This window comes from Quercus suber, unplaced genomic scaffold (assembly GCF_002906115.3).
Source record: "Quercus suber isolate HL8 unplaced genomic scaffold, Cork oak 2.0 scaffold_69, whole genome shotgun sequence".
Classification (NCBI taxonomy): Eukaryota; Viridiplantae; Streptophyta; class Magnoliopsida; order Fagales; family Fagaceae; genus Quercus; species Quercus suber.
Genome location: NW_027069534.1, coordinates 1,398,548 through 1,469,853, shown reverse-complemented (window position 1 = coordinate 1,469,853; position 71,306 = coordinate 1,398,548). Strand labels below are relative to the sequence as shown.

The 71,306-nt window shown below is 35.1% G+C and overlaps 5 protein-coding genes, 2 long non-coding RNA genes and 2 pseudogenes across 10 annotated transcripts; 4 read left to right on the top strand and 5 right to left on the bottom strand.

Annotated features, from left to right (window-relative positions):
- Positions 1-1,352: 1,352 nt before the first annotated feature.
- On the bottom strand, positions 1,353-2,626 carry LOC112028453 (glucuronoxylan 4-O-methyltransferase 1). The gene has a single exon (XM_024061141.2). The coding sequence runs from the start codon at positions 2,331-2,333 to the stop codon at positions 1,461-1,463; it is 873 nt and encodes a 290-aa protein (XP_023916909.1). The 5' UTR covers positions 2,334-2,626; the 3' UTR covers positions 1,353-1,460.
- A 1,004-nt stretch (positions 2,627-3,630) lies between these two features.
- LOC112028451 (probable serine/threonine-protein kinase At1g09600) lies at positions 3,631-12,392 on the bottom strand. Of its 2 annotated transcripts, XR_002884634.2 has the most exons (9): positions 10,923-12,392; positions 9,378-9,662; positions 7,851-8,162; positions 6,773-7,000; positions 6,117-6,217; positions 5,654-5,768; positions 5,037-5,510; positions 4,157-4,523; positions 3,631-4,046 (listed from the first exon to the last, which is right to left on the bottom strand). XR_002884634.2 is itself a non-coding variant. In XM_024061139.2 (8 exons), exons 1-8 carry the CDS (start codon positions 11,394-11,396, stop codon positions 4,317-4,319), a joined length of 2,196 nt encoding a protein of 731 aa, XP_023916907.1. In that variant the 5' UTR covers positions 11,397-12,392; the 3' UTR covers positions 3,631-4,316. The 2 variants fall into 2 exon arrangements, 1 of the variants encoding a protein (XP_023916907.1); XM_024061139.2 differs by having other exon boundaries at positions 3,631-4,523.
- Positions 12,393-20,290: 7,898 nt separating this feature from the next.
- LOC112028452 (uncharacterized) lies at positions 20,291-24,419 on the top strand. The gene is made up of 2 exons (XM_024061140.2): positions 20,291-20,508; positions 22,745-24,419. Exon 2 carries the CDS (start codon positions 23,052-23,054, stop codon positions 24,222-24,224), a length of 1,173 nt encoding a protein of 390 aa, XP_023916908.1. The 5' UTR covers positions 20,291-20,508; positions 22,745-23,051; the 3' UTR covers positions 24,225-24,419.
- A 4,376-nt stretch (positions 24,420-28,795) lies between these two features.
- Positions 28,796-29,982, top strand: LOC136067367 (uncharacterized). The gene is made up of 2 exons (XR_010628846.1): positions 28,796-29,248; positions 29,440-29,982. It is a non-coding gene; the product is annotated as an uncharacterized LOC136067367 (long non-coding RNA).
- Positions 29,983-30,165: 183 nt separating this feature from the next.
- Positions 30,166-35,079, top strand: LOC112034062 (elongation factor 1-gamma-like). Of its 3 annotated transcripts, none has more exons than XM_065773116.1 (7): positions 30,166-30,448; positions 31,324-31,390; positions 31,489-31,625; positions 33,661-33,810; positions 33,909-33,969; positions 34,216-34,322; positions 34,407-35,079. In XM_065773116.1, the coding sequence occupies exons 1-7, from the start codon at positions 30,374-30,376 to the stop codon at positions 34,440-34,442; spliced, it is 633 nt and encodes a 210-aa protein (XP_065629188.1). In that variant the 5' UTR covers positions 30,166-30,373; the 3' UTR covers positions 34,443-35,079. The 3 variants fall into 3 exon arrangements, with proteins under 3 accessions (XP_065629188.1, XP_023922617.1, XP_023922616.1); XM_024066849.2 differs by lacking the exon at positions 34,407-35,079 and adding an exon at positions 34,067-34,107 and having other exon boundaries at positions 30,167-30,448; positions 34,216-34,307; XM_024066848.2 differs by lacking the exon at positions 34,407-35,079 and having other exon boundaries at positions 30,167-30,448; positions 34,067-34,307.
- A 3,735-nt stretch (positions 35,080-38,814) lies between these two features.
- On the top strand, positions 38,815-46,696 carry LOC136067384 (uncharacterized). Its single transcript, XR_010628852.1, has 3 exons — positions 38,815-38,893; positions 38,998-39,101; positions 46,467-46,696. It is a non-coding gene; the product is annotated as an uncharacterized LOC136067384 (long non-coding RNA).
- LOC112034063 (G-type lectin S-receptor-like serine/threonine-protein kinase At2g19130) lies at positions 42,065-44,771 on the bottom strand. Its single transcript, XM_024066851.2, has one exon. It carries the CDS (start codon positions 44,037-44,039, stop codon positions 42,264-42,266), a length of 1,776 nt encoding a protein of 591 aa, XP_023922619.1. The 5' UTR covers positions 44,040-44,771; the 3' UTR covers positions 42,065-42,263.
- Positions 46,697-49,479: 2,783 nt separating the features above from the next.
- On the bottom strand, positions 49,480-51,639 carry LOC112034064 (G-type lectin S-receptor-like serine/threonine-protein kinase At2g19130; annotated as a pseudogene).
- A 4,519-nt stretch (positions 51,640-56,158) lies between these two features.
- LOC112028470 (G-type lectin S-receptor-like serine/threonine-protein kinase At2g19130) lies at positions 56,159-57,399 on the bottom strand (annotated as a pseudogene).
- Between the last annotated feature and the right edge of the window lie 13,907 nt (positions 57,400-71,306).

The following is a 71,306-nucleotide window of genomic DNA, read 5'->3' as shown; positions in this document are numbered from 1 at the left end:
GTATGAAAAAACTGCTGAATCACTTGGTGTCAAGAGACCTTTTCTTACATTCAATGGTAAGACGTTAATAAAGTAATACAAATTCAACATTAAAGCAAGCATTTAAAGGTGAAAAGAATTATGAGTTCAACGTTAACATGCTTTCAATTGTGAAATAACAGTGAAGTATAACACATGTTCAGCAGTGAAAACACTAGTAAATTCGGCTGTAGATAAACAATAAATTATCATGAGTTCTCCAATAAAATTTTCATGTAATGAGAGTAAACATGAGTGTGACGAAAAAGAGTCAGGCTTAGGTCCAATGTCCAATAGTACTGGACCCATTGAGATTATAATACGTGTCCATTTTTGAACACATGTTGATATCTTAACGGGTTCAATGCACTACATGCACTGGACCTAAGCCTCACTCGATGAAAAAGAGTAGGTGTGAAAAGTGTTGCACTAAAGTAAATTGCTCGAATCTTTTTATCAATCATCACCAGCAAGATAAATGCAGCCTCTGTTAATAAACTTCAATTTGTGTGTCTTTCCTTTTTTCCTTTTTTTTTTTTTTTTGGTAAAGATTTTTTCAACAGTAGTTGTAATTGTAAAGTGAGGTTTTTGGAAAGGTATGTATTGTGTAGGGGCAGATTGCGTGAGATGGTTTTCTTGGTGCACCTCTTGTCTCTTTAAATAAGGTCATGAAGACTCCTTTATGAAAAGGAGAGAAAAGTGAGCAAGGGAGTGTAAAACATTGCATAGTTAGATCAGCACTTTGGGGCGTGCATAGATGTAATTATATCCGTGTTATCATAATGACAATACTACATAATGGTATGTCCTTTCAGTTTCTGCTCTAGATAGATTTATTAGATCTCCCATTTTGGATAAGAGAGAGAAGGGCATAAAAACTCAAAACTTTCAAGCAAAAGGTATGGTAAAAGGAACCAAGCAAGGCATACCAATCCAGAGTACTTTTTCACAGAAAATATTGATATTAATTTAGGCATTTCATACAAAAACAATAGAAAAATCCAGCAACCCAATTCTTCTCTGTTGCACTTCACCTTAGGGCCTAGTGTTTTTGGGTCCCGCATTGTAAGTAGTCAGGATGCCAATGTGATGATACTCTCGCTTCTGAGGGCAATTCATACAAAGGGAGGCAACCCACTTGGGAAATCTACACCTTTCTGCTCTTATTTTAGTTCCATAAACTCTAATACAATCACGAGAACCCAAACAACAACAACAACAACAACCAAGCTGTAGCCCCAAAATTTGGGATGGGCTATGAATCCTCGATAGACTAGTGAAGGTTGATCACATGTATTATTTGGCATAGGCAATCAAAATTTAGCCCAATAGCATAGGAAACCTATATTCTTTTTTGTCATTGAAATTTCAAACATATTCAGCCAAATGTCCCTCAAAAGGATGAACATGGATCAGGCAAAAAAATACAAGTGGAAGAAAAATTATTGTGGGCAAAAGGGCTTGTCAGAGTCATCTCTGTGACTAGGAATAGTGAAATGCCTTAACCTGCCTACTTGTTTCTTCATGTACCCTTCACATAGAAATGCCTTGGAGAACTTATCCTCCACTTCCCTATTCACATCATGCACAAACACATCAGTTTCTCCATCTTCCCTGTTCCTTGCCATCATCCCAGCTGTATATATAGCACTCATCCTTCCTGGTGCCTCCTCATAATAACCTGTTGGTGCATCAACCATAATCAAATCCCATTTTGTTTCATAAACTTCACTAGGCAAACCTTTCAAGGCAAGTTGACACATAGAGTATCTAGGATCACTAAGTGCTGTGCACTCAGGCCCCCTGCCAACTTCCATGAGGTTATTGGCCTGATTCACCTTGCTATCATAAGTGACATGATAGGACTCGAGCATGGGAAACCGGATTCTGATTTGCTGTATCCATGCCTCATCTTCTTCGAGGAAAATAGTCTGGCCACCATAGTTGAGTGCACTCCACATTAGGCTGTCATGGCCTAAGCCAAAAACCAAGAAGTTGCATGGTGACTTCTTTTCTAAGACTCTAGCTGACACTGATATTTCTTTCGGTGTTTGTTGTGGGGTGATGGTTGAAGTTGAGTAGTGGATGAGTGCTTGAGCTAGGCTGGGTGGGATCTTGGTGCAAGTTGAGGAGTTTGCTGCTTTTGCATCTTTGGTAATACCCGAATCTTTGGGTATGAAAGTTTGTGAAATGGGAGACTGACTTTGCACGGAAGTTGAAAAATTTGATCTTAGCACAAAGAGGAGGAAGAAAGCCGTAAAGACGCCAAGAATGAGGAACTTAAGGTTGAGGATTGGGTGGGATTTAGGCCTCATTATTTTCCGGTCTGTTTTGAATTGTTTTGAGGGTGAGAGAATTAGAAAAACACACTATAATGAATTCAAGAGCTGGGTTTTGCTGGATTTGGTTAGGAAAATTGGGGGGTAAAGATAGGGAATATGGAGCTTTGGGTGTTGGGGATGAATGCAAATTATATTTTGGTTTTGAGTTGGAAGAAGATATGGATTGAGTTGAGGGGAAGAGAGGTGAAGGATCCTATGATGCTTAGGGATAAAGGAAAGAAACACTGGCTGCTTGAAGAAGACAAGAGAGCTGCTAAGATTTTGGATGAAGCAAAATTTTAGTTGGTGGATCAACAAGTTAGGTGGAGTTCCTGATTTTTATTTTATTTTATATTTCTGTTTCTTATTTTACTTCTATTCGTTGGCTAATCAATTGTGCAGTTTCGTTTTGTTTTGTGGCTTCCATCTTGAAGTTGGAGTTGGTAGACCTCTTGGAATATTTTGGCGTGACGTTAAACTTACATGCAAAAATGTGTTTGGTCATATTGAAGCAAGCCTGATATGAATTAGGTACCAAGTCTAGGATTAATTTAAGTGGAAGTAGTCTTCAAATCCCTTTTGGACAGCTATACTATAAGAGAGAGAGAGAGAGAGAGAGAGAGAGATTCTAAACGATTAGGGAACCAATTTAACTTTGACCTCAGGTTAGCAGGCATGTTGAGACCAGTCCCAATACGATTCTTACCAAAGCTATGTCAAGCATTTTCACCCCTAGAATGAAAGCCAGGAAGAAAGATGATATTTTGGAACCTAAACTTGCTTCTGACTATCCAACACTTCAATGTGAGTTTTATTTGTTCACGTTCTTCTTTAAAGCCATGGCAAAGCAACTTGCGGTTTTGTCAAAAGTCTGACTGGTCCTATAGCCAAGGTACTGCTTTCCCAAATCAACTCAAGCCTCAGTCCCCCAATTACCCTCCGAAACTGAAATTGTAGATTTGCATCATGATGCAAGATCTATTTAGGCAAGTCAAGTTCTGGTCATTGATTTATATCAGATTAACGGTTACTGTTCAAAGAGAAAAGTTCCCTGAGATTTTATTTCCATGATTTTTACCCCACAAAAACTCCAATTCGAAAATAAATGCACAGGAAAAAATTAGTGATATCACATCACATATACCCTGAGCAAGATTTGCTTCAAATTGCACACAACCCAACCAGAAGGCCTGGGGCTCCAGAAATCCAGTTATTATTTATTGTATAAGGAGAGGTAAGTGGTTTAATACACCACAGATTGATGACTGCATAACTATGAGGAAACATCAAAGATACCTAATCAAATACAAGTTAATATTGATGCTATAAATATTGATCTCTGCTGTTATTTTCTTCCACAATCTATCCCATAATATTGTTGTAAGTTGTAACTGTCTAGCAAGCCAGAAAGAAACTTAAAAAAAAATAAAAATAAAAATAAAAATAAAAAGAAGAAGAAGAAGAAGAAGAAGAAGAATATAATATTTGATGGATTTGGAGCAAGAAATTCTATCCTGCAGTAATTTTGAATGAATGGTGGCCAGTGCTGATAAAAATCATCAAATCCGAGACAACAACTTGGCCTTTACATAGAATGAGGTTAAAGTAATTCAGCTGTACAAAGCATATCTCCAGCAATTGAACGCCAAAAAGACCTTCTCACCGTCTTGTAATAAAATAATTAGCAGGTGTGTCAATCTCAGAAGCCTTCATACCAAACATATTATCAGTCAATGGTCATGGATTCCATTCACTTCAGTGTTATCCACCTTTTGAATCATATAAAGAACTTTGGTAGTTAGAACTTTATACCGTACCTTTGATAGCGATGAAACCAAAGAAGCTCCATGAATGCTGATTTATCTCCATGTATTGAGACTTGTCAAATTCCCAGAAGGAATACTTCTTCCTAAATGAGAATTATGCAACTCTGTGGGAGCTTCAGCATCCAAATTAAGGCAGCATAAATTTCAACAGTCACTTGCCATTGCTTCCAGCATAAAGTAGTGATTCTGTTTGTCCATTTTCACTAGAGGTTTTCTTGCTCTTTGTCTTGTCCAAACGAGCCTTGCGGACAGCATGTTGGATTTGTCTCTCATGCTCCTTGAGCATCTCATCAAGGTTTCCTCCTAGAGGCATCAATGGTCCAGAGTATTGGATCCTATTCTTTTTGGCATTATAACCCTGACATCACAAACAAAAAGGGATTAGTGCAAAACTCCAGTGTCATATTGAATGATATGATGGGTAACCACTATGTAATCTGCAAAGGCAACTGTTTTCAAGCCATATAGCTACAGATTTAAGATAAATAAAAATTTACAATTAAACTTTCTTGCTTTGCCAACAAAGAAATGTTTGAATCCCAAGGTTTTGGGTTTCAATTTGAAAACCATAAATTAAAGGCTATTGTATCAAGACAAACCACAAAGAAACATGATAAGTTCCATTCTTGTCTTTACTTTGCCTAACATGCTTGTCTAATTTAATTCATCATTTATTTTCACTTGAAATTGATTGTGTATCTAGACTAGGTAGACATCCATGTGCAAACTCATGGAAAAATGCCATTAGGTGGTTTGCTGAGGCATTTTTCTTTGAATTTCAGTCAAATGATATTCTAGAAGATAACTTTTTATTTTTATAAGTGAAAGAATAAAAGAAATCTAGTAAGGTTAGAAGATAAATTGATTCTACCATTCCGGACAGCTTTCCAGATGAGCGTTGATCTTTCTTATACAAAGACTTTGTTGGCCTATCCAGCAAATGGTGGGACCACTGACTCTTTTCAGAGACCTCACTATCATCCAGATGTTTATAGCTAACATTAAAATCTTCATCCGGCCAGTGTGAATCCACAGTAGTTTCTCCACCTCTATTTAACAGTGAATCACCTTGACTTGCTTCTTCACCACGTGTACAAGATCTCTGACTTCTCAATTCTGCACCATTTGAACAACCAAGAGCTTGGCCAGGAACTGTAGTAGCCTCCTGGTCATTCTCATTCATATTGTGTGAAGATCCGAACGCAGCTGGGTGCATTGACTGGCCAGAATGGGAGACATTTAGTGCTGTTCTTTTGGGAGGTTCAATAGGAAAGCCAGAGCCACCATCCTCTTCTGTATTATACTTCTCGCTGGCACTTTTAGGGTTAGGCAGCAGTAGTCTCTTCTGTATTATGCAATAACAGAATCATTAAAAATTAATTTATATGACTTTCATAATTTTTATACAAATGTAATACACATTGAGCCATAGAAGTCATGTATATATATAAATGTAATATATAATACATATAGAATTTACAAGAATACCTGTATGGATGCCTGTAACTCAGCATTGGCATCTGGTGCAGGCATGGCTTTGGATTCTCTTAAACCACTTCTAGTTGATTCACGTTCACGCCCTACACCACCATCTGCTTTTCGCCTGGTTGTCAAATGGGCAACAGGGCAGTGTAAGTGTAAGCAAGCAAAAAATAAATCTTCAAGACTAATTATTCAAACAAAAAAGACAAACATTTTATTGCTAATTTTATGATGAGCTTAATTAATGCACTGAGGGATCAATTATTTTATTTTATTTATTTTTTAAATCTAACCTTATTAACACTACTTTCCACAGAAGATTTCAATTTACCCAAATTAATATGAGAAGCAAAATAAGGGTAGCCATCACTGCTTTTGTCTTACAGTCCTATAGAAAGGCTGTACCAGATCTTAAGAAAAAAAAGGGTTTAAATTGAATTAGATAATATACTATCAAGAAGTGACTAACCTTCTAGCTTCCTCGTCTCGAAGCCTGACATCAAACTCCTTACTTGGTGCATACTTGGGCAAAGTTGAAGGATCACAGGGAAGAGGCTTTGTTGTGAAGAACTGTAAAAGAAAACTCAAGATTATTTAACTGCCAGAATCAGCAGAATGGAATCATAAATAAGGTTATCACAAAATTCCAAATTTCCAGTATTCATACTAAATGAAAAATAAAAAATTAAAATGAGCAACCAGTAAGGATAATAAAGGAACAATTAAAATGTAAGATCAGTATCCCATGAACTTGCAACAAATGAACTCCTGGATGGGAGCACATGATGAATGTTACAACAATCACCTTTGTCATAATTAACTTCTGCTAAGCATTCCAATTATGGCTGGAAAGAATGCAGGACAATCCCAAATAGAGCATAATTATGGTCAGAAAGCATACCATAAATTCTCAAACAAAATATCAAGGATACTTTGAACTACAAAGGATCCGAATGGTGATAAGTTAAACTGCCATTCAAGTCAACGTGTGAAAGGGTGCCAGTGAAGTCATTCTTGGAGAAAGCATAGAGAGTATTAACTCACAAAAAGGCTCACAACAGGAAAAGCTTTACCTAATGAAAATGCACAACCTGATTTTGAGAGCACCAGAAAAATCATATATACCTCACTCTGCAGTGCAGAAGATGCTGTTCCACGGCCCTCAGGTTCTATTGCAAGAAGGACCTCCAAGAGGGCCAATGCTGACGTAGGGAAGTCCTTGAATGTCTCAGCAACAATACGCTTGTAAGGATGTTGAGGCTTGAAGATGGTCGCATGTGGCAGTTTTGATTTCTTCCAGTACTCTTCAGAAGGTGACCCACAGAGTTTGAAGATCTTATGTAGTTGCTCAACCTATGAATGAGAAGTAACATCATGATGACGCCAAAACAAATAAGAGAAACAAACAGTTCCATAGATGAAGGTGGGTAGATATCCATGCCAAGGGTTTCTTTTTCCCCCTTCTGTTAAGTTAGATATTCATGTCCTGTTAGGCATGACATAAAGCATTGAGACCCACCAGCTGATAATTGCATGTAATACACAATATATTGCATAAAACCATCGGAACTTCGATGTTCTAATGAAAGAAGCCTTGCATGGTAAGCTCAGATTCTTTTATTCGATGTGAAACTAAATGAGTGTGTCATGAAAAATGCATGGGTGAATATCATTTTACCACCATTAATAGGTACTTGCATGTCCCTGAAACTAGACGCTGACCCTAAGCAGTACAGATGAGGATCTATTACACATTCATAATAGAAACAACCAAATGCTGATTAATATGGGTAATTAATCACTTTTATCTTAAAGAAATGAATGGGATGAATTTCAAAGAAAACAATTGATCTTTCCATCAGTTTGAACATCAAAACAAAGTAAACCCTCCATTGGCTTGTGCTTGAATGCTATGTGGATACCATTTCCTAACACTTTCCTGGCGTGCATCATCTAAAAGCCCTCCATGAGGTGGTTGAATGCTATGTGGATACCATTTCCTAACACTCTCCTGGCGTGCATCATCTAAAAGCCCCTTTCCATGTTTCCTGGCACATTTAAACACCAAAATCGTACCACCTTAAAAGTAAAGCAAACCTCCTAAGGTTGCTTCTCTTGATATGGAAGAGATTCAGTACATCTATTTCAGTGTAAAGCACTTGCATATTTCTTAATATCCAAAAGAAGGATAAAAAAAAAGTACCTCTGTTCTCCCTGGCATGATAGGCTTCCCAGCAAATAATTCTGCAAGAATGCAACCAGTACTCCACAAATCCACAGAAACTCCATAGTCTGTAGCGCCAAGTAAAAGCTCAGGCGGTCGGTACCATAAAGTTACCACCCGACTTGTTAGAGGCTGCTTCTGATTAAAAAATGTTGCTAATCCAAAATCACCGATCTTTAGATTTCCATTTTGGTCAATCAGAAGATTTGATCCCTTGATATCACGATGCAAAATACCATGACTATGACAATGGTCAAGTCCACAAAGTAGTTGTTGCATAAAGCATTTGATCTGCAGGCCCGAAGTGTAAATTTCAATATAAGAATATACAAACCACAGAAATAAAAACAAGTCTTGCTTCAGTTGTGAAAAATAGGGAAAAAGAAATAAATAATTGCCAAAATGAGAATGTATTATTGTGACAGTCAACACGTGAAAATAACTCACAGAGGCATGTATGGCCAGGTTGTCTTTAAAAAAAGGATATTTCCACATACACACACACACCCAAAAACAAAAAAGTACTCCCTCCATGCCATTTTATTTGTCTAGTATTCCATTTTTTGTTGTCACTAAATACTTACTCCATTTTTTCTTTATAACATAAGGTAATCAAAATACTTGACCAATTTTAAAAGTCAATGATCATTTATTTACTGACTTTCAATATACCCTTACCCTTTGTTTTACTCGGGTTTAAATTCTTGAAAGTTTATATGGGCAACATTGAAAACTCATATATTTTTCTTTGAGAAACAAAGCATTAGATGATGTTCCTTAAAAATTTCTAAACTGGACAAACAAAAGAGACAAATGGAGTAACAAGGGCTTTGTTTATTTTCACTAATACCTTCATTCAATAGTTTATTAAATCTGGTTTTAAGCAAGTAGGAATGCACCAGACACAAGACAAATTAATGCATAGAACCACTTTTTGGAACTAGTTTAATAGAATTGGCACATGATACTATTAGCAGAAAAAGTCAAATATCAATCAGGTTCATTCGGAAGAATCGGAAGATAGCTTGGAGAACCTTCAAGGATTACTTCTTTTCCAGATTGGCAAAAGGTACACCCATACTTCCATGTGTTAAGTAGATAACTAAGTCAACTTACCTTCCACAACAAGAAAAGCCAAGTAGATAACTAAGTCTACATAACATTTTTTTCATTTAATAGTTGGGGGAGGGGGATTTGAACCCTGTACATCTCTATTGGTAACACCAAGAAGTGCTAGTTCAGCTACAAGGCTCTTGGTAACTAAGTCCACATAAAAATTTGAGGCAATATTAAACAAACATGATATTTTCAGAACAAATGAAAAATATTCTCAAGATTATGGAATTGTTCATGTGAATACTCAACTGGCTTATCAAAGACCAAAAAAACAAAAAAAAAAGGAACAAAAAAATGCATCACAGTATGCTTGACTCTGACAAATATTACATTATTATCATCAAGCTTTCATGGTCCATATCGATTTGATTAGCATAACAAACAAGGTACCTGCGCTTCAGTGAATTTGATCTCAGTTGTTGCTGCAAGTCCTGCAAGATCATGCTCCATATATTCAAATATAAGATATAAGCTTCCAGACACCCTCGAAGTAATCAGACCTTCAAGCTTCATCACATTTGGGTGATCAAGCCTACGCAATATAATAATTTCTCTTGCCATAAAACGTACACTTTCCGGATCCATATTAGCAAACCGCACCTTTTTCAATGCAACTAATCTGTTTGTTTCAAGATCACGAGCCCTGTACACACTGCTGTAAGTTCCTTGTCCAATCTGCATTATTGACGAGACACATCATTATAAAGAAAAGGAAAATAAGCCATAAACATGGGGTGTTTGCCCAAAGTAGCATGCAAGGAGATTAGCAAACATAATAGACATCAAGAGGCAGAAAATTCAAACATTGTATTAAACTAGTTGGATATCGTATCTTCTTTATGAAAATAACCCCCCTTTTTGGTGAAGGCAACTGTTTGACGATGGACATGAGTTTAATCTAGTGCCTAACTATACCAGATTAGCACTTCAATCCATGATTCACTTGTGTAATTTTCTACACAATTAGACAGACCTACCTGATTCTAATTTAAAGAGATGCTAACTTTTCTACTCGATGAGATAAATAATAAAAAATTACTTGACAAGTGGTCACCAATTCCAAATATAAGTTACAATTCCCTAGATAAATTATTAGCTAAACTTCTAATCAAGTCACCTAAGTAGATCGTTAAGGCTTCTAACCAAGTTTGCAAACAAGTGAACACCTTATTATCCAGTTTAAATCTCCAAGTAATAGAACGTGGTATTAAGTGCTACCTGACAGTCTGAAAATTTTTCCTCTTGTAATCTAGGTTCCACATAACTAACACAGTGCATCCTTCCCTTTATAAAACGGCCCAAATGGGCTTTCTTTACCGACACATCGAAATGTAAATGCCTTTAAATCACTGTACCAATTTAAACTATATACATAAACAGTTCATTTACACACGCTTGCCCACTTTGTTTTGAACTTAATCAACTTGACTTGCACCCTAAAACTTGCTTCCATGAGAAACCTAACAGCTTCTTGTTCAAACAAATCATTGACTGTATTCTCATCACAGAGTCAGAACTCCACCATATTATATCTGACATTTTAGTTAAACCAAAATGAAAAATCAAACCCTAAGAAGCGGAAAAGTTGTTCTTCAGTTTGTCAATTGCGATACCTTAGAGACTGACAAATTGTATAATGAAAAAACAAAGCAATATTGACATACATTTAAGAGCAATAAATTTCAAAGTTTCTTATATAATAGAAAACCTCATAGAAGGCTCTCTCTTTGTACACAATCTTTAATGAAGATGAAGTAATAGATTAGAACCATAAGTATACAAGTACATTAAATTGAGTGATAAAAATCAGACTTGACAATGATATACGAGTTTCATATACTTCACTACCAATTGCATGGGAGTCAACAAAAGAAACAATACAGTAATTGAGCTATCATAATTTCATATATACAGATGTAGAAATAGTTAGCTGACCTTGTCCAACTTCTCAAATGAGTCAGCCTTTCGAGGCACCCACCCGTTAATAGCTTCTCCTGCAACTGCAGTCAACCAGGAAGGCCATCCAGCAATAACTTGTGCTCCTCTTTCCCCATGGGGCAAACTACCTATCCTAGATAACCTAGGCTGTAATTGTGCTCCACTCACCCCAAAATCCATTGTCAACCGCCTTTGAAGTTGTTGTCTCCCCAGTTTCTCCTTAACCACCACCTTCTTCTCCCCTTCATTCCACAAAACGGGGGTAGAACCCGGAATTTCTCCAGACGAATTGGATATCAACCGTGTAGTGAAATCATTTCCAATACTATCAACCTCCACCACAGCTTCCTCTCTACTCATGGTCGGTCCTAACCGCTTTGTAGCTTTTTTTGTTTTCAATATTTTCTCTCTCACATGATTCTCAGCTATATATTCTTGAGGAAAAAACCCTTTTGAGCAAATGCACCCCATTTTTCCACTTCACAGTCCCCTAATGTTCCTAATCAGAAAGCTATCCTAGTCCTCGAATATAGTAATTCCCAACAACAAATGTAACTTTTCTTGATGCAATTCTAGTGGCACTGAGCCTCAAATCCGACCAACTTCCCTCTATTTACACAGAAAGCTCCAATATATACTATTTCACTACATACTTCTCCAATTGATATATTTCTCTCCGAACTAGCCCAATATCAATAGGGGTGCAACTTAATATTCCTATAACCAACGCTAAACAGAAATAACCTAGATCCTCAAATCAAACAAAACCAACATCAATGGTATTGACAGAGAGCCAAAAGCCTATGCTGAAAATGTACAACAACCCAGATCTCCAAATCAAGAAAACTAAATCAAATACAACCCAATGAGGGAAATAATCGATAAAGTTATTATCTTTGACGTAAATTAAGAATACCCAAAAGCCTAGTTCAAAAATCCACAAGAACCCAAATCACAAAAAGCCCCCCAAACAGGGGGAGCCACAGCGAGACCTGTGAATCCAAAAACATTCACAGAAGGAAAATACAGAACTTTGAATAACCAAATGTAACATGCATTTGATGCTATCAATTCGTTTAAGGCCAAGTAAAGCCAAGCAAGACAGACTAACCAGAAAATGTGCTAAACACAATGAATTTCAGATTTTTTGGAATAATGCTTTGATTTCTTGCCTTTTTGGATACCGAATGTAAGTTATCACAGACAAAAAAGATAGAGATTCTAGAGAGAGAGAAACAAAGAGATAGAGAGGGGAAAAACAGGAGCGAGAGAATTTCGGATCTGGGTGATCCTAGAAAGTCGAAAATCCAACGGATATATGCGTTGGAACAGAGCCTAGTCTTAACTCAGAATGAACTTATGAGACAGAGTAAAAAACAGAGGAGCTCTGTTTTGCAGAGAAAGATACACGGCTTGAGAGAGAGAGAGAGAGAGAGAGAGGGATCTCTGCCTGCTTGCTTCAACTGAAAGCATAAAGAGGAGGGAGAGAAAGAGGGGACAAGAAGCCACGTGGCAAATGTGGAGCAAACAGGATTGTTCTGACTTCTGATGCTGGTCCCTCTGTTTTCTTCTTTTGGTCTGGATTTGGTCATGTCTTTTTGGACGGGACTTGAGATTGGTCTTTATTTGATATGGGCCTAGTAGTCAATGTTGGCCCATTTATGCTAAAAACTTGGAGTCTTTGAGCCTAACTCTAATGAACAAGTGGGCCATCTCAAAGTTTTCTAGGCCTAAAAAAAAATATTACTAGATTTTGGAACCCATCACCCACCAATTTTCTCTATGAACCCATTTTGTTTTTGTGAGCTGAGGAACAAATTTCTTCAAAAACTTTACCTTTAGTCCTAGATGCATTAAGGTGACTTTTACCTTAAATTATCTATCCTTATAAAATACTTCTCTTAGTTGTACTGACTCTTTATTGGTTCATTGTTATAGAATTATTTTGGAGAGAATTTTCATTGTTATGGAAGTATTTGTAGAGTGGAGAAAAAAATTTCAACTAATACATGTTCGGTTGTCATCCTTACTATAAGTTTTTTATGCACAAGAAATGGAGCAAAACTAAATGTTGAAACCGATTACCAACTGTGGGGCCCGTGGGCCTGATAGCCTCGGCCCATCGTGTAGCAGGCCCAAGGCCCACGCCGAGGAATACTGACCATTCAAGGCTAAATTGGGGAAAGCCTCTTTTTCGGATCCACGCCGAGGACCTCCTCGTCCTCGGCATGACAAGGATGATTTTTGGGAAAGACCAGGCCCAAAGTAAGCTGTCACCCTCACACTTAATGCATTCACCTAACCCCTCTGGCCGCATTAATGAGGATATAACCCCTTAGCAGGGCAACGTTGATCAGAGTGAACCACTTGAGTACTGATAAGGCCTTTGATGGGACGGACGGCCAGAAGAGAGGCGAATGGATGATCAACAGATGGAAGAAGAAGATAGGAAGATGAAGACTATATAAGAAAAGCAAGTAAAGTAAAAGAAAGGGGAGGGGGAAGAAGGAGAAGAAAAGGGGCTCCTCGGCCACAGGCCGAGGAGCATCCCCCCAGTTGTAAATAAACTCTAAGTATTTTCTTTTATAAAAAAGAGTTCATGCTTGGTGAACGACGGCCAGCGCCTAAACCTTTAACCCACTCTCTACAAATTTATTGTTTGGGCTTGTTGGGCTGAAAACCCATTCATACTCAGGGTCAGATCCAAAATTGAGTCCCTACAATTGGCGCCGTCTGTGGGGAGGATTAGGGTGCTAGCCGGCGCACCAGGCGATTGTTCTAAGTGGTCGTTTTACAGTAGGTTGGCGAAGTAAAAAAAAAAAAAAAAAAAAAGAAAAAAAAAAAGAGAAAATAGAATTTCGTTTAAGGCCAAGTAAAGCCAAGCAAGACAGACTAACCAGAAAATGTGCTAAACACAATGAATTTCAGATTTTTTCGAATAATGCTTTGATTTCTTGCCTTTTTGGATACCGAATGTAAGTTATCACAGACAAAAAAGATAGAGATTCTAGAGAGAGAGAAACAAAGAGATAGAGAGGGGAAAAACAGGAGCGAGAGAATTTCGGATCTGGGTGATCCTAGAAAGTCGAAAATCCAACGGATATATGCGTTGGAACAGAGCCTAGTCTTAACTCAGAATGAACTTATGAGACAGAGTAAAAAACAGAGGAGCTCTGTTTTGCAGAGAAAGATACACGACTTGAAAGAGAGAGAGAGAGAGAGAGAGAGAGGGATCTCTGCCTGCTTGCTTCAACTGAAAGCATAAAGAGGAGAGAGAGAAAGAGGGGACAAGAAGCCACGTGGCAAATGTGGAGCAAACAGGATTGTTCTGACTTCTGATGCTGGTCCCTCTGTTTTCTTCTTTTGGTCTGGATTTGGTCATGTCTTTTTGGACGGGACTTGAGATTGGTCTTTATTTGATATGGGCCTAGTAGTCAATCTTGCCCATTTATGCTAAAAACTTGGAGTCTTTGAGCCTAACTCTAATGAACAAGTGGGCCATCTCAAAGTTTTCTAGGCCTAAAAAAAAATATTACTAGATTTTGGAACCCATCACCCACCAATTTTCTCTATGAACCCATTTTGTTTTTGTGAGGTGAGGAACAAATTTCTTCAAAAACTTTACCTTTAGTCCTAGATGCATTAAGGTGACGTTTTACCTTAAATTATCTATCCTCATAAAATACTTCTCGTAGTTGTACTGATTCTTTATTAGTTCATTGTTATAGAATTATTTTGGAGAGAATTTTCATTGTTATGGAAGTATCCGTAGAGTGGAGAAAAAAATTTCAACTAATACATGTTCGGTTGTCATCCTTATTATAAGTTTTTTATGCACAAGAAATGGAGCAAAACTAAATGTTGAAACCGATTACCAACAATCCATGTATTCCTTCAAAGAGGAAATCACAATTTCTTTAAAAAAAAAAAAAATCCCTATTATTCCTCAATGCATTAGTGACAATTTACCTTAAACTAGATATCCTTTTAAACTACTTGTTCTTTTAAAGAAAAATAAAATGCTTCTTGTAGGTGTACAATATGAACAACACAAGTATTTTTCTCTTAATGACATTTATGAAAATGCTTTAAAATGTTGTTCCAATTTCATAACACAAACACCTTTACTAAAGTAAAACTCTCAAAACACAGATATGTGAACTGTTAATATTTGTGTCAACTAATTTATAGTAATAATTATTCATGAGGTTCTTTGATTTTAAATTCCAAATATAGTATATAGTATTAACCAAGGAACAATTAGACTTTTTCCCCCATTACCGAGACCCTTCACCTTAGAGCTTTGATAGGATAAGCTGTCTATTCATCATTATTTTTTCAAGAAGAAGGGACTTCCAATTTTATTAACTTTGCCGAAAGTTGTTGATTATTATTGTACCATATTTGAAAGATTGGCTTTGATATAATGGTCATTTTGCTGGCTTTGAGAACATTTCAATTTAGTCTTTTAGTTCATCATGCCATACCTAATCCAGTTACTAGTATTATTACCCATTAAATTCACATTTTGTGCAACAAATATATGAGCTGAATCCTGCTCTTCTTGTACATTTAATTGAAGTTAAAGGGAAGTATCATTTTACCTTGCTTCAAGCCTAAAATGATTGAAGCCAATTTCAAAATTGACAAAAAGAATAAAAGAGAATAAAAGTTTTATGAACTCTATTATCCACCTAATCAATGTGTTCAACAAAAGCACATATGGGTTGCATGATTATAATCTCAAACAATTTTCTACATGCTTTGTATGAATGATTTAATTGCTTTTCGTGTAAAGGCAAGTTCAATTTCATTATTAATTATAGATGATTCCATTAACAAGGTACAGTTGTTGAATGGATATCCATTTGATAATGCTCATAATTTTGGTTAGGGTAAATCCTATGTAATCAATAAGAATAAAGTATTTGATTAAATGCACATTCTCTAGAAGATTCATTATTTTTCCTTGTTTTCAATTAAGTTCTTTAATTTCAATGTACAATTAGTGGGAGAAGAACATTTAGAAGATTATGGCTGTAAATGAATCAAGTATTAAAAGTTTAGGATTTGTTCATTTGATTTTGTTTCGATTATAAGTTGAGATTGACTTTATTAAGCCAAACTATATATTTTAGTTTTTTTTTTTTTTTTTTTTCATTTTCTTACCAATAGCAAACATATGCAATAGTTAATAACTAGATTAATTTTGAAATTATACTATTGAAATAATTATATAGAATGATTTTTGTTTTATAATCTTATAAAAATTAGATTCATTACCCTTATATTGTTAAAAATTTACAAAATTAATTTTTAATTATAATCTTAATAAATTACATAATCATTTGATATTTTATAAACTTATTTATAAACTTAAACAATCTAATATCAAATCTATATAAATATATTTCTATACATATCTTAATATGATATACACTTAAATCTTGTTATATAGTTGTGAATTTAATGCTGATAACATTATTATTGTGGGGCTAGTTATATAAGGTGGTGTAGGGTTAGGATTTGTGGCCCAAGCCCAAAACAATGAATTTGTAGAGAATGTGTGAAAGAGATAGGTTGATTATAGAATCGACAACAACTAATCACAACCCTCAAGAATAAACCAATATGAATTTACACGTAAAGAATTGGTGTCCGAAGAGGACATATTATTGATTATGTGGTAAATACAGATCTTAGGGTTACAATAAAGTTTTTTTTTTTTTGTTTTTTTTCCTCCCTCGTTCTCTCCATCCCCCCTTTCTCAGAAGCTTCTTTCCTTTATATAACCTCCCTTCTCCTCATCTCCATCGTCCATTTGTACCTCATCCGTGAGCCTACTTGAGTATATGTCATGTCAAGCATCTTCTTTAGTTCTGTGTGAGTGGCGGTAGGTGAAGATACACTGTTCAGAGGTCTTCTCCACATAAATGCGGCCAGAGAAGTTGCTGCAGTGCCTTAATGCGGTGGTAGCAGCTTTTCCTTTAGATATTTCCTAATTCTTATCTTCTCCAGATATACCCAGAACTTATCTTGATCAGGATGAGTCCTTGGAAGATCATTTTGACATTTTATACGTTCAATTGATCCATACTATTCGTGTCAGAGGAGTATAATCTCTTCGGACAGAAGGCGACATTTTCGGATTGTAATTACTTTTCTTTCTGGGGGTCCCTCTTCCAGATGGGCCTTGCCCTTACTTCTCATTCTCTTCGGACGCACAGTATTCCTCACATGGGGCTCTAGGCCCACTACTTTAGACTGGGTCTTTTCCCCCCACAGGTGGTATTGGTAAGTTTGTAGGGAATGGGCTTGTGGCCCAATGGCTCAATTTGAGGATAGCAATCCGTCCGATGATGATTTAATAAGGGCATGATACGAATAATATAAGAAGAATAGCCGAGGATTGCAAATAAGAATCCAAAATGTGTCCGAGGAGAAGATTCACCTCAGAACGATAGTCCGAGGTTGATGTAACTATCTGATTACCCTAGGTAGTCCATAAGGTTGTACTGTAATTGAGAAACGGATATGGGATAGTGGAGGCAACAAATATCTTCTGACGTTACTACCTCCACATTAAATGCTTTCCAGCTAACTCTCTGGCCGCATTAATGTGGAGGTGATGCCTGAACAGTGATCAAGTAGTCTTATGATGGCTGGTTGAGGATTCTAGAGAGCGAGAGATGGGACAGAAAGGAGTTCCCAGGATAGAACCTACACGTGTACGGTAAAAGTAAGGGGAGGAACGTAGTATATAACATGAAAATGAATGACATTGTAGGGACACACAGAAAATCAACCAGAGAAGGAGATGCTTTTCCTATCAAGTATAGCTAGTTCTTTCATCCAATCTCTAAAAATTTATTGTTTGAGCTTGTTAGACTGTTTTTCCCTTTCATTTTAGGAGGCTTTCTCAAATTGAGTCCCTATAATTATATTTGAGCTTAATTCATTTGATAATCGAGCCTAAACTTAAGTTTGGGTTTAACACATTTTTAAAATAAACGAATATGAATAAGATTTTCTCCAAGATTGACTTGTTCATTAATCATTTTTATTTTTTATTTTTTTTATGAGATGTTCATTAATCGTTAATTGTTTTTTTTTTTTTTTTTGAGGGTGATTAATTGTTAATTGTTCAATTCGTGAATAACCACTTTAAAAATATATAACTCCTAATAGAGTAAACATAAATCAAAGTTTGCTATAATTCATAAAACAACTTAATAATAAAGTTCTTTAAATCTCGACCATTCATGAATGAATGAACACTTTAGATTTGTCAACAACTCAAATTACATATGTCAGGATTGGGGAAATGTTTTTGCACATTCTATATACAGTAAATCTTGCATTTATGTTTTAGAATAGTTTATTTAATTTTTTTATTGAAATTTTTACTAAAAGTACTATCAATAAAAATGTAAAAATAAATAAATAAATAAATGACTCAAACGAAACCCCAAATAATATGAAAAATAAACAATAAGCTGTCTTATAATCAAGATCTAAATACATACTAATTATTAAAAAAAAAAGTGTAATAGCCGTAATACACAACATAATTTCGTCAAAGTAAATACAATCTCATCAATTCAAATAGTTTTTTATTTTTATTTTTAAAGTTAGAAAAATTGAAATTGTAAAAAATAAAATTAAAGTGTGTGTGTTTTTTTTTTTTTTNATAACCACTTTAAAAATATATAACTCCCTTTATAGCTATTGGAAATTAATTAAGAATCTCATGTAGCAAAGAGCTCTTTAATTAAGATTATTTTATTTTATTTTAATTTTTGGATATTAATTAGATGGGTGATGGATTGGTTTTGATGAATGGAACGAGTTGACTAAGGATTTTTTTTTTTTTTTTTTTGTTGGTATTATATCTTAACATAATACATTTCTAGAATCAATATTGACATAACGTAACCAAAAGTATGCTAACTTTTTGATATTTGAATTAATAAACATATATTTATTGACTGGCTATAACATCTTATGTTTCCCATCTTATATTATTATGTGAATTATTTTTTTTCAAATTCCTTATCTTTTATTTATGTTTTAAGACAACTCACACCATTGTGACTTGTGAAGGTGCCCCTCTACCTAATAAACTCATAACTTTTTAACCACCTTTATTGCAAATCTGCACTAGTTAATTAATCAAACCCCCATTATAATATACCTCCTCACAGTTTAACATTCTAGTATTTTACAATTTCATCAAAATTCTACTACCCATTTTTTCATTTCTCAATTCTTATTGCTGACTACTACCACGTCAAATAAAATTATTTTAACTCTTATATTAGTAATTTAAGTTTATGACTAAGGATCCCATATGTTTCTCCAAAAAGGAAAAAAAAAAAATATACACACACATATATATATATATATATATATATCATATAAGTAAAACCATGCATGTCCAAGATCCAATGTTAAAAAGAAGAATCACATATAGTTGGAACTGTGGTAGTTAGAACTTAGAACAGACAACTTTGCGAATGTGCCATTCCTTTTGGGTCCTATTTTTTGACTGAGATAGTTGATGGAAGTTGCACTTGTACCAATAACTAGAACACACCAAATTAAGATCTTCTATATGCCTTTTTTATTTTTTGAATGAAAGATCTTCCAAAACTTGTTAGATCGAGCAGCTTCATTATAAAAGCTCTTAAATCCCATTGTCCAACCATTCGTATCTAATTGAGTAATGTAGATTTAACCACATTATCAATGCTTTAATAAATACTAATTAATAATGTTTTGTATATATTATATTTAGACTACTTAAATAAAGTGACACAATTTGAACTACTTATTTAACCATGAACCATAAAAAACTTTCTACTCCATTTTTAAAGTTTCTAAAGTCTCATTTATTTAATTCATTTATTTTATATTATGAACATTTAAATAAATATGAATATTAGTTAAAATTTTTTACATTTAATTGATAATAATGTTTACTTAAAATTATTATTGATAAGACAAAATCTAAACCACTTGTTTAATCACGAATGCTTTATAGTGAGTTCTAATTAATTCAACTAATTAAATCTCTAATCATCAAATTTTTTTTATAAAAAATGAAAATGGTTTATTAGAGTATTGTTTGTACTAGTAATGAAAAGTAGTTACTTTTAATATTATGATTATGTTTTTTTTTTGTTTTGTTTAAAAGAAATAGCGGTAAACGCCTACGCCGCCAGGAGAAGAGCCACGTAGGATCCGAGGCAAACGAACACCTTGAGGCTTCAGTTCCGAAGCAACAGGCTCGGGCAAATCCACAGCTGGAGACAGCCTGTCACCAACAAAGTCCCACTCACCTCTCTCTCTCCTCTCTCTCTTTCTCTCTCTCTCTATTCCCCCCTAACTACGTTCATCTCTGTCTTCTCTCTCTGTCTGTGTGTCTCTCGCTCTGTCTCTCTCTCTCTCTCTCTCTCACACACACAGCAAATTAGGGTTTCGCTGATCTCCTTCTGCGACTCTCCGATTTAGCGCTCCACTTCACCAGATCAAGATTCCACGCTTCCTCAGCTCTCCATTGATCCTACTTTCGCTCCTTTCGGTACTGTATTTCGCTCCTTTCACTTCATATTCACATATCTCACTCGATGTAATTCCATATTTTATATGTATATATATATATTTTTATATATATATTTTTTATATATCTCTGTCAAAACGCAGGTATTGTAGTATGTAATTGAAAGATTTTTTTTTTTTTTGGTATTTTTGTTCAGTGCATGAAAGGCTTAGATTTGAAGGTTTTGGTTCTTTTTGTTATTTTTTGGTGGAGCAATTGAAAGTTATTTGAGTTTTTATTTATTTATTTTTATTTTTATTTTTTTGGTAGTTGTGAAATCAGAGAAAAATGGATTTTTTTTTTGAAATGTTTTTGTTAGGTTGTGTTGAAGAAAGTATTAACTTGATGATAATGATGAGTTTAAGAAGTATAAAAAAATAAAATAAAATATTGTGGTTTAGGTTGATAGTGTTTGAACAAGAGTAGTAGTAATTGTGACTAAAATTAGTGTTGGGTTTCAATGGAGTGGTAAGTTTTGTAATTAATGCATGGAAGTGAGGGTGATACTAAATCTTAGAAGTATGTGTAGTTTTGAGTTTCTTTGGTAGATGTAGTCTGTGGGTTGAAAGTTCTTTTAAAAGGCTTGCAATTTGTGTGGATTGTACCAAGCCCACTAAGTGCACGTGTATAGTGATTTACATATTGATTTTTGTTGAAAAGGGTATTGTTATCTTAACTTTAAAAAAGAAAAGGGTATTGTTACCTTAATGTTCGAAAACTAGGTAAACGACACTAAAAATTTGTTTATACAGTCCTTAATTTTGATTGGATTATAAAAGTTTGTCTATTTTTTGTGGGGATGGTTAATAAGAGTACTTTTGAGTATTGGATTTGAATTGGGTTTTTCTTTTTTTTTGGATAAAAAATGATTACCATAATTGTTGCTTTACCCATGGTAGGAAAAAAAATTATTGCATAATAGTGATGATAAATTTGGGAGTGATAAGGTAACAAGTAATACAATCTAGAAAGGGATGAAAAATGTTGACTTTATTGAATCACGGGAGGAATAAGATTGGGAAAGCTGAGAAAGCATATAAATTTTGTTGACAACAATTAAAGTTATTTATTTGAGCCACATTATTGGTAATACTCACCAATTGATGTGTGGGATCTTTTATTTTTAAAAAAGAAAAAGAAAAATTGTGTTAGAAACCTTACGAACTTGCACTTAGGTAGTTAGGCTGACTACATGATCCAAACCTATTGTTCTTTTGGCCTGCAAGAAACTTATTCAGACCAGTTGAATTGCAACCTCATGTTTGTAGTGTACTGAGCTGTATGAAGTTTTGTGGGGCTATGGAAAAAAAGTTACTAAATTAGTGTTGGACAAAGTGTGCTGCTCTCTTTTATTCGCGTCACTAGGAGGGAGGGACTACAATTTCTATTATCTTGTTTAGTAGACAAAGGTTAAAAGGAAAAAATGTGATTGATGATATGCGCCATTTTAAAAACAATAATGTAGAGTTGAAAGAGTATAAATAAAAGGCATTTGAATGATTGTTTTGAAGGTTTATTCAAGTGTTGCTGTATTTTACAGTTGTCTTTGTGATTTTCTGTATAATATTCATAATATTGTGTGTGCTCAGTGTATATGGTTGTTATCTGGTAAATTAGTACTTTCTATTGAAATGGAGCACTCTTGAGAATATTGGCTTTGTTTGTTTTTTGTTTGTTTTTTGTTTGTTTTTTGTTTTTGTGGGTGACTGGTTCATTGACATAATGTGGTTTAGATGTTCTGTTTTTCACATGAATTGAGCTAGTTTGGGTGAGATGCTTGCTGAAGTGACATTGGTTCATTTGAAATTTGAAGGAATCTGCAGTCCTGTATTCTAGTGAAATCTATTTTCTTCCATCTTTCACTTTGACTATATGAAAATTTTAAGCTACAGTTGCAGAGCAGATTGGTTTATTTTTACATTATTTTCTTCCTTTTGTTTGCTTGCTATGAATTGCTTTAAGTTGTGGAATATTAATAAAACAAATTGACTGAATGGGTGGAGGAAAATTAATTCTGTGATTGAAGATTCTCTTATGTTTTTTACACAGGTTGAAACTACTTGTTTCCTTGTTCTTTGAATATTCTAATTCTAGTAATTGGTTGATGTTTACTTGTCTTGATCACAGAGTAAAACTTCTCTCTATGGTGATCCTGTGCATTTTTATCTCTCCTTTCTTGTTCCTCTATTGCTCATGGTTTTCTGTTCCTACATTGTAGGTATTTTGGTTGGATAATCAATTGTAGAGCCCAAACAAGACTGTTGAAGTATTGACATTTATGGTTTTGTTTCTTACAAATGAACATGGGCAAGGTACTTCCTGAATGTGGTTGAAATGTTGCCAAACCATCATACTGAGTCATTTAGTATATATGGTTAATCAGAGGTCAATGAGCATCTTCTGGTATTACTTTGGAAGCTGTTTCTATTATTCTCTTTAATTCTAGGAAGGAATCACATACGCTACAAGAGGATTTTTTGTATCCATGCTGGCTGAGAGCATGCGTGGAATCTGTGCTTCGGGTAATGCCCCTGACGAGATTTTCTGCCGATGCATTCGGTGTGGTGACAATTTGTCTAGTGGCTCTGTTAATTTTACTTGGTTTACTGTGCATCATTTACTCATTTTACTTCCGGTCTCGAATTCGTAGTCAAGGTTTTATTCAACTCAGTTATTTTAGTGGTCCTTGGATCATCCGAATTACATTCATCTTGTTTGCAATCTGGTGGGGTTTTGGTGAGGTAATTCGGTTAAGTCTGTTGAGGCGTGCCCTTAACTTGAAATGGCAGGAAACTGTTTGCAAATGCTACATTGTCTCAAATTTAGGGTTTGCAGAACCTTGCCTCTTCCTAACCCTTGTGTTTCTCCTTCGTGCGCCGTTGCAGAAGATGGAGCTGGGAATTCTAAGCCGAAGTTGGAATGGGAAAACAGCCGGTTACGTTATTCTTTACTGCCTCCCAATGTTCCTTCTTCAGCTCTTTGTTATTTTAATTGGACCAAAGTTACACAGGGAGTCCCAAAGGAAACTGCCTTTATATTTTACTGCTGCGACGGAAAGAGTTGATAATATTACCATTTGCACTTACCCCTTACTGAGTACTATATTTCTAGGGATTTTTGCCATGATCCTAACCGCCTACTTGTTTTGGCTTGGAAGTCGGATTTTGAAATTGGTCATCAATAAGGGTTTGCAGAAGAGAGTTTACATGTTGATATTCTCTGTTTCCAGTTTCCTACCGTTAAGGGTTCTATTACTTGGTCTATCTGTTTTGATTAAACCAGATCAAATTCTGTTTCAAGTTCTTGTTTTGTTGGCTTTCTTTGCCCTTTTTTGTTGTGCGGGGGTGTGTATATGCATGCTTGTGTACTACCCAGTTGCAGATTCTTTGGCCCTGGGAAACCTACAGGACATAGAGGCTAGGAGAAGGGTTGACGATGATCACAATGATACCATTTCTCTTATCGCTAACCAAAGCCATCTTGAAGAAGAAAGTGGTCGGATTAGTCCCAGTAGAAATTCTGATGCCTCAACAAAGCGTGGATCGATTTCTTTTCGTACTTTTGAGAGGGATGGGACTTCAATGGGGACATTTGTGGAACTGAGTCTCTTCTCTCCTAGTCGAGATGCATCCCCACCAGAATCTCCTCCGCTTCTTGGCTGGCCTATGCGCCCTCCTACACAAGTTCTTGGACCCTAAAAGCAAGTGAGAAACTGAGTACTTGGTGAATATCAATTTTGTGGTAAAGAAAAACTGATTGTAAAGGGTTTAGCTGCAATAAGGATTTTAATTCTTGGTTTGTTTTCTAATTTTAGATATGATGGTTTTGTTTGAAGGAATTTATGATCTGTGTTTCTCTTTTTGTACCATTTCTATAACCATTTTTTCCCTTAATTCTCCGTTCTTGCGCTTATACTTTCAATGAAGGCATATATTCATTAAGCTGGCTGGGCAGCTTCGGTTATAATAGATCTTTAGGATGGGGAATGGTGAATGGTGGGAATTGGTCTTTGCTCTCACTTGGTTGTGTTTGGATGGCAATATTTGGATTTGGATTTGAATTTGAAATCTTTGATTTTGAAATTTTTTGTTTGAATCTTTTTAGACAATGAAAAATTTGAAATTCATCATTTAAAATTTCATTGTTTGGAAATGTAAATTTGGATTTATAGTTGAATTTGGATTTAGATTTAAGATTAATAAAATATATTTTTTAATTATTATTTTTCTTAATTATTCTACATTTTAATTTTAAATACATGAGATAATATTAATAATTTAATTAAGAAGGTGATGATTATAAATTTTTAGTCATTTTCCCGTGCTCGTGTTTGTCTTCCCCCTTTTAATTAGCGTAAAAATTATGTATATAAACCCTACCCCAAAACTAGTTACAAAAATTTCTTCGGAGAAAAGTAAAGACATCTCGCTAGCTGCATCATAAATAAGCTTTTTAATTTTCCATTTAAAAATTGATTGACAAACAAGTAAGAGCAGTAAATATCACTCTATTGACTCCTTTAAACCAAACCAAAGGCAAAAAACTGGTACAGTAGCCGAAAAAAAAAGCCTCTGATCTGGAGAAAAAAGAAAAGAAAAAAAAAGCAAAACGCACAAACCATCAGCTATCCAAACGCCGCATCAAAGCTGATGACGGATGCTTTGAAAGCATTTCAAAATTAATGCAAAACATTAAAAAAAAAAAAAATAAATGACATGACATGATGTTGAATTGACTGTCAGCCACCAACCCTTCCGCACTCGCCGCCGTGTTGCTCGTGGTGTTGTAAACCAACCCAACCTGTGAACCGTTTTTTGTTTCCGAGTAAAGCAAAAGCCGGGAAAGCTTAAGTTTTAAGTGAAATTGTGGAATTTTCAAAATTCTCGCTTTTAAGTTTTAAGTGAAATTGTGGAAATAAATGCTGCGCATTGTCGGAGCTTAGGAGCATGCCCATTCTTTCGCTTTTAAGTTTAATTAGATTATCAAATATCTCTCTCTTTCTCAGATAGATTGAGCTCTGCTCGGCGCGGAGACCTAAAGAATAGCATTTTGTTAAGAAGAGAATTAGGTAACCTTGCTAAGCTTCTTTTAAATTCATCAACAAATTGGAATGGGACGATCTATGCACAACTTCTCTCCACCTTATTGCGGGTAACAAACAGAACAATATCTATGGTTAATCTTTTTTGTTTTGGTCCCCTTTTGATACAATTTCTTTTCCTTGGTAACAGTGAAGAAAAAATGCTGTTGCAGCTTGCTCTTGCTGGGAAAGTGGTATACCTACTGACACTCATTGTTTTGCTACTTTTTTTTTGTATTTACGAAAGTGGAAACGTAATCGCGGAGGTGGTCGCCGCCATGTCCAAACTACCAACCGTGTCAACGTCGTCCGTGGTGATAATGGAGGCGAAACCATCAGGGGTCAAATTGCTAGGAAATTCCGTGCCAATGTTGCCGTTGGTGAAGTCGGTGATACAACGGGCGGTCAATACTCTGGGGAAGTCCGTTTCGATGTTGCCGGTGATGATGACGGCGGTACCATTAACGGCGAAATTGCTATGGGTCCAACTTCACTTGCTGCCACTATGCCTATTGAATTTAATTAACAATAAAGTTTTTTAAGTTTTTTTTTTTTAAAAGTCTAGTGTGGTATTTGGCGGCTTGGCGCTGTTTATTTTCGTTAAAAAGGGTGGGTTATGTTTTGCAATTTTTTCCTATGTACTGTGTTACGTGTAAGAATATAGTCAACGTGAAAGTGTCTACCTCACGTTAGACCATTTTTTTTTCCTTATTACCGCCTCTTGAAGATTAGTGTTACGTGTAAGAATTCTTGTAATTTATGCAGAATTTTTGTAATTCTTCGTCTGAATGGAACCAATGGGTAATTGTCATTGAACAGATGCAATAATTTCACTATGCTATGAGCTGATCTGATTGGCCAATTCATTATCACAAATTCCACATCTGAATAGTATTTAATTAAGACGGGTTTTGCTTTTATCCGATCCGAATTGCGGTAATTTAAATATTAATGACATGTCTCATCTTAAAATGACATCATATTTTTGGAAAATGCTAAACGTTTCTTAAGCACTTTTGTCTAAAACAGCGCTTCCAAAATTTTTTGGAAAGTCAAAGTTATGTTCCCCACAACCATATGAATCTCTCTATGTCTATCAGTCTCTCAAAATCTCAGTCATACCGATTTTCACCGAGTCAGCTCGGAATTCCAATATTATTGCAGGACATAGAGAATATGTAATGGCCTGTTTGAATGGAAGAGCAAGAAGGAAAGTTGAAGAGAGTAGAGTAGAGCTGGTTAAAAATAACTAATAAGTTAATTTTGTGTTAAATTTACTCTATTTTCTCTCTTAATTCAAACGGACCATAAGAGATTATCATTTTACTGAATTTATTGCTGGAATTTGTTTAGTATTCTATGTTTGATTATTTCGGCGGGATCTCTTTGGTTTTGGGTTGATTTCGTTTTTGTAACTATGAAGTTATGCAATTTTGATTGGAAACTATGAATTTCTTTTCGGTAGTTATGTGCGTGGAATTGGTGTTGAGGCGAAATTAGATTGCATTTGCTAATTTGAATAGTTGACTTTTTCGAAAATGTTTCGCTTTTGAAACAAACGCGTTACTTTTCAATTCAATTCTTTTTAAAGGTTTCATTTTTATTATCGTTTTTGATTTTTTGGTGTTCAGATCTGAGACCGGAGCGAAGCGTTTTTCCGTGAAGCCATGGCTGTGGCGTGTCTCGATCCTATGTATTAATCTGTTATGGATTTTTTTCTCTTTTGGAAATTTTTTGTGAGGTAAAGATGTGTTTGGAGTTTGGTTGCCCAGAAAACCGTCTGGTAAAAGAAAATTTTTGTTTTTGAATCGGAAATTTTTGTTTTTGCTGCCTGCTTGATGTCAATTTAAATCTCTGAAGTTTCTAAAGTTTTACATTTCAAATGAATAGATTTCTTTTTTTGCACTTGTAATAAAAAAATTATTTTGATTTGAAATCTTCTGGTTCTGTGTTAACGGCAGAGGGAGAATGGCTCAACCGTTGCACATTTTCTATAATCAGTGTCCTTTATTTTGGTTTTTATAGAATTGTATTACTAAAATCGCATACTACTAATCTATATGTAGAGTTTGTGGTTATCTATACTACTGATCGCATGTTCGTTTTATAAAATGCTTTTCTAATAAATCTGTTATTATTGTAGGTTCCTGTGTTGGAAGCACCTCATGATTCAGGATTTGAGATTGAGAGCAATGCTATAGCACGTTATGGTAAAGACTATAGACTTTCTTTCCCTAACCCATTAATTTTGGCGATCCTCTGAAGATGGTTATGTTGGAACTTATGGGCTTTTTATCTGTTGCTGCGGGCACTCGCTTGAAAGCTGACAATCCTCTATATGGCTCTTCTCATATTGATTATGTGAGACTGTTATTACTACTGATGCTAATCTCTCTGTCTCTCTTTGTGAATGCGTGTGTTATGATGCTTATTATTATGTATGCTTGAATTTTCTGGTCCACATAGAGCAGTGGATTGGTTTTGCATGCTAATGTTCTAACATGGTTTATACCTAGAATTGGACATGCACTGTACCTTCCTCCAGTGAGTTACACCTTAATTTATTATGGAATTGTTCTATTTCCTTTTTGCCATTAAATGATGACCAAGCTTTATGGAAAACTTAGATGAAGTGTAAAAGGAATGAAGTGAGGAATTTTTTTTTTGGATTTAGATTTAAGATTAATAAAATATATTTTTTAATTATTATTTTTCTTAATTATTCTACATTTTAATTTTAAATACATGAGATAATATAAATAATTTAATTAAGAAGGTGATGATTATAAATTTTTAGTCATTTTCCCGCGCTCGTGTTTGTCTTCCCCCTTTTAATTAGCGTAAAAATTATGTATATAAACCCTACCCCAAAACTAGTTACAAAAATTTCTTCGGAGAAAAGTAAAGACATCTCGCTAGCTGCATCATAAATAAGCATTTTAATTTTCCATTTAAAAATTGATTGACAAACAAGTAAGAGCAGTAAATATCACTCTATTGACTCCTTTAAACCAAACCAAAGGCAAAAAACTGGTACAGTAGCCGAAAAAAAAATAGCCTCTGATCTGGAGAAAAAAGAAAAGAAAAAAAAAGCAAAACGCTCAAAACCATCAGCTATCCAAACGCCGCATCAAAGCTGATGCTTTGAAAGCATTTCAAAATTAATGCAAAACATTAAAAAAAATAATAATAAATGACATGACATGATGTTGAATTGACTGTCAGCCACCAACTCTTCCGCATTCGCCGCCGTGTTGCTCGTGGTGTTGCCCCCTTGCTTGTAAGCCAACCCAACCGGTGAACCGTTTTTGTTTCCGAGTGAAGCAAAAGCCGGGAAAGCTTAAGTTTTAAGTGAAATTGTGGAATTGTCAAAATTCTCGCTTTTAAGTTTTAAGTGAAATTGTGGAAATAAATGCTGCGCATTGTCGGAGCTTAGGAGCATGCCCATTCTTTCGCTTTTAAGTTTAATTAGATTATCAAATATCTCTTTCTCAGATAGATTGAGCTCTGCTCGGCGCGGAGACCTAAAGAATAGCATTTTGTTAAGAAGAGAATTAGGTAAGCTAAGCTAAGCTTCTTTTAAATTCATCAACAAATTGGAATGGGACGATCTATGCACAACTTCTCTCCACCTTATTGCGGGTAACAAACAGAACAATATCTATGGTTAATCTTTTTTGTTTTTGTTTTTGTTTTGGTCCCCTTTTGATACAATTTCTTTTCCTTGGTAACAGTGAAGAAAAAAATGCTGTTGCAGCTTGCTCTTGCTGGGAAAGTGGTATACCTACTGACACTCATTGTTTTGCTACTTTTTTTTTTTGTATTTACGAAAGTGGAAACGTAATCGCGGAGGTGGTCGCCGCCATGTCCAAACTACCAACCGTGTCAACGTCGTCCGTGGTGATAATGGAGGCGAAACCATCAGGGGTCAAATTGCTAGGAAATTCCGTGCCAATGTTGCCGTTGGTGAAGTCGGTGATACAACGGGCGGTCAATACTCTGGGGAAGTCCGTTTCGATGTTGCCGGTGATGATGACGGCGGTACCATTAACGGCGAAATTGCTATGGGTCCAACTTCACTTGCTGCCACTATGCCTTTCGAATTTAATTAACTATAAAGTTTTTAAGTTTTTTTTTTTTTTTAAAGTCTAGTGTGGTATTTGGCGGCTTGGCGCTGTTTATTTTAGCTAAAAAGGGTGGGTTATGTTTTGCAATTTTTTCCTGTGTAATGTGTTACGTGTAAGAATATAGTCAACGTGAAAGTGTCTACCTCACGTTAGACCATTTTTTTTTCCTTATTACCGCCTCTTGAAGATTAGTGTTACGTGTAAGAATTCTGGTTATTTATGCATAATTTTTGTAATTCTTCGTCTGAATGGAACCAATGGGTAATTGTCATTGAACAGATGCAATAATTTCACTATGCTATGAGCTGATCTGATTGGCCAATTCATTATCACAAATTCCACATCTGAATAGTATTTAATTAAGACGGGTTTTGCTTTTATCCGATCCGAATTGCGGTAATTTAAATATTAATGACATGTCTCATCTTAAAATGACATCATATTTTTGGAAAATGCTAAACGTTTCTTAAGCACTTTTGTCTAAAACAGCGCTTCCAAAAATTTTTGGAAAGTCAAAGTTATGTTCCGCCCAACCTTATGAATCTCTCTATGTCTATCAGTCTCTCAAAATCTCAGTACACCGATTTTCACCGAGTCAGCTCGGAATTCCAATATTATTGCAGGACATAGAGAATCTGTAATGGCCTATTTGGATGGAAGAGCATGGAGGAGGGCAGAAGAGAATAGAGTAGACTTGGCTAAAATTAAGTCAATTGTGTGTTAAATCTTCTCTACTCTCTCTCAATTCAAATGGACAATAAGATATCATCATTTTACTGAATTTATTGCTGGAATTTGTTTAGTATTCTATGTTTGATTATTTCGGCGGGATCTCTTTGGTTTTGGGTTGATTTCGTTTTTGTAACTATGAAGTTATGCGATTTTGATTGGAAACTATGAATTTCTTTTCGGTAGTTATGTGCGTGGAATTGGTGTTGAGGCGAAATTAGATTGCATTTGCTAATTTGAATGGTTGACTTTTTCGAAAATGTTTCGCTTTAGAAACAAACGCGCTACTTTTCAATTCAATTCTTTTTAAAGGCTTCATTTTTATTATCGTTTTTGATTTTTTGGTGTTCAGATCTGAGACCGGAGCGAAGCGTTTTTCCGTGAAGCCATGGCTGTGGCGTGTCTCGATCCTATGTATTAATCTGTTATGGATTTTTTTCTCTTTCGGAAATTTTTTGTGAGGTAAAGATGTGTTTGGAGTTTGGTTGCCCAGAAAACCGTCTGGTAAAAGAAATTTTTTGTTTTTGAATCGAAATTTTTGTTTTTGCTGCTTGCTTGATGTCAATTTAAATCTCTGAAGTTTCTAAAGTTTTACATTTCAAATGAATAGTTTTCTTTTTTGCACTTGTAATAAAAAATTTATTTTGATTTGAAGCTTCTGGTTCTGTGTTAACGGCAGAGGGAGAATGGCTCAACCGTTGCACATTTTCTATAATCAGTGTCCTTTATTTTGGTTTCTATAGAATTGTATTACTAAAATCGCATACCACTAATATATATGTAGCGTTTGTGATTATCTGTACTACTGATCGCAGGTTCGTTTTATAAAATGCTTTTCTAATAAATCTGTTATTATTGTAGGTTCCTGTGTTGGAAACGCCTCATGATTCAGGATTTGAGATTGAGAGCAATGCTATAGCACGTTATGGTAAAGACTATAGACTTTCTTTCCCTAACCCATTAATTTTGGCGATCCTCTGAAGATGGTTATGTTGGAACTTATGGGCTTTTTATCTGTTGCTGCAGGCACTCGCTTGAAAGCTGACAATCCTCTATATGGCTCTTCTCATGTTATGTTGGAACTCACGGGCTTTTTATCTGTTGCTGCAGGCACTCGCTTGAAAGCTGACAATCCTCTATATGGCTCTTCTCATATTGATTATGTGAGACTGTTATTACTACTGATGCTACTCTCTCTCTCTTTCTCTCTCTCTCTCTCTCTCTCTCTCTCTCTCTTTGTGAATGCGTGTGTTATGATGCTTATTATTATGTATGCTTGAATTTTCTGGTCCACATAGAGCAGTGGATTGATTTTGCATGCTAATGTTCTAACATGGTTTATACCTAGAATTGGACATGCACTGTACGTTCCTCCAGTGAGTTACACCTTAATTTATTATGGAATTGTTCTATTTCCTTTTTGCCATTAAATGATGACCAAGCTTTATGGAAAACTTAGATGAAGTGTAAAAGGAATGAAGTGAGGAATTTTTTATCTTGATGTAAAATAAAAATCAATGTGTGAGTTCAAAATCACTTTTGACATTTTGTAATTCGAATCTAGACTCAGGTTATAAAACTAGATCATGGAGTTAAAATTTGCGGGCATGTCTCTCCAATGCCAGAAAATTAACCTTTTTCCTGGAAAATTTGTCTCTCTCAACCCCACCTCTGTCTTCTAGCTCTAGTTTCATAGAGAAGTTGTAAGAGCTCTGGATTTCACTTATTGCTGAGATTTGTTTAGTATTTTATGTTTGCTTATTTTTGTGTGTTGGGGGGGGGGGTTGGTTCTTTGTTGGGATACACACACAAAATCTGATTTCAATTAAATTCTTTTTAATGGTTTCATTTTTGTTTTTCAATTAAATTCTTTCTAGAGGCTTCAATGCCTCTGGCAAGTAAGGATTGATAGTGAATTCATTGTCAATTCATCCCTCTGTTATTCGCTTTTGCCCTGTTTGTCTTCTCTGGGCTTGCTTTTCTTTGGATTATTTGTGTTTCAGATTGTTTCCCCGTCTCTGTTGTGTTTCCGTTTTCGTATCAGTCCTCTTCTTATTTATCTTTCACTTTGTTCCCTTAGTCTTCTTCGTCAATCCTCTTTTTGTTTCCTGTTTATAAGTTCTCTTCATATTTTCTGTTTTCGTTAGTCTTACGAATTTCAATCATCTTTTACATCGTGTTGATTTTGTCTTGACTTATTATTTGTTCTTGATCCATGTGCATACTTTACGATTTTAATTTTTTTTTCCCTTGGTTAGTGTCTGACAGCCACTTTCAACCAATTCATTATTAAATTTTATTGCTTCTACTTGGGTGTGCTAGCACGCCAAATCCTCTGGCTCTGCATGTTAAGGGCAGCAGGAGACTGGCTCAACTGTAGCACATCTTTGTGGTAAAGATGTGTAATGTGTTTGGTTGCCCAAAAAACTGATTGGGAAAAGAAAAGTTTTGTTTTTGAATTTTATTGAATCTGACTAATTATGACCATATTTCGTTAGCCTTGTTAGTTAGCAATTACTATAAAATTGGTCACAAATCTGATTGCTTTGCATATATTGCTGCTTGTTTGATGTGAATTTCAATTTTTGAAGTTCTTAAAGTTTTGCATTTCAGATCAAAAGATTTTCCTTTTTATTTTTATTTTTTTGAAGATACAATGAAAAATTCTTTATTTATTTCTTTTTTAAATATCTTGGTTTAAAATTGTTTAGTATTCTGACCCAATTTAGGACTAAGGATTCTGAATTTGATGGTTCTAACGTGCCAATGAGGTCTGGCTCAAGTGGCAGTTCCTTGTCCCATATGAATGTCGTGGATGCTTGTGTATCTTACCAATTAAATAAAATAATAATAAAGAGAGATAATATTGCTTTATCTGGGTGTGCTACCACACCAAATCCTCTGGTTCTGGATGTTAAGGGCGGAGGGAGATTGGTTGAACCGTGGCACATTTACTATAGCCAGTGTTCTTTATTTTGGTTTTGATAGAATTGTATTACTCTCTTTTTTCCCCAATTAAAGGCTGCATTTGGATGCTTATAATTGTGAAAATCCCTAGTGTGCATATGCAACTACAGGAAACCACCGTTGAATCCATTAACCCATCACAATTGATTAATCTTGTTTGTTTCTGGATTGAATGCATTTGTAATTTGTTGCTCTTCCTTTGCTAATAAGGCTGTATGATCTATATTGCAGATCTTGCATGCAGTGAAGACAAAGAAAAATTCATACAAGACACTTATCACTGCAGAATACACCTCTGTAAAAGTTGAACTGGCCCCAAATTTTGAGATGGGTGTCTCTAATAAACCTCTTGAGTTTATCAAGATGAAACCTACTGGGAAGGTATAGTTCTATATTGTAAAATTTGCGGTAATCTATACTCCACTAATTGCATGTTAGTTTTATGAAAGGCTTTCCTAATAAATCTGTTACTCTTGTAGGTTCCCGTGGTGGAAACACCTGATGGTCCAGTATTTGAGAGCAGTGCCATAGCACGTTATGGTAAGACTATAGACTTTCATCCCCCACCCATTAATTTTGGTGATCCTCTAAAGATTGTTATTTTGGGACTTAATGAGCTTTTTATCTGTTGCTGCAGTTACTCGCCTGAAGCCCTGAAGGCTGACAATCTTTTATATGGTTCTTTTCATATTGATGATTGAGATGTTTATAACTACTGATGGTGATCTCTCTTTCTGCATGTGCGTGTGTTATGATGCTTATTGTTACATATGCATAAATTTTCAGGTCCACATACAGCAGTGCAGTGGATTGATTTTGCATCATTTGAGATTGATGCTAATATTCTAGCATTTTATAGACCTAAAATTGGACGTGCAGTATACCTTCCTCTGGTGAGTTGCATCTTATTTTATTAGGGAATTGTTTTAATTCTTTTTTGGCATCTAAATGATAGTGTAAAATCAAAATTAATGCAGGCTATATATATCCAGATCAAATTCTGTTTTGATTAAACCAGATCAATTTCTGTTTCAAGTTCTTGTTTTGTTGGCTTTTCTTGCCCTTTTTTGTTGTGCGGGGGTGTGTATATGCATGCTTGTGTACTACCCAGTCGCAGATTCTTTGGCCCTGGGAAATCTACAGGACATAGAGGCTAGGAGAAGGGTTGACGATGATCACAATGATACCATTTCTCTTATCGCTAACCAAAGCCATCTTGAAGAAGAAAGTGGTCGGATTAGTCCCAGTAGAAATTCTGAAGCCTCAACAAAGTGTGGATCGATTTCTTTTCGTACTTTTGAGAGGGATGGGACTTCAATGGGGACATTTGTAGAACTGAGTCTCTTCTCTCCTAGTCGAGATACAAGCAACCCCACCAGGATCTCCTCCGCTTCTTGGCTGGCCTATGCGCCCTCCTACACAAGTTCTTGGACCCTAAAAGCAAGTGAGAAACCGAGTACTTGGTGAATATCAATTTTGAGGTAAAGAAAAACTGATTGTAAAGGGTTTAGCTGCAATAAGGATTTTAATTCTTGGTTTGTTTTCTAATTTTAGATACGATGGTTTTGTTTGAAGGAATTTATGATCTGTGTTTCTCTTTTTGTACCATTTCTATAACCATGTTTTCCCTTAATTTTCCGTTCTTGCGCTTATACTTTCAATGAAGGCATATATTCATGTTAGATAGGAATTTGGTTGGTACAACTTGTGTCATCTGCACTTTCTTGAGTATTATTTTATATTGATGTTTCTTGATAATCATGGATCATCTTTTTGCTGTTGGTAAAGATATGTTCGTGGGATGAAAAGTTGGGTGACATCCATTCCATTACCAGTCATGTGAATATTCCAACATGTCGTGATAGCAAACCTAACTTGCAGGGCTCTAACAAATGCCTACCAGTTAGTGAACAAGCTTAGCTTCCTCAGCATCCTAGAACCAAAACTAAGCTTTCTTCATCTATGTGATAAGAATATAAGATGAAATAAGGATCCATTAATGGACTAATTAGTGTGATATAGAAATAAAAGAATTCATTGGCCAGGATGCACTTCCTAACAAAAAATAAAATCCTCGATAATAAAAAAAAACATTAGGAATAAAATCCTCGATAAACAAGTAAATTCTGGATGGCTCAAAACTATGTTTTCTAATTCTTCTTTCTAACAACGGTAGATGCACTGACAGAAGATGGAGGAGTACCTATCGCAGAGTCCTTCACCACCAGGATGTTTTGCAGCGCACCTGTCTTTGCAATTATCGGCACAATATCCCATACCATCAATACATAAGTTTTTGGGAGGACCACCACAATTGTAATAATTTATAACACAATCTTGCACCAGTTCCTACAGTTGCGCAATATGCGTAGCCACCAGGATGCTTTGCCTTGCATGCTGAATTGCGTTCTTCATCGGCGCTACCAACACAGCCACAGAAACTTTCTTCTTGCTTCTGTTTTTTTTTTTTTTTGAATAAACGGCAGAAATTTATTCAAATGAAGAGTAAAAATGTACAATAGCAAGGCAGCAACAGGGAGAGCCGAAACAACCTGACTAGTTACAATAGCAGCTAAATGAAAGATTACAACAAGGAAAGCCAAAGAACACAAAGTTATCTTACAACCTCAAGGCAAATTTCCATAATTAGTTTCCAAATATTCTATAGCATGAGCTGCAGCAGACCTGGCTAGAAAAGAGGGGTCATGACGTGGAGTACCATAGCGAGCTTCATTCCGTTTATTCCATATCAGCTAACTGGTTGTGAAAAATATTGCAATCTCTGGGTCATTTTTCCTTTGCATAACTTGATCAGCCACATCCACAAATGAAAGATTTGTGGAATGAGACATAGTCCTCCATAAGCATGTGGACTTCCAAACCATATCAAAATATGTACAGCTTAGCAAGATATGGTCCGTTGACTCCACCCCACCCGCACAACAATCACATCTAGCATCCAACAATATTTTTCTTCTAGCAAGATTAACCTTTGTGGGCAATATATCTCTACAAGCTCTCCAAATAAAGGTTTTGATTTTATTACATACCTTGGCCGCCCAAATCGCTTTCCAAGTTTTATTGCACTGTGAGTAATTGGATGGTTGGCCATGAAAAGATCTCAATTGTTGAGTTTGTATCATATTGTATGCACTTTTACCGAATATTCACTCGTGTTTGTGTATGCTCAAGTTTGGATGTCTTGCACCACTCTATTGCTCAAAGGGATGGCTTTAATAACTTCGGCTACATGTGGGAGAAATACATGATCAATCATGGATACACGCCAAGATCTAGTAATTGGATCAATGAGGTTATCCACTGTGGCCGTTGTTGACATTGTGGAGCATGGAGTTACCACTTTGAATGATGGTGGAGTTGGAAGCCATCGGTCTTACCAAATTCGAATTTTATTTTCGTTTCCTACTCGCCATCTCAAACCGCTATCCAAGACAGATCTAGCAGCCACTATACTTCTCCATGCAAAACTCCTTGAATTTGGTGAAGGAGCATCTAAGAAAGATGTGTTGGGAAAGTACTTTGATTTGTAGACTCGATAGAACAAGGAATGGGTATTTTTCATAAGTCTCCATCCTTGTTTGGCTAACATGGCTAAGTTGAAAGAATGAAGCTCTTGAAACCCAATCCCTCCCATTGACTTGGGCATATAAAGTTTAGACCAACTCAACCAGTGAACTTTCCTTTCTTGCATCTTTTGACCCCACCAAAATCTGCTCATCCTCCCTTCAAGTTCTTTAAGCAAACCTTTCAGCAACAAGAAACATCCCATGGCATATGTGGGGATAGCTTATGCCACGGCTTTAATCAAAATTTCCCTTCCAGCCTGAGACATCATCTTTTCCTTCCACCCCTTTAGTTTACTCTAGACTCTTTCAATGATTGGAGCAAAAGCTGCTTTTTTTGTTACGCCCCACTATATTAGGTAGCCCTAAATACTTCTCATATTTTGGGACTGCCTCTGCACCCAATGCCTATTTGATTACTTCTTGAGTCACAAAGCCAGTATTGCTACTAAAAAAAGAGAAGTTTTATCAGTATTAACCTTTTGTCCTGAAGTAGCCTCATATAAATGAAGCAAATAATTGACTTGTTGGTACTCCTTTGCTGAGGCACGACAAAATAATAAACTGTCATCAGCAAATAGGAGATGAGAAATACATGGATCACCTCTGCTAGCTGTCACTCCTCTTATAATTCCTTCTGTTTCTGCCTTTCTAAGCAACGCAGTAAGCCCCTCAGCACAAAAAAGAAAGAGGTAAGGTGACAGAGGATCGCCTTGTCTCAGTCCGCTTGAAGGCAAGATATAACCTGTAGGATTGCCATTAACTATAACAGAAAAATGAGCAGTTGTTATGCATGTCATTATCAATTGCACCCATTTTGCATAAAACCCCATTTTCTCCATCACCCTTTTTAAATAATCCCATTCGACCCTGTCGTAAGCTTTGCTTATGTCCAATTTAATAGCTACTTGACCTATCTTGCCCCACCTCTTAAAAAAAAAAAAAAAAAAAAAAGTACGATTGCAAAGTTTCATATGCAACTAAGATGTTATCTGTAATTAAACTCCCCGGGAAAAAAGCGCTTTGGGAATCAGAAATTAAATTTGGGAGGATAAGCTTCAGTCGGTTGACTAACATTTTAGATATGATTTTGTATAGCACATTACATAAGCTAATGGGATGATATTGTGTGATTGATTCAGGGTCTTTGGTTTTGGGAATTAGTGCTATGTGGGTATTATTTATATTTCTAAGTATGATACTAGAATTTAGACAAGATAGCACAACATTGGTCACATCAGTACCTACTATATGCCAAAACTTTTGAAAAAAGAAAGCAGTCATACCATCAGGGCCTGGAGCTTTTGAAGGATGCATTTGAAATAAGGCGAATCGAACTTCTTCTTGATGAAAATCTCTCACGAGCCCATCATTCATCTCCTCCATAACTACTCTAGGAATATGGGCCACCACTTCTTCAATAGCATTTGGATTTGAAGATTGGAAGAGAGTTGAAAAGTGTTGAATTATCACCCTTTCTGTCACTTTGTTACTCTATCACCGTACCATCCATTTCCTTTAGCGAGACAATTAAGTTTTTTTTTCCTCCTTGCAGATGCTTTCGCATGAAAAAATTTTGTATTACGATCACTTTCACGCAACCAACTAATACCGGATCTTTGTTTCCAATAAATTTCTTCTTTCTCAATTAAATTATGAATTTCATGCCTAAGGGCTTCACATTCAGCTCACGATGCATCCCTGTTGTTTTCCTCAAGCACTTGCAACTTATTTTGCTTTTCCTCAATTTTTTTGCCTAAGGAACACAACGAATTTTTACTCCAGGCTAACAACCTCTTCCTGCATTCTTGCTTCTGTTAATAGTAGTAGTAGCAGCTCCACCATTTCGTCCATACCTGAAATCCAATCCCAAGATCACGGTATGTATGACTCTATGTATATTGTCCATGTAGCCGTGTTTTCTTCTTGGGTTTAGAGTTGTTTTATTAATTGAAGGCTTATTTGTTTTGTGGTTTTTATATAGGGAATGAAAGTTCTAGGTCCAGATTGTCTAAATGGTTGCTATTCCTTCCTGGAGCTTTCACTTTTGGCCTTGGCACTTGGCAGATTTTAAGAAGGCAGGACAAGGTAATTCTAATACATTCTCTATCTCTCTATTTTCCCTTTCCAAATTTGTAGACCCAGACCCAGATATCCTAGGTTCAATTCTTTTGGATTACCTGATGCACGGTTCTGACAGGTGGAGTCGTGTATCTGTGGTTTAGTCCAGAGAGATGTGTCCAAAGGACCTACCATCAAACAAAAAAATTGTCTCTAGTCTTTTCTATTAATATATTTTTTGAATGACATCCATTCTATTACCACTTTTACGCCAAACAAGTCCCATGCTTATGCTGGTCTTTCTTCAGACGAACCTTAACCTTCTCAGCTCAAAACAACTCACCTTGAATAACAACATTCTTTAATCTTCAAACTACAATATAGGCCATTTGCGGAGGACCATTGTAGAGATTTCTTCAGCCCAAAACTGCTCTCCTCATACTTGTATCATATATGACCACAATAATGGGCCTACCATGATCAGGGTCGCCAATCACCATAAATTCAAATTCAATAAAGCAAACCACAATAACGTGCCTACCATGATCAGGGGTCAACAATCACCTTTAATGTTCACCGGGTACCTAACAAAAATTCACAATAATTTCAAGGAAAATGCTAACTAGTGCTCTCAGGGTACTAGTTAATAATTTATTTTAGGAAAGTTTTGATACCACTTTTATGGGAAATGAAAAAAGCTGTTAAAATATTAAATACTTTTTTTTTTTTTCATTTCCCATAAAAACTTTCTTTAAATGGATTATTAACCAGTGCCCTCAGGGCACTCGTTAGCATTTTCCTAATTTTAATACATTTTTAAATTAGCCTATCAATTTATCATTATTATTATTTTCATGACTCTTGTATAAGTTGATAGGTTAATTTAAGAATATTGTGAGCGGATTTCAGTTAGTTCAATTGGTAAAATATCTGGGAGTTGAATAAAAAATCTGAGATTCAATTTTATCTTACACCAAAACTAATTGGTGTCTTAGTTGGATGATTATAGGTTGAAACTCTATATATTAAAAAAAAAATATATTGTAAAATTATAACTGATATGAGCATCCTTACAAAAAAAAAAAATCATTAACTTAAACATTCTTAGCTTCAAAATACATACCTAAAAGATATTAAAAATAGAACAAATGAACACCCACCAAGGCAACAAAATATCAAACCAAATAGAGCTGAGATTCAGTATTGGAATATATGAGAGCACTTATCCTACTCTTGTTTCCTTGAGCATGGATTTAGCAAAGAGTTCATTGATTAAGGAATTTAAAGTATGAGTGCAGTTTCTATTTTGTTTTTTGTTTTTTTGTTTATCAAGTAGGGATCTTCTATTTAGCTCATCGATAGCTTTAGTTGGTCAAGTTATTATTCAGAATATTAATAGTATTTAAAGTATGAGCTAGGGCAGAGCGCTCATTCCCTCTTTGAAAGACTTTCTAGAAAATCTCTCATTATGTATCAATTGGTCATGATGTGTGAACTCTCATCAGTTTAATGAATCAATTTTCTGTTTAGCTTAACTTGTTCCTTGCTTGGTTCCCTTGTGAGGGAGGAGCACAGATAAGCATTATAGAACCAAGATAAACAAATCCTACTTTAAAAGACACCTATGAACAAGTTTTGGAAAACAATGCAAAATTTTGTTTGTGTTTTATGTTGGCCAACTTGACTTTTCTTTTGCCCACATTTTTTAATGCTATCAAACACAGGAAAACTTAGACATCAATCTTCACAATACATTTTTTGCCCAAACAAATGCAGGGCTATTTTTACATCCATAATGGTTTGCTCCATATCTTGCTCATGTGAGCCATTATGGGTGTGGAAATTGTTTTCCCAATCATTTAAAAAAAAAAAAAAAAAAAATCAATTTCAAGTATCATGCTAAGGTTGTTTATGAAGGCTTCTTTGTTGCTGGGGTGATGCACTTGGCTCCTTACTAAGGACGGTGAAGTCTTTCTATCTTAAATTGTGTTACATAAAAGGAACAATATAAGCATTAGATAACAGATGGACAAGCATCATTTTTATTTTTTTATTTTTTATTATATATATATATACAGGATAGAATTTCTACTATACTCTAATCTAATTTAAGTGTATATGTGTGTGAAACTCTAGAGACTTGAACTTCGGCCCTTACCCCTCACACCCCACACTTCACAAGCACTTATACTTGTGGAGTGACCACCACACCAAGGGTGCGCGGTGGTAGCATCATTTTCATTACAAAAGAGTGTACTCAAGATTTTAAGTGTCTGTAGTGTAATAACAATAAGAATGGATTAATAACTTAATTAAGTCCCCTATTTGCTGTTGAACAAGCAGCAAAGAGTATTTGTGTGCATATCTCTTACAATTAAATTCCTCTTTATTTTTCTTCTCAAAAAAAAAAAAAAAATCCTCTTTATTTTGTATTTTTTTGGGTAATATGAACATTCTTTCAATTCTATTGTAATGTTTTGAGTGTAAATATTAACATTCTGGAGCTAATGTACTATCGAAGAGAATAAATTGAGCATGGTTTTGGGAGCTCTCAAAGCTTTTACTGTGTTATGATAAATTCTTTATTTAGTGAAAGTTGGGATATATCTGATATAACATTGAAAATTTTGGGTTTGACCAAAGAGATTGGTGAAAGATTGATTGCAAAGATGAGGCAAAATCATTTGCAGATTTCATGGAAAATAGAAGAAAGAATGGTATGTTAAAATGGTCTAAAAAATCGACAATGAGCTGGTGACTATTTTTATATTCTATTTGAATTTTTTTAAAGTTCCTCTTCAACCAATTGTACTAAAATAACATTCACACGTTTTCTCATGGTCTTTCAACAAATACACAACAAACAAATTATCACAGGTAGAGACACCTACATGCGCTTGGCCACATTTTTCTTAAAATAATTTTTTTGGATACCAGGAACAAAACAGAAGACAAAAAATAGAGTCCCCAACGAAAAATAGCCTCCAAAAGAGAAACAAAGAAGCCCACTTTATTGCTTTTGGCACCCATGACTTACATTTGTTTTTATGCACTTGGCTCTTTAGCTTCTAACAACTATGGAATCCTTTTATTATAATTTGCAGTAGATAAAAGGAACGATAAGCATTATTTTGATTACAAAGAGTGCACTGATTGTCAAGACAGAGTTAAGACAGTACCTTGTGCCCATCAATATGAACTTGAAGAAGTCTCAATCTCTTGAGAAACAATCGCTACCATTGGATTTTCTGAAAGGCGTTGGAAATATAGAGGAATTTGAGGCACGTCCACTTGCATCACTCCCTCAAGAATTTGAACTACCTGGCCCATAGTTGGTCTATCCCTTGGATCATCTTGAATGCCCCAACAAGCAACTTTACAGGCTCTAGTTAGCTCTTCCATGATGGCATTTCCCTCTAATTTATGATCTAGTAGTGTCAGAAGGTCTTCCCCTTTGTTTACCGCAATTGCAACACGAGCTGGAAAGTAGTTACGTATCTCTTCATCATCACCATCTAGCATGTCCATATTTCTCCTACCAGATACCAGCTCGAAAAGAAGCTTCCCATAACTGAAAACATCAACTTTTGGAGTAACAGCTTCACCTGAAATCCATTCTGGTGCTAGATAGCCCCTAGTTCCCCTTATGGTGGTCAGCACACGACTGAAGTCGCGTCCAATTATTTTTGCCAGACCAAAATCAGCCACTTTTGGATTATATTCAGCATCCAACAATATGTTCTCAGGTTTGATGTCAAAATGCATGATACAATCTCTGCAGTTATCATGAAGGTAAGCCAACCCTTTAGCAATCCCAATTGCAATTTGATATCTTGTCTTCCAATCCAAAATCTTGGAAGCGTTTTGGAACAAATGAGATTCTAAAGAACCTTTTGGCATGTAATCATAGACAAGAAATCTTTTTGAAGCTTCTGCACAAAAACCACGAAGGCGAAGAAGATTAACATGTTGGATTGCTCCGAGTGTGCTAACTTCTGCACGGAATTGCTTCTCACCTTGCTCTAGACTTCTTATTTTCTTCACTGCAACAGTTGTTGAATTCGGCAACACCCCTTTAAAAACAGAACCAAAACCTCCCTCCCCAAGTTTTTGGGAGAAGTTTTTTGTTGCTCTTCGTAAATCTCGATACTTGAACAGAATCAAAGAAAACTCTAGTTCTTCCAGTCCACCAATGTAATGTCCCCTCCAAATAATTGCCAATACAATGCCAGTGAGAAGAATGAGCACAACAAGAACTCCAATAACCCAAGCAGCCTTTTTTGATATCTTGGTTTTAATTCCCACTAGCTCAGATGCTGAAATGCGAATATAAAAATCTCCACCTAACTCGTTACCAAAAGGAAGTCGTAGATTTATAAGCATTCCTTTGTAAATTAAACATTCATTATTATAAGAGTAAGCAAGACAATAACAGCTGCTTAAACAGTTTAGTATACATTCTTCAACATTTTTGACTGCTGGATAGTGTGATGCTTCTGGAAAGCACATGTTGGGAATCATGAGGAACTTGTCATCTGAGCATTGTAAAGGATCTCTTCTCTCACACCCTTCTTTATAGTCATGTAAGTCCCAATTTCTTGAATCCCTTGGTCTGAATCCAATCGGGCAAGTACAAAGAGGTACATTCTGCTGATTACAGATGCCATACTCCCCGCAGAAACCCACAATCTCACAACGTTGCTGAGGTGCCTTCCAACCCAAATTCCATTGGTGTAAATCCTCATCCCATACATAGAGAGTGAGCTCCCCGATGTTATCCAAAACAATTCTTGCGAATTTATAAGGGGAAACAACAGAGTATATAAAATAGCTTTTATTCTTACTGGAAACATATGATACATTTATGTATTGGTTGGTCAATTCTTTCCTAGACAGATTCCCACCATATTTATAATTATTATTGTAACTCGAGTATTTCAAATAATATAGTACCAAGTGACCCATTCCATTTTTTTCTAATTCTAATTCAGCGGAGAACCTGTAATTGTAAGCGTCAGCAGGTGAATTTCTGTTTCTTTGGTAAGTGTATTAAAACCAAGCCCCAGCTTGGCCCCTGGCAGCCACTTATCGGTTGTACCCTCAAAAGTCTGCCACAACACAGTACTATCTAATTTACTTTTTAACATAAAATTTCCGTTGTCAAGAAGCACTCCTACCCCTATGGTAGAAGAAGAAGAAGAATCATAAAGCACTCGATAGTCACCTCTAGCTCCTTTTTTTGTTACCAACAGTGAATCCTTAGAAAGTTCTAGTGCCATAGAGCCTGGCTCCAAGCCTAAGTATGTTAAATCTTCTTCCCAAGCCACTGTAAACTCTGCTATCAATTTATACCATATGCCAAAGTTATAGTGATGAGACTTACCAGGTCTGAAGAAACCCATTTCAAAAATTCCACTTTTGGAAGTAAGGGTCTGATTCCATGCCAGAGATTGACCTGGGAAAATTGTATCAGATGCAGTGGCGAGATGGGCTTTGAGTACTGACATGATGAGGAAGAGTATAGCAAAATGAGACCACCATGACACCTTGCTTGTGGTACAGATTTCCTGATTTTGGCTTCTTCTTTGCGCCATATTGCTATTGCAGATCTTACTATAACGAATATCAAGTGAGATCTTTCGGTTTTCTTCTTCTCTTTAATTTTATTTAAGTCCCTTTTTTTAGTTCTGGACTTTTAAAGTCCACAGAAAATCAAAGTCGTCTTAATGGTCCAAGAACATTGTCAAAGTTGTTGCTTTTTGACCTATGTAATTGGAAGACAGGAAAAATTGTTAGATATTTTGGGGTGGATAAATCGTGCTATATTTTTTCACATTTATTATAAATTCTATCATAAATTTAATAAAATAAGTAAACCTCGACATAAATATAAGAAATTTTTTTTTTAATTTTTTTTTTTTTTATGATTCTAAAGGACCTTTTACTCTGAAGTATTGAAGTTGAAATACATGTTTACAATTTCGAAGTTAAATATTATTACACGTAATACATATAGTCCGAAAAATATTTGTATGGTCTTTAATGCTTTTTTTAACATATACAATTTGTACTATTCAGCAAAAAAAAAAAAAACATATACAATTTGTATGGTCATTAGAGAGGCACGTGTCACTCTCATGAACCAATTTTACGTCATTTAAATAATCTTTTCTATATATATATATATATTTTAAAAAGAAAAAAAACTCCTCTTTCTTTATCTTATTTTATTTTTTTGGCTGAATAATATTATAGACCAGAACAAAATGAAGAATTACATACTTTGAAAACAAAAAAAGGACCAAAACAGCCCAATTATGTGTCATAGAATTAAACACTCTTAGCACAAAAACAAAACAACAGACAACATAAATTCCCAATCGGCAAGTAATGAAGAAAATAATAAGACCATTAAGGAAAAGAAAAAGAAAAAAAGACCAAGTAGTAAATTGATTGAACAAAGTTTGTAAAATGGTGGAAGGGAAGGGAAGTTTTATAGAATGGAGCAATGGGCACGAGTTCTAACATTCAGCAGTTTGATGGTCGTACAATTTTTTTCTTTAATATTTTAGATTTTTTTCATAATGCAGTGCCTTGAATTTGAAATTAAGGCTTTAAGTCGCATAGTTTTGGGATTTTCTTGTTTTTATTGTACTATCTAGCGCACCAAATGTAGGAGGGCCTAGTTTCTTCAAAAATTGGGGCAGTGCATGATAATGAAAACTAAAGGTCATATGGTTCAATAATATTTAGGCAACTGAACTTTTGGAGTTATGATCTAAAGAAATTGAACCTGCTAGTATCTTTCTTCTTAAATTGAATCAGAATCCATAGTTTTATTGAGCTAAGTTTTACACTAAAAAAATGTGTTTAATAGAAAGTTTAGATCTTTAAACCACTAGAAACATTCATCAACATGTGTTTGCTAGAAAATTTAATGCATAATCATTTTCAAATGATTTTAGTACCATGAAAGAATATAAGGCATAACTTTGTTGAGCTAAGCTACTATGGCTATTTTGCTTGACCCCTGAATAAAATTTCTGTCTCACCAATATTCATTTGTCCTAGGTGATAAAGAACTTTCTTGATACTAACAGAAATCTCATCAATGCATACTTCTCATCTTGATGGGAAAGGGAAAAACAAAAACCTAAGAAGGAATTCTTTATTTTATTTTATTTTTTTTATCAGTCTTTCTTACCTTATTATTATGTATATTTTGATATTTTTAAGCCCTCCCCCAACATTATGTATATTTTTATCGGTAAGTATTTTTTAGTTCAATTATTTTATTATTAAATTGTTACATTTTCTTTCAATGAAATACTTTTTTTTTTCTTTCCCTATCTTATTGTATGTAAAATCTAAAATAAATTTTATTGTCTGCAGCTTGTTGTTGGGCCATGGCAATAATTGTGGTGGAAACGATTCAGGGTATTGAAATGCTTATGTCGCCACCTGAGTTGTTTGATTCAGTGTGACCTAATGCATTAAGCATTGAAGGAAATGGTGGATATGGGAAGTCCACCCTTTATGCTTTTGAATGGATCATTGATAATGGTCTCACTATTGAAGAATTTTATCCTTTCAAATAGTATGATTATTGTTATCAGCCTCCGAAACTGTAATTAACGCGCCCTAATTGTTATTTTATTTGAAAGAACAATAGATGTATATAGAATAGCATATAATATTTAGACCAGTAAACAATTAAATCAGAATTAGTTATTCGTCTTACTTTCAAATTTTTGTTGCCAAACTCTTGATTTTTAATAACAATTTTTGATCTAGTCGAAAACATATGGGACCATTGCAATCATTTAGACTATGAGTATATTTGATAGACAAAACATAAATTGGGGCAGTGCACCAATCTTGTTTCATGGCTTCTGAAGTAGGCATTGAAAGTTCTTGCTAGACATATTTAACTAAAAAGACAAAGTTTAGATACAGTATTTTAGATACTGTTCCTAGGTATCTCTTTTAAAATTCTCCCACATGTCCAGTTCCTTAACAATGCAAGTGGCAAGTTAACAATCCGTATCTTTCTTTTTCTCCCTGTTGAAACCCAACCTGCTGGCAGGAAAGAAACAAGAAAACCTCAAATCCCATTGAGGAAAATGCCTATAAAAAAAAAGCCTTAACGGATTCTTTTTATTTTTTTTATATAAAAAAAGCCATAACAATACTTTAAATAATCTTAAATGACAACAATTCAAATCAAAGGGTAGAGCAGAAGTCCATTTTTTTAAGAGGAAGAGCAGCATTCATTTTACAATATTATTACAAAAAATTAGACATAAAAATTGACATAAATAACCACAACAAATATGAATTAAAGTGTTTAAAAGTAATAACCAAAAGATAAATTTAGTTCATTTCAAAAAAATTAATCAAGAAGAAATGATATGTATCATTGTTGTATGCTTTGAGAAAGGGACTTGTGTCATTGTTGCATACATTCTCCAGTTTGAGGATCCAACTTTTATAAAAACAAAATCACAAATAAAATAAATTCCCATTTGACAAGAGAAAATCATACAAAAAGACCAAGTCGTATAATTGTTTAGACCAGAAAGACAAACTTAGCCACTTAACTGTAAAATGGTGCAAGTGAAGGGCTTTTTGATAGGATGGAACAATAGATATGAGTTCTACATTCAGCGGTTTGATATTTGTATAATTTTTCCTAAATATTTTAGAAATTTTCATACCTGCAATGCCTTGAATTTGAAAGTGATGCTTTAATTTGCATAGTTTTAGTATTTGCTTGCTTTTATTATTGTTGTTTGGAATGTGATGAGTGTTTGCATTTTTTTCCCAATTTTTTCTTAACAGTTATTTTTTTGTTTGTTTGTTATTATTTGAATTTTCATTCAATCTTTTAGGCCGTAAATAGCTTCGAGATAGCTTTGGTAAATTTCACATAGAAATAAAAGACAGTTATAGCTTTGGTGAAGTGTTTCTATATTGTTCTGGTACCAGTCTTGCTTCTTCTCATGCGTGGGCAACAGACAGCAACGGCCTAATATGGTGAATCCCACACGGGTCATTATATGGGCAAAGAAATTTTTATTCCCAATCAATTGCAAGAAATTTTAGAGGCATCAGGATTAGGAAGCGGTTCTCCATTTAAAAAATAAATGGAGGGAATTCAAATTCTACTTGTTATCATGGGCTAAATTAGAAAACTGTAGGCAACAGAGAGGAAGTAACAAGAAGATTAATGAATATGTTGACAATGAATACAGTCTTGCTGTGAAACATTTATTTGAATTTCTGTGTTATAATGATGTGTCAACTCTGTCAAGCCTCTTCTGAAAAAAAAAAATAATAAAAAAAATAAAAAATAAAACCTTTGTCGAACACTGTATTAATGCTTTTCTGAACCAGTGCTCCTCAAGTCATGAGAACAAACCTCAGCATTAGATACCATAATCTAACAACAATTGGCAGGCAACAAAAGCCACTAAAAATCATGTATTTATTTTCCTTCAATAAAGTGGCATTTGCTCAAGTGTTTGCTGAAAAGCTCGGCATCATATTTAAATTGGAGGATAATATGATAAAGATGTTTCGAACAATTAAAATAAATCCAACCCCACTTCCACTTTGTTTGAGCTGGATATGAATACCCAAGTCCAACCATAAGGGATTGAATTTTGTGGCTCCTATCTAGGCAGCTGGCACCAGATGTAGGCAGGGACGGAACTAGGATTTGAAGTCGAGGGGAGCAAATATAATTTTCTTGAGAGAGGCAAATATAATTTTTCATTAACTTATTTTCTAAAATCTTAAATATATACCTATTATTTAATATTTTGAAAAAATTTGGGGGGGCCCACAGCCCCCCTCTACTTACACATGGTTCCGTCCCTGGATGTAGGAGGGCCTAACTTCTTCAAAAAATGAGGCTGTGCATGATAAAGAAATTGTTAAGAACAGAGATTAGGAACTGAGATATAGGGATTAAGAGAGAGAGACAATTACTTCGAGGGAACCAACCTCCTGAACTTAGAGAAGAAGAAGATAAGAGAAGTTGAGACAGGTTCAGCTAATTTTCTGGATAATTCCTCATTGATCATGTCAACTGAATCCCATTTCCCGCCTAAGCTAACCAACTAACTAACTGAATTCAACTGAACTAACTAACTGAATAAAGCTCAGCAGCAACTACTCAATTACTAAACGACCCTGCTAGCAACACTAACATACAATTCTCATATGACTGTATCAGTACACACAACATATAGCTACATGCAACAGATAGCTAGTGAAACAGCCGCAAAGCCTAACAGAAACTAAGGGTTGTACGGTTCAATGGTATTAAGACAATTGAATTATTGGAGTTATGATCTAAAGAAATTAAGGCTATTCAGCCACAAAACCAGTCAGCAGCAGATTGGCATTTTATGATTCCATTTGAGGTTTAACAAGAAACATGGCAAGGAAAAGAAAGTAACAAATACACATCAAACAAGTTGTTACACACAAGTGCAAATTGGTAGGCACACCTACATGCACTTGACTCCTTAGCTACTAACAAATGGAGTCTTTTTATCTTAATATGCGTTACATAAATGTGGGAAAGCATTTTTCACTGCAAAAGAGTTCATAAATGATAAAGGCAAAGTTGAGGCATAGTTTGTTTTACATTAATATGAACTTGAAGAAGTCTGAGTCGCATGGTCAACAATGGCATCCGTTGGGTTTTCTAACCGGCGTTGGAAATAAAGAGGTACTTGAGGCATGTCCACTTGCATAACTCCTTCAAGAATTTTAATTACCTGGCCCATAGTTGGTCTATCCCTTGGATTGTCTTAAATGCAACAACAAGCAACTTTACAAGCTCTAGTTAGCTCTTCCATGTTGGCATTGCCCTCTAATTTGTCATCTACTAGTGTCAGAAGGTCTTCTCCTTTGTTTATTGCAATTGCAACACGAGCTGGAAAGTAGTTACATATCTCATCATCTAGCATGTTTATATTTCTCCTACTGGATAGTATCTCAAAAAGAAGCTTCCCATAACTAAAAACATCAACTTTTGGAGTAATAGCCTGAAATCCATTCTGGTGCTAGATAGCCCCTAGTTCCCCTAATGGTTGTCAAAACTTGACTGAAGTCACGACCAATTATCTTTGCAAGCCCAAAATCAGCCACTTTTGGATTATATTCATCATCCAACAATATGTTCTCAGGTTTGATGTCAAAATGTATGATACAATCTCTACAATTCTCATGAAGGTAGGCCAACCCTATAGCAATCCCAATGGCAATATGATATCTTGTCTTCCAATCCAATATCCTGGAAACCTTTTGGAACAAATGAGATTCTAGAGAACCTTTTGGCATGTAATCATAGACAAAAATCTTTTTGAAACTTCTACACAAAAACCACGTAGGCGAAGAAGGTTGACATGCTGGATTGCTCCAATAGTACTAAGTTCTGCACGAAATTGTTTATCACCTTGCTCTAGACTTCTTATTTTCTTCGCTGCAATAGCTCTTGAATTTGGCAATGCCCCTTTAAAAACAGAACCAAAACCGCCCTCCCCAATTTTTTGGGAGAAGTTCTTTGTTGCTCTTCTCAAATCTCTATACTTAAACATAATTAAAGAAAATTCCACTTCCTTGAGTGCACCAGTGGAATGCCTCCAAATATTTGACAATACAATGCCAATGAGAAGGATGAGCACAATGAGAACTCCAACAATCCAAGCAACCTTTTTTGATATCTTGATTTTACTTCCCATTGAAACGCGAACATGAAAATCTCCACCTGACTTATTATCAGAAGAAAGTTGTTCTAGATTTCTGAGTGTTCCTTTGTAAATTAAACACTCATTATTATTAGAGTAAGCAGAACAAAAACAATTTCTTAAGCAATTTAATTTGCATTCTTCAACATTTTTGACAACCGGATATTCTGCTGCTTCTACAAAGCGCATATTAGGCACCGTGAGGAACTTGTTATCTGAGCATTCTAAAGGCTTGCTTCTCTGACACCCTCCTGTGTACTCAAGAAAGTCCCACTCCCTTGGATCTTTTGGTCTAAATCCTTTGGGGCAATCACAAAGAGGTGAATTCTGCTCATTACAAATACCATTGTCCCCGCAGATACCCAAAATCTCACAACGATGCGGAGGTGTCTTCCAAACTGAATTCCATTGGTGTAAATCATTGTTCCATACATAGAGAATGAACTCCCCGGTGACATTCAAAACAAATCTTGCGAACTTATAAGGGGAAACAACAGAATATATAAAATAGCTTTCGGATACGTTAACGTATTGGTTAGTCAATTCTTTTGCAGACAGATTCCTGCCATACTGATTATCATTATAAAATAATGACAAATAACCCGTTCCATGTTTTTCTAATAATGCAGCAGAGTAAGGCCCATCAGTTAGAGGAGAAGATGAATAACCACTTTGAAAGAAAATTGGATATATTTTGTAGGCAGTCCCTGGCAGCCACGTATTGGTTGCATCCCCAAAAGTCTGATACAATCCAGTATTATCAAATTTACTATTTAAAATAAAATTTCCGTTGTCAAGTAGCACCCTATCCCAATGTTAGAACCAAAAGAACCGAGTTTGCCTGGAAAAACAGAAGGCACACCTTTGCTATGAAAAACAAGAAACCATCCTCAGAAAACTGTAGTATTGGGTCCGAGAATGCACCATAAGCTTCCCAAACCACCGTAAACTCTGATACAATTTTATACCATATGCCTAGGTGATAGTGACGAGACGTACCTGCTTTAAAGAAACCCATCTCAAAAATTCCACTTTCTGAAATAAGGGTCTGGTTCCACGCTAGAGACTGACCTGGGTACATGGTATCAGATGCAGTGACAAGATGGGCTTTAATTGACAAGATGAGGAGAAGTATAGCCAAATAAGACCATGAATTCTTGCCTGGGGTGTAGCTTTCCTGCTTTTGGCTTCTGCTTTGCGCCATACTGCAATTGTAGAACTTAGTATGTGAGAGTTGTAGATTTTTGTTGCTTGGAGTAGAGCAAAATCATATCAAGAGTCAAGTGAGAGTTTTATGTTCTTTCCTTAAAAAAAAAAAAAAAAAAAACCCTCTTCTTTCTATTACAGATTAATTAAGAATGGACAGTGTTTATTACACAATTGTGTTTTACCCTGCACATAGGTAGGCTTTGATTACATTAGGCACTTGACCAAACCAAACTGTTGACTGTTGACATCTCCAAGTCTTTGGTCCCGCTCTTTAGATGTGGGAAAAAAAATTAATTTTAGAGCTGTGAAATTACCTTTAATTTTTTTTATAAAAAAATTATGTTTTTGAATTCTGGACTTTTTCTAGTCAACCGATGACATGCAACTGCATATGGAAATGGTGGAAGGGAAGAGCAGTTGTATAGCAGTATAGGATGGAGCAGTAGGGATGAAACTCTGAACATTTTTGTTGAAAACATTAAGAGGTGACAATTGAACTACAGAGCTCTTGGCTGACATTTGCTTGTTTTTTGTTGTTGTTTGGAATGCATTTTTTCCCGATTTTTGCTTACAGTTAATTTTCTTTGTTTGTTATTATTTGAATTTTTATTCAATCTTTAGGCCATAAATAACTGGGAGGTTTCATTGATAGAGTAAATGAGAAAGTTCTATTAGAATAGAACTCAAAATAGCTATTTGGTGCTTTCGCCCAATTGTGAAAGTGGCAACTGTTCTGGTTTACCAATCTAGCTTCTTATCATGCTTGGACAGCAGGTGGTAAATTTCATTAGTCACTGGGTTTGGAAATTGTTTTTCCCAATCAATTTAATTGAAAATGAATCTTTAAGTATTCACTATTCAGGTGGTGAGTGGTCATTTCAATCCATTGAACTCAACCATTTGCAAGAGATTTTGGAGGCCTAATTATCAGGATTAGGAAATGGTTCTCCAGTTTTAGAACAAATGGAGAGAATCTAAATTAGAAAACACTAAGAGGCAATAGAGAGAAATTAACAAGAAAGAAGATGAATGAATATGTTAACAATGACCATAGTCTTGCTGTCAATAACAAATGCTGCCTCAAAGCTGATTGAAACTTTTGATTTTCTGTGTTATACGTATGTGTCAACTCTGTCAAGCTCTGCAATGCTTTTCTGAACTAGTGCTCCTCGTGAGGAAGAACCTCAGCATTTGATACTACAATCTAGCAACAATTGGTAGGCAACAGAAGCAACTAATTATATATATATATATATATATAAAAAAAAATTTCCTCTAGAATTTCGTTATATCAAGTACAAGTGACTTGTTCCTTTTTTTTTTTTACTTCCAATTCAGCGGAGAACCGCCCCTTTTTTGGATTTTCTGGACTTGTTTGCCCATGACCCCAAAATATTGCTATTATTGGTTCACCCAATCTTAAGATAAAATTTCCATTGTCAAGAAGTACCCCTACAGAGTTAGGCATGCCAGAGGTACATTTGAAATAAGGAACTCGTTTTTCTGTTAGGACTAAATTACCACCCTCAGAAAGTTCACTCCTCTTTGATTATATTTTTAAATTGCTGCATTTTAGTTCTGGACTTTTCTAGTCAACCAAATTCCTCCATTCGGGTAAATTTCTGAAAACATTGTCAAAGTAGTTGCCTTTTTGATCCATGATATTGAAAGACATGATGTCTCTATGCACGTTTCTTGTGGAAGAATTTGTATTTATCCTCCTCAAAACTCCATATTGTAGAAGAAATCAAAGGTAGGAATACAAACATTGAGTGTCCAGATCATCTCCCTCCACACAAGTCGGGATGTGGGGCACCCTTGCCTGAAACAACCAAAGTATGAGTCAAAGAATTAACACGCATCAACACAGATAACAAAAATTTCCATTCGACAGAAAAAGAATGAGACCATTCATCAGGATGACGAGAGAGAGAGAGAGAGAGAGAGAGAGAGACCAAGTCGTATTATTTATTATACCAAAAATCACAAGCTTAGCTACTCAATTGTTCATTTGTTTGGTAGCTTTGCTTATGAACCCAAGTTCATTTTCAGCTCTATTATCTGGACAGTTAATATGATTGTTTGATCGATGTTAAATTTCACTTCGAGGTAGGTTGAGTCTATATATAGTATGGGTTTGGATACAATGGTTAGTTGCGGCGCGTTTTAGGCTGTGCGTTTTCTCCCTTTTTTTTTTTTTTGGCCGGCTTTTTTGACTTTTGGAGACAAAATTTACTGTGTATGTACTGTGCGTGTATTGTTCACTCACTGTTTATGCACTGTTCACACATTAAAAATATTAAAAATGGGTCCCATAGTACTATTCATATATTTAAAAATTATTTTTCTACAGTGTTTTCAGCAACAATTAGTTTTTAGCAACTTTCAGCAACAATAAGTGCTATCCAAACAGACCCATAGGACTTTAGGCTGCGTTTGAATCGGTGGTAAATGATTTCAGGAAATCATTTACCACCTGACCCATGTGTTTGGCTGGCAAAGGAAAATTCATTTTCCGGAAAATATGCTTAAAGTTTGACCAAATTTTCACCCTTGACCCGGAAATCATTTGAAGCCCTTATTTTACCTTCAAATGATTTCCGGAAAAGAGAGAGCCAGAGCCGAACCAAACCGAGCGAGAGAGAGAGCGAGAGCGAGAGAGAGAACGAGCCTTCGACTTCGACTTCGCCGGCGTTCACGAGCCTTCGACTTCGCCGGCGCCACTATGGGGTTTTTTTTTTTTTTTTTTTTTTTTTTTTGCAGGGGCCACGGCCCCCCCAAGCCACTATGTGGCTCCGCCCATGTCTCTCTACAATTTACTCAAAATCATGGATGACTTTGCTGCCACAAACTCAGACCTACCGCCTTTGTCGCTACCACAACAAACTCAATCAAAACCATCATCAACTGTCCGCTGCAGAAACTTGATTGCCACCTCCATAATCATCCCCACAAAACTCTCCTTCACTACCGCCGCAACAACAATGAAACCGTTCCAAAGCTCCAACACCTTCCCCAAAGAGAGAGAGAGGGAGATGAAATACTGAGAATTTGAGATAAAGAAAGAAAGACTTGAGAAATAAAGAGTCTGACACAGAGGAGAGAGAAAGAATAAAAGGGATTAAAATATTATTATTTTGTTTTGGTGTAGTGTTACAGTACCATCATATATTTAAGATGGTATTGTAGCACTATGCTAAAAAAATTTATGATGATACTGTAGTACTATGCCAAAAAAATTTACAAATTTTCATGTTTAGCCTTCCGATTGTTGAGACATATTGGGTTGAATGCTAAATTTTGGTTACATTTAGCATATCCCTGACTCGTTGTGTATGCTCTTACAATTAAATTCCTCTTGTTTTTTTTCTTAAAAAAAGAAAAGAAAAAAACCTCTTTATTTCGTATTTTTTTGGGTAATGTGAACATTCTTTCAATTTTATTGTAATGTTTTGAATATTATTATTAACATTCTGGAGCTAATGATATATCGAAGAGAATAAATTGAGCATGGTTTTGGGTGCTCTCAAAGCTTTTACTGTGTCATGATAAATTCTTTATTTAGTGAAAGTTGGGATATAACATTGAAAATTTTGGGTTTGACCAAAGAGTTTGGTAAAAGATTGATTGCAAAGATAAGGCAAAATCATTTGCAGGTTTAATGGAAAATAGAAGAAAGAATGATATGTTAGAAATGGTCTAAAAAATCGATAATGAGCTGCCTAGTGACTGTTTGTATATTCTATTTAATTTTTTTTTTAAGTTCCTCTTCAACCAATTGTACTAAAATAACATTCACACGTTTTCTCATGGTCTTTCAACAAATACACACCAAACAAATTGTCACAGGTAGAGACACCTACATGCGCTTGGCCACATTTTTCTTAAAATAATTTTTTTGGATACTAGGTACAAAACAGAAGACAAAAAACAGTCTCCAAGAAAAAATAGCCTCCAAAAGAGAAACAAAGAAGCACACTTTTTTGCTTTTGGCACCCATGACTTACATTTGTTTTTTTGCACTTGGCTTCTTAGCTTCTAACAACTATGGAATCCCTTTATTATAATTTGCAGTAGATAAAGGAACGATATGCATTATTTTGGCTACAAAGACTGCACTGATTGTAAAGACAGAGTTAAGACAGTACCTTGTGCCCATCAATATGAACTTGAAGAAGTCTCAATCTCTTGAGAAACAATCGCTACCATTGGGTTTTCTGAAAGGCGTTGGAAATATAGAGGAATTTGAGGCACGTCCACTTGCATCACTCCTTCAAGAATTTGAACTACTTGGCCCATAGTTGGTCTATCCCTTGGATCATCTTGAATGCACCAACAAGCAACTTTACAGGCTCTAGTTAGCTCTTCCATGATGGCATTTCCCTCTAATTTGTTATCTAGTAGTGTCAGAAGGTTTTCCCCTTTGTTTATCGCAACTGCAACACGAGCTGGAAAGTAGTTACGTATCTCTTCATCATCACCATCTAACATGTCCATATTTCTCCTACCAGATACTATCTCGAAAAGAAGCTTCCCATAACTGAAAACATCAACTTTTGGAGTAACAGCTTCACCTGAAATCCATTCTGGTGCTAGATAGCCCCTAGTTCCCCTTATGGTGGTCAGCACACGACTGACGTCCCGTCCAATTATTTTTGCGAGACCAAAATCAGCCACTTTTGGATTATATTTAGCATCCAACAATATGTTCTCAGGTTTGATGTCAAAATGCATGATACAATCTCTGCAGTTATCATGAAGGTAAGCCAACCCTTTGGCAATCCCAATTGCAATTTGATATCTTGTCTTCCAATCCAAAATCTTGGAAGTATTTTGGAACAAATGGGATTCTAGAGAACCTTTTGGCATGTAATCATAGACAAGAAATCTTTTTGAAACTTCTACACAAAAACCACGTAGGCAAAGAAGATTGACATGTTGGATTGCTCCAAGAGTACTAATTTCTGCACGAAATTGCTTCTCACCTTGCTCTAGACTTCTTATTTTCTTCACTGCCATAGCTCTTGAATTTGGCAATGCCCTTTAAAGACAGAACCAAAGCCTCCCTCCCCAAGTTTTTGGGAGAAGTTCTTTGTTGCTCTTCTCAAATCTCGATGCTTAAACATAATTAAAGAAAATTCCACTTCCTTGAGTGCACCAGTGGAATGCCTCCAAATAATTGAAAATACAATGCCAATGAGAAGGATGAGCACAATGAGAACTCCAACAATCCAAGCAACCTTTTTTGATATCTTGATTTTGCTTCCCATTGAAACGCAAACATGAAAATCTCCACCTAACTTATTATCAGAAGAAAGTTGTTCTAGATTTCTGAGTTTTCCTCTGTAAATTAAACACTTATTATTATAAGAGTAAGCAACACAAAAACAATTGCTTAAGCAATATAATTTGCATTCTTCAACATTTTTGACAACCGGATATTCTGCTGCTTTTACAAAGCGCATATTAGGCATCGTGAGGAGCTTGTTATCTGAGCATTCTAAAGGCTTGCTTCTCTGACACCCTCCTGTGTACTCAAGAAAGTCCCACTCCCTTGGAGCTTTTGGTCTAAATCCTTTGGGGCAATCACAAAGAGGTGAATTCTGCTCATTACAAATGCCATTGTCCCCGCAGATACCCAAAATCTCACAACGATGCGGAGGTGTCTTCCAAACTGAATTCCATTGGTGTAAATCATTGTTCCATACATAGAGAATGAACTCCCCGGTGACATTCAAAACAAATCTTGCGAACTTATAAGGGGAAACAACAGAATATATAAAATAGCTTTCGGATACGTTAACGTATTGGTTAGTCAATTCTTTTGCAGACAGATTCCTGCCATACTGATTATCATTATAAAATAATGACAAATAACCCGTTCCATCTTTTTCTAATAATGCAGCAGAGTAAGGCCCATCAGTTAGAGGAGAAGATGAATAACCACTTTGAAAGAAAATTGGATATATTTTGAAGGCAGTCCCTGGCAGCCATGTATTGGTTGCATCCCCAAAAGTCTGATACAATACAGTATTATCAAATTTACTATTTAAAATAAAATTTCCGTTGTCAAGTAGCACCCCTATCCCAATGTTAGAACCAAAAGAACCGAGTTTGCCTGGAAAAACAGAAGGCACACCTTTGCTATGAAAAACAAGAAACCATCGTCAGAAAACTGTAGTATTGGGTCCGAGAATGCACCATAAGCTTCCCAAACCACCGTAAACTCTGATACAATTTTATACCATATGCCTAGGTGATAGTGACGAGACGTACCTGCTTTACAGAAACCCATCTCAGAAATTCCACTTTCTGAAATAAGGGTCTGGTTCCACGCTAGAGACTGACCTGGGTACATGGTATCAGATGCAGTGACAAGATGGGCTTTAATTGACATGATGAGGAGAAGTATAGCCAAATAAGACCATGAATTCTCGCCTGGGGTGTAGCTTTCCTGCTTTTGGCTTCTGCTTTGCGCCATACTGCAATTGTAGAACTTAGTATGTGAGAGTTGTAGATTTTTGTTGCTTGGAGTAGAGCAAAATCATATCAAGAGTCAAGTGAGAGTTTTATGTTCTTTCCTTTTTTTTTTTTTTTTTTTTTTGGAGAAGAAAGATAATGTCTAATTAATTGAATGGACAGTGTTTATTACACAATTGTGTTTTACCCTGCACATAGGTAGGCTTTGATTACATTAGGCACTTGACCAAACCAAACTGTTGACTGTTGACATCTCCAAGTCTTTGGTCCCGCTCTTTAGATGTGGGAAAAAAAATTAATTTTAGAGCTGTGAAATTACCTTTAATTTTTTTTATAAAAAAATTATGTTTTTGAATTCTGGACTTTTTCTAGTCAACCGATGACATGCAACTGCATATGGAAATGGTGGAAGGGAAGAGCAGTTGTATAGCAGTATAGGATGGAGCAGTAGGGATGAAACTCTGAACATTTTTGTTGAAAACATTAAGAGGTGACAATTGAACTACAGAGCTCTTGGCTGACATTTGCTTGTTTTTTGTTGTTGTTTGGAATGCATTTTTTCCCGATTTTTGCTTACAGTTAATTTTCTTTGTTTGTTATTATTTGAATTTTTATTCAATCTTTAGGCCATAAATAACTGGGAGGTTTCATTGATAGAGTAAATGAGAAAGTTCTATTAGAATAGAACTCAAAATAGCTATTTGGTGCTTTCGCCCAATTGTGAAAGTGGCAACTGTTCTGGTTTACCAATCTAGCTTCTTATCATGCTTGGACAGCAGGTGGTAAATTTCATTAGTCACTGGGTTTGGAAATTGTTTTTCCCAATCAATTTAATTGAAAATGAATCTTTAAGTATTCACTATTCAGGTGGTGAGTGGTCATTTCAATCCATTGAACTCAACCATTTGCAAGAGATTTTGGAGGCCTAATTATCAGGATTAGGAAATGGTTCTCCAGTTTTAGAACAAATGGAGAGAATCTAAATTAGAAAACACTAAGAGGCAATAGAGAGAAATTAACAAGAAAGAAGATGAATGAATATGTTAACAATGACCATAGTCTTGCTGTCAATAACAAATGCTGCCTCAAAGCTGATTGAAACTTTTGATTTTCTGTGTTATACGTATGTGTCAACTCTGTCAAGCTCTGCAATGCTTTTCTGAACTAGTGCTCCTCGTGAGGAAGAACCTCAGCATTTGATACTACAATCTAGCAACAATTGGTAGGCAACAGAAGCAACTAAAATATATATATATATATATATATTTTTTTTTTTCCTCTATAATTTCGTTATATCAAGTACAAGTGACTTGTTCCTTTTTTTTTTTTACTTCCAATTCAGCGGAGAACCGCCCCTTTTTTGGATTTTCTGGACTTGTTTGCCCATGACCCAAAAATATTGCTATTATTGGTTCACCCAATCTTAAGATAAAATTTCCATTGTCAAGAAGTACCCCTAAAGAGTTAGGCATGCCAGAGGTACATTTGAAATAAGGAACTCGTTTTTCTGTTAGGACTAAATTACCATCCTCAGAAAGTTCACTCCTTCTCTTTGATTATATTTTTAAATTGCTGCATTTTAGTTCTGGACTTTTCTAGTCAACCAAATTCCTCCATTCGGGTAAATTTCTGAAAACATTGTCAAAGTAGTTGCCTTTTTGATCCATGATATTGAAAGACATGATGTCTCTATGCACGTTTCTTGTGGAAGAATTTGTATTTATCCTCCTCAAAACTCCATATTGTAGAAGAAATCAAAGGGAGGAATACAAACATTGAGTGACCAGATCATCTCCCTCCACACAAGTCGGGATGTGGGGCACCCTTGCCTAAAACAACCAAAGTATGAGTCAAAGAATTAACACGCATCAACACAGATAACAAAAATTTCCATTCAACAGAAAAAGAATGAGACTATTCATCAGGATGACGAAAGAGAGAGATAGAGAGAGAGAGAGAGAGAGAGAGAGAGAGACCAAGTCGTATTATTTATTATACCAAAAATCACAAGCTTAGCTACTCAATTGTTCATTTGTTTGGTAGCTTTGCTCATGAACCCAAGTTCATTTTCAGCTCTATTATCTGGACAGTTAATATGATTGTTTGATCGATGTTAAATTTCACTTCGAGGTAGGTTGAGACTATATATAGGACTTTAGTCACTAAGTTATCTTAACTAGGTTATCCAAGCAAGTGCATTCGATTCTAAGTAAACATGATTTACACCATTTCAAAGCTACACATAAGTACATAACTACTACGCAAGCTATACACTAACAAGAAAAACCAAGTAATAAAACAAATCCGTATATCCCAAATCATACTCATACAGTAACAAGGAATACCGTAGTAAACTATTTTAGTTTATTTTGCGAGGAGAGTGACTGCCACGTCAAATACACAGCACCCGATCAATTGAATTATGCTAGGGACACAACCTTAGGAACAATTTTGTGCCACAACTCGTCACATGGCGAGTTGTGATTGGTAAAGGTATGTCAATGGGCCAGGGGACACATTTTTACCAACCACAACTCTCCATGTGACAAGTTGTGGCACAAAATTATGCCAAAGATTGTGTCCCTAGTATAATTCGGATAAATTAATTCTCTCTAGGCCCAAGTTACAATAAAGCTTTCTTGAGTTTAATATACAGAGCCATATTCAGAATCTGAACCAACGACCTCCCCACCAAGTCCACCCTCCATGACCTCCATTGGCCTTAGCATACGACAAGAACGAGGCCACACTTTATCAATGTTACACATTAGGTCCTCAAACAGAAAACCTTCAAAGGCCTTCAAGGTATCATCAGTGTTCTCAGCACCAATTAATGGGCTTTGCCTCAAAGTGAATACAAAAACTCCAGCCATGAAAGAGCTCTACCATCACGTTTGCAAGTCTTACAAACTCAAAGTATGTACTCTACGCCAATTGTTAAAAATCAAGTCGCAAACTCACTCTACCCCTGGAAAAATATAATGCAATTATTTCATAAATATATAATGTAAAATTTATAGATTAAATAGTGCAGGTGTTGTTTAAAAATATATTTTTTATTTTTATGTGTGGTATGTGAAGGAAAAAATGATATATTTTTCATTCAACAACAATGACTAATTTTATAATATATCCAAGAATATTAAAAAAAAAAAAAAAAACTCTACCTGCCATTCAATGGAACACATATAATGTGTTACATTAAATTTAAATTATTATATATATGAGTTTAAAATTGTAATTTTTTTCAAATATAAGTACAATGTCTATATTGTTGAAAGTTGAATTTTAAGGCAATCTTTTAAATATATATCTTTTTTATTGATTTTTTGGGCCATACCTCTAAATTCTAATGCCTATTTTGTTTTTATTTTTTAGCCTAAAGTTTGGCCTAAATAGAATAAAATTTCTTACTTTTCAACCCAAAAATTAAAGAAAAAAAAAAGAATTTTTAGCCAAAAATTAAAAAAAGAAAAAAAGAAAAAAGAAATTTTGGATTGAAAAGGATTGAATTGGACCTTAATGGACTGAAGTGGACAGACTGGTCATGTGAACTAAAGTAGACTGAATGGACTAATTGGACCAAAGTGGATGGAATGGGTGGAATGGGTTCAATTGGACCAAATGAATTGAAGTGGACCGAAATGCTACATTTTTTTTAGTGAAAAAATAGAAACCGAAATATTATGTTGGTGTGGCTCAAAAAGAGAATAGTAACAATAAATACTATGTTTCAGCTTTTAGATATTATATAAATGATATATTTGAAGCATATTTTATATTTAGAGAGTTTAGGACATGTTGTAGTATTTTATTTAGTATTGTTATTATTATTCCAAGGTCCACACAACATAGTTTGAGGCCTAAGCTGATTATTTTAAGTAAGATTCTTTAATAATTAAATCAAATAAATAATATTTATTTAATTTTTTATTGCATATTATTTTTGGTTTTGAAAAACATTATTCTTGTTTTTTGATATTGCAAAATTTTTTGGTAAATAAAGATTGCAAAATTACTAATTTGGTTTTCAAATTTAGATATTATTAGGTTTCTCAAAAAAAGAAAGAAAGAAAGAAGAAGATATTATTAACATTTATATTACCAATTACCATGTTGGGAGCATTATTGAAGGTGAGAGAAAGAATACAAATTTACTTTTATATTTTTCTTTTTTAAAAAGTCCATTATCAATTTATCATTGTACAATTTTTTAAAAATACAAATTTCGGGGTTTCTTTTTTAATTTATTTACAATGGATGTCTTTGGAACCTTTATGTAAATTTTTGTTGCATTGGGGGCCATAGCTAGAGCCAGCCCTGCATTTTATTTCTCTTATGTTGTATATATGTTAAGACAAATATAAAGGATATTTTTTGTATAATTTATCCAAAATTAATTGATTTTTATTCCTTTCACGTTTTCAAGAACTATTAATATAATGTGGGTAGAAATTAATAAAGCAACTAAAAAGGTGATCCAATTAGATTGATTTTTTTAAAAAAATATTTGTTAGTTTTCTTTTCAAATAGTTTTGAAAATAAAATAAGAGTATAATAGGAATATTAGTAAATTAATTAATTTTATTTTTTGAAATAGGAAAATATTTTAGAACATTTCAAAATGGAGCAGAGGACAAACAAATTAAGACAGAGGGAGTATATATCGAGTCCAAATCTTCTGTCCCACTTTTCATGCTCCACTCTATACTCCACCAATAAATACTTACCACCTATTCACCTAATTAATTAAATATTATCATTATTGACTTATTAATTCTACAGTTATTAATTAATAGTATCACGTGGCAAGTATTTATTGGTGGAGTATAGAGTGGAGCAGGAAAAGTGGGATAGAAGATTTGGATTCGTATATATCTAGCAATTTCAAGAAGAAAGAGAGACAGTTAAACAACACCCAATAAGATATATGAAAAGTAATAAATGAGGATAAAAAAAATGTTATTAATAAAGAAAATAAGGTGGAAAACAATAATCATTTAATGCTATTTTTTCAACTGTTGAATTTATTACGGTATAAAAAATGTGTAATTTTTAAGGAATTTACATCACACGTAACTTAAACACACACACACACACACACACACACACACACACACACATATATATATATATATATATAGACTTTCTTCCCCAATTAAAAAACCCACTCTCCTTTCCTCCCTAAGATTAAGGTGCAGTCCAGGGCCGGCTCAACCTAAGATGCAACTTAGGCCATTGCCTAAGGCCCCAAGTGAGAGAAGACCCCAACAATGGGTGAAAGAAGGCCTGCATATTGCTTTAAAATCCAAAATACCAACCCAAAAAAGCCCAAATATTAATATTAAAAAAAAATATATATATATATATATTTAGAAGAAAATTTTACACTAATAATAATATTGTCTATGTGTTAATTAAACACCAAAATTTAGCCAATGCATGAAAATCTCTCTCTCTCTCTCTCTCTCTCTCTGTCTAGCCGTGCACTTTGTCTTTGCTTGATTCTCTCTTTCCGATGGTTGGAATTCCTTTCTATGCCTATGAATTTAGACTCTAGTCCTGCACATGCTAAAAAGATAGAACAATCTCATAACCCTCTCCAAAACTCCAAAATTAAAATTTATTACCTGAAATATTCTCTCTCAATCAGCCAAAGTTGTTGTTAGCTCTATCCTCTCATCTCTCCCTGAATCGGTTGGTAGTTAGAGCTGTTTAGGTCCCCTCCCCTATAAACTCGGCAGTCTCTTGAACATGTGAAATAAAAGTCTTTCCTTTTCCGAAATTCTTCTATCTTTCTTAGGCATCTTGACTTTCTTTTTTTAAGTATCCAATTTTCTCGTGGGTTTAAGACTTTAAGTACTTGGTAACTGGGTCTTGGTAGTTTGATATTTGGTAAACGAGATGAATGGAAAGGCTTTGCATTTTCTATGGTGTCGTACTGTATGACACATCCCAGACTTATCTTGTATTTTCTTCTTCTTTTTTATTTTTATTTTTATTTTTATTTTTTTAATAGTGTACACTTATTATTTGCTTTCGTTTAGATTTTTTAATTGGATTTCGCTGGAAACTTCTTTGCTTTAGATTGCCTTTTCTTAATTGTTTTTCGTTTTACATTTTCTTAGAAGTGATCTTTTTTTTTTGTGTGGGTAAAATAGAAGTGCTCATTTTATTTGTTTGATTAGAACTAATTATCATTTTTTTGCCGGTTGAGAGCGTTAGATGATCTGTTGCCGTGCTTTTCATGGTTGCTGCTTCCCTTTGTTTCTCTTATACACTGTCAACCTCATCATAAAGTATCAACCTCTAGATTTTTGGGTGAAAACAAAAAGAGAGGAGAAAATAAAACTGGAGTACAAGTGCTCACGGTAGCTCTTGAGAGTTGAGACTCCCTGATCCAAACTTGTCCTGAAATCAAGTACAAATTCAGACCAACATGTAAACGTTTCATTCTCACCAAAAAAAGAAAAAAGAAAAAACAAAACAAAACAGCAAAACCTAAAACAACACTCCAATCACAACATGTGAATGTTTCACTCCCAAAAATTCATCTCAGAATATAGAGTGAAGCAAGGACTCACTATGGTTTGAAGCATGGAGAGGGCAATGGGCGCCAAGATCAAGGCAGCTACAAATTAGACTCAGCTTGTCAAACAATGGTGAGGAATATTTGAAGTGAGGGGTTTGATTATGAATACTATGGTAGTGGGGGCAGTATAAATTGAAGCATTATGTGTAAGTAAAGTAGGGTTTGATTAGGTGTGCTCATTTACATGGACTACAATGTAGTCTAGTTTGATATTAAATGACATCTTTGCATGCACTTTTATCAAACAGGTGTCCTCCCCTCATGGGTGTTTTTCCATCTTTATCTAAGCTCATCGTGCTATTAAAATTTATGGATAAAATGTTTTATATATATATATATATATATATATTTTTTTTTTTTTGACACTGGATAAATGTTATATTAATACTTATAAATCTTAAGTAGCAAATTGTAATTGGCAGTTATTGGTAGACAAAAAAATGATTTAAATATTGTGTTCAAATTACATACAATAACACTTATCACCTAGGTTAGGATTTAATTTGTGAAAATATTGTGGAAGTAGCAATCTCAAATTTTTGTGCATAAATAATGTGGTTTACCTCTTAAGTTTAATAATAATTTTTTGATAACCTCTTAAGTTTAATAATTGGGTTAGGTAACTTTACCTAAATGAAATTTCACCCAGCCAATAGGATTCATGCAATGAGCCCTCACACCAATAAGGGAGTGTCACCCACTCATTATTTTATCTATTATGATCTTTCTTGCTGTATCTTTATGAGTAATACTACGTAGACAAAAAAAATTTGACAACATTTTTATAATAACTGAATTGTGAATTTTATATTGCTTCTCATTTGGATTTGATACTGGCATTACTTTTTTATTTACTACTAAAATTTTGCCAAGTCTTACCCCATTCAAATGGGATGAAAGCTTCAAAATATTACCATTGTGGTTTGTGACTGTGTATCTTGGACTGCCCATGCTAATGTGAATACTTGACTTTGGTCTCTCTGGTTTGTGATGTGTGTCTTGGACTGCCATGCTAATGTGAATACTTGACTTTGTTCTCTCTCTTTTTTTCTCAGACGCAAGCGGCACCTTTACAAAAATCCAAAATGAAAACATAAATTGCTTAAAAGTAGGGAGTCTTATGGCTGAATATTGTATAAAATGATGTTTATTTGTGATATGGGTACTGTTTAAACTTATTTAAAAGATGAGAAGAGATATGAATTTCAGTAATGCCATTGCTGAAATTCCTAGGAAAAAGAAAGAAAGTAAGAGAGAGGTGAGAGACATGATGTGATAGAGAAAAAAAAGAATTGTAACAATACCATTGCCAAAATTAGGAGAGAGAAAAATTAGAAGTTGTGGCAATTTAGTTGCTGAAATTTGAGAGGAACAGTATATAGAGGAACTTGGAATTTTAGTAACCATGTTGCTGAAATTTAGAAAATTTAGGGTCCACAAGGAGAGAGAATTAGAGGAGGGAGGTGAGAACATTTGGTAAAATTTGGTTGTGATGGTTTTTGTCAGGAATATAACTCTCAAATTGGATTAGTTAGGTATCAACCACATGGCTATGCTAAGCTTTGTTGTTTGTAATGAAAGCTAATAATATTTATTCTAAATGTTGATAGTAGCTACAGAAATGTTAATCCTTCGACAGCTTTTTATTAATTACTACATCCATGAAGGAATTTGAAAATGAAAAAAAAAAAAAATATATATATATATATATTTAAAGCGTCAATTTACTAATGGCAATTAAATTTCTTTTTATATGTATTTTCAAATATAAATAAATTTAAAAAAGAGAGTCTTGAAGTCTTTGATATGAAATTAACAATCACTGAAAATTTAAAATCAAGCATTGCCTCTCTCACTCTAGAATTTTTTCTTTACGAATTTCCTAACATCATTGCCTACACTTGGTAATAATTTCATTTGAATTTCTAGAAGCTCTACCGAAACACTCCATTAATTGCAAGTTGCAACGTTCTTTTCTTTTCTTCTTTTGGGTTTTGTCATCTTCTCTCCTTTTGTTTTTTCCTTCTTTTTACGTTCATCTTCTTAATTTTTTTTTTTTTTTGGGTTTTGTTCATCCTTTTGTTACGTCTTTTCTATGTGCAAATTCAACAACCAAGTTCATCAACTTAACTGCAGAAAAGTTACTTCTCAATCACACAGTACTCTGCAATTTATTCATTACTACTACCACCGACACAATTTTTTACATGGAAAAAAAATGCTTTAGCCATGGAAATTTCTAAAATCATTCGCATCAGTGCCTTTAAAATCATGTAAAATTATGTAAACACAGTTTTTACACATTTTTCCTCAAAATGCACTCTATCAGCTTTTCTAAAATTGTATAAAAATGTGTATTTCTTTACACGAGCTACAGTAACCGTGTAAATATACACGGTTACTGTAGCTCGTATAAAGAATATTTTAATAATTTCATTCGCTCGTTTTTTTCTCTCTCTTCTCCGGCTCAACAAACTCAGTAAACTAACTTCTCATCTTCCTCTTTTTCCTAAGATGCACACAATCACATCCACACACAAACACATCCAAACAATAAACAGAGATACACTTGCTTAAAAAAAAAAAAAAAAAAAAACACAGAGATACACAAACACAGAGATCAGAGATTGGCTGAGATTTGGTGGTGGATCGGAGCAATGGTTCAGAGCTGCGGTGTTTGGTGGCGTAGATCAGCTCTGAGATTGGATCGGAGCATAGATCGGAGATCGGTTTCAGCGTGGTGGATCGGAGCTCGGAGATTGGCTGAGCTGTGGATGCGGAGCTGTGGATCGGTGATGCGGAGCTATGGAGATCGGTGATGCGGAGCTTTGGTGGTGGAGATTTGGTGGTGGATTGGTGGTGTTTGGTGGATCGGAGCTGTGGCAGATGGGTTTTGTGATTTGGTGGTGGATCAGTGATGCGGGGCTGTGGAGATCGGTGATGTGGAGCTTCGGTGGTGGAGATTTTGTGGTGGATCGGTGGCATTTGGTGGATCGGAGCTGTGGCGGATGGGTTTTGTGATTTGGTGGTGGATTGGTGATGCGGAGCTGTGGAGATTGGTGATGCGGAGCTTCGGTGGTGGAGATTTGGTGGTGGATCGGTGGCATTTGGTGGATCGGAGCTGTAGCGGATGGGTTTTGTGATTTGGTGGTGGATCGGTGATGCGGAGCTTCGGTGGTGGAGATTTGGTGGTGGATCGGTGGCGTTTGGTGGTCAGAGCTGTGGCGGATGATTTGGAAGAGAAGACCAGAGAGATGGGTGTAGAGAGAGAGAGAGAGAGAGAGAGCGCGGGTATTTAAGGCAGGTAGGTAAAGAGAAATAATAAAAAAATAGAGTATAATGAATATTTTATTGAAATATCTTGTAAAATAAATGAATTGATGTGGGTGTTTTGTAAAAGTGAATGTGTAAAATAGAAAAAGTAGGTTTTTAGTGTAAAAATGGATGTGTAAAATGAACATACTGATGTGAATGCTCTTAGAGGTTCTTTTTAAGCTAGAGTCTAGCTTGTTGTTTAGGAAATCATTAACATGCTGTGACAGCAAAAAGGTACCCTGGATTGGCCTCTCGTGAGAAATTAGCTGATGGAGACATTTGACATTTCATCCGTGAATATGTACATGTCTTAGTTTCATTTGCAATACGTTCTAATAAATAAATTTGACATTTCAGCCATAAGCTATCGGTTAGTTAGCGAGTAAGTTTTCGGTTTATAAACTTTACTAGTACTTCTTACAAAAGTTAGGCCTTTTTGTAAGTGNGTACCTATTAAAAAATTTTCCCAAAGAGATCATAAATTCTCTCTCTCTCTCTCTCTCTCTCTCTCTCTATATATATATATATATATACATATATGCTCCCTCCTTCGTCTTTCTTCTCCAATTAAAAAACTCAATCTCCTTTGCTCTCTTCCTCATCTACCCCATCTCACTTGGTTTTTGTTCCCCCACTCCGAAACACTTAGATCTTTTGCCTTAATTAGGCACTTACTAGTTCAAGCCAGCTTGTTGTATAAACACACCTCAAGTTTTGTGGGAAATGGAATTCTCTCTCTCTACAAATCCCACCTGTCTCTCCTCACTTTACTTTCCCTCTTCCTCTCCATTCATGTAAGATTTGATATACCCAAACAATACATCTTGGCTGAATTCTTCAACTAGAAGTAGCAATATTTCTGTAGTTGCCCCATCTACAAGTCATAAAGCTTTCACTTCAAGTGCTCCAGCTCCTTTGGTGGCAACACTTCATAAACATAAAAACAAGCCAATTAGGAAGCTAGTTGGATGGATACTTGGAATCTTGGTTGGAACATTGGTCGAAGGTATATGTTGGGTTAAAATGAATTGATCTATTGCAAATTAATTAATTACCCAAGTTGATTAATTAGATCAAATTACATGCAATGACGTGGTAGCACAAATAAATCACTTACTAAACTAAATATAGCGGAAATTAAATTTGACACGGTGATTTGTTTACAAATGGGGAAAATGTCTAAGGCAAAACTCCACCGGGTGAATTTAGGGTCACCACTCCCGAGAATTCACTATTATTAATCACAAGCGGTTACAAGTATAAGGAATCTTATCAAACCCTTTGGCCTATCCCGAAATACTAACTTACAGTTGAACTCTTATCCTAATACCTAATTGGACTTGTATTGTAGTGGCAATCTCTCCATTCAATGCACGAATCCCAATATGTGACTAACTAATGATGCACGGATCCCAGTACGTGACTAACTCCAAAAACTTGAAGAAGATGTTAGTTGCAAAGTTTTTTACTTCATCAACAATGAAGATCAAGAAGCTCATTGATCACAAAACCCTTGGTGTAAAGACGCAGTAGCTTCTTCAGAAAGAATGATGAACTAGGGCAATTTTTACATGTATTATTTTTTGCATCATCTCATGATGGCTCTTAAAATAATCCTTATATATGTCTAGAGTTATGAGAAAAGAAACCCTACACAAATACACAGGAATATGTGTGTAATTAGATCTGAAAAGTCTGATTTCATAATTCTCGATAGATACAGCTTGTGTCGAGCTTTAAAATTAAATCTCGATAGAAGGATTTCTATCGAGACTTCTGTTGAGCTTTAATGAATAACACTTTCTTAACTTGTTTCTTGGTTAGATCTTCATGGCTTTAACAGTTGACTTGAACAATATGTTTCTTGAAGTTTTAAACTATCCTAGATCTACCCAATTACAAATAAAATGTGTTTTGTCAAATAATTAGCCAATTACATAAAATGTCCATAACAGTATACCTGGATTTTGGAGTAGCCATAATGAGTTTTATAAGAGGTAGAGTAAAAGACTCAGGTAGCCTAACAATCTTTAGTCCTTTGATAAAAATGCAGAGTACTTAGCCTTCCTGGAGAGAGAAGATGGTCTAGCTTCATTTGAACTAATTGGAAGAAGTGGGTATGGAGAAATATACATGGCTGACCTACCACAAAGTAATGACAAAATGATTACCATCAGGAAGATACTTGTAGCAAAATTGATCAACGAAGATAGAAAGATTGGGAACAAGTTTATACGACAAATTCAATCAGAGGTAAATATTGTGGGTCACATTAGTTTAACCTAATATTTTTTCCAATACATTTTGGATGAGTACCGATACCGGTTTAATAGTCGGTAAGGTACATTTTCCCGGTACGGTATTATTTTCCTTGCTTTATAGGCAAAAGAGAAAAAGAAGAAAAAGATTATTATATAAAGTCAATGTCCCTAATCAACGTCCAACTAAACATAACATAATTGGATTGATTTTGCCTAATTGAAGTTATATTGATCAATTCTACTACAACTTGTTCCCAATTTCACTATCTTCGTTGATCAATTTTGTTACTGAAAAAAAGGGGGGGGGGGGGTGAATTGGAGGCAAATCCGGTTTTGCCACCACTTTGGTTTTTAAAACCATGAATATTATTGAAGAGACTAACCTTCTCATATGCATCAATCATTTTCTGACATTTCAGCATAGGGTTATTACCTATGGAATAATGTAAATTCATAATTTCATAGTGGAATAATGTATGAATTTACATTATTCCATAGGCAGCAGTCCAGTCCAGAAAAAATGCCGAAAACCAGGATAAATTGGAAATCGGAGGCAAATCCGGTTTTGTGCTCGGTCTGATTTTTAAAACCATGGCTGAAACATCAAAAAATT

Coding starts and splice junctions, on each gene's coding strand:
- LOC112028453 (XM_024061141.2), bottom strand. CDS start 2,333: ATGAGGCCTAAATCCCACCCAATCCTCAACCTTAAGTTCCTCATTCTT.
- LOC112028451 (XM_024061139.2), bottom strand. CDS start 11,396: ATGGGGTGCATTTGCTCAAAAGGGTTTTTTCCTCAAGAATATATAGCT. Junction 9,663..10,922: donor CATTTGAGAAGTTGGACAAG/GTCAGCTAACTA, acceptor TCAATAATGCAG/ATTGGACAAGGAACTTACAG. Junction 8,163..9,377: donor TCAAATTCACTGAAGCGCAG/GTACCTTGTTTG, acceptor TCGGGCCTGCAG/ATCAAATGCTTTATGCAACA.
- LOC112028452 (XM_024061140.2), top strand. CDS start 23,052: ATGCCCCTGACGAGATTTTCTGCCGATGCATTCGGTGTGGTGACAATT.
- LOC112034062 (XM_065773116.1), top strand. CDS start 30,374: ATGGCCTATTTGGATGGAAGAGCATGGAGGAGGGCAGAAGAGAATAGA. Junction 31,391..31,488: donor CAATGCTATAGCACGTTATG/GTAAAGACTATA, acceptor CTGTTGCTGCAG/GCACTCGCTTGAAAGCTGAC. Junction 34,323..34,406: donor GTGCAGTATACCTTCCTCTG/GTGAGTTGCATC, acceptor AAATTAATGCAG/GCTATATATATCCAGATCAA.
- LOC112034063 (XM_024066851.2), bottom strand. CDS start 44,039: ATGGGTCACTTGGTACTATATTATTTGAAATACTCGAGTTACAATAAT.